Raw genomic sequence first — 72,089 nt, 5'->3', positions numbered from 1 at the left:
GATCTACGCTATTTCCCCAAGTTACACCACGTATCTTACTTATCTTCTTATAACTAAACATATACCTTATCTTATATTCACTTAATCAACACAATCATATAAGTCCGCGCATCATATAAATAGCAGAAATGTAATTTATACCCAATACATTCAATGCAAAAAATAGGAAATAAATACACAGGAATGGTATAAAACTTCTCTTTATTAATGCTTCAATTGGTTACAGACTGAACTTGCCCTACACACTCAGCTGCAGGGGTCTGTGCACTCAGCTGCAGACTACTAGGCCTCTGCGCACTCAGCTGTAGAGCCTTCTCCTACTCTACAACCTAAGACTTATCTCTACACTTAGATAAAACTCAATTCTCCATATACTACTTCTACTTCTCTAACTGATTTACAACTTAGAGCCTCACTCTATTTATATAATCCCATGGTCCGTGGACCATGAGTAGACCTCTAAAGCCAATGTTACATTGCAAAAATAAGGGCGGACAACCCTATTTCTCATTTACAAGTTTGCGCTCCGTGCCCACAAAACACAGAGTCTTTACATCAAATTTAGTCAAAGACTGGGCTTTAAGCCCCAAAACTTCCCTTGGGGGATCCCGTGCTCAATAGCAATAAGAGGGTCCCTGCAAGAAGTAAAATTTAGATAAAACACCAGTTGATCCCATGATCTTGACGGAAGGTGATCTCAATGAGATCAGCGATAAATTCTGGGATACTACAACTGAAATACTACAACAATTTGAGCAATGGTACATGCAGACACTGGGGAGAATCCAAAAGGATCTACATGAGCTACAGATCCAAACTAGCAGGATACAAGTGGCCGCAGGTCAAGCGAGCGTAGCATAAGTAAGCGTGGCACCAGGGACAAGTCAGGTTGCAGACTTGGTCAAGACGTTAGACCTTTGCACCGTTACTCTACCATAAGGGTCCCTATGTGTAAAGTGGGTCAATGACCGAATCATCTTAAGTAATCTTAAGAGCATCATGCTGAACATTACAGCACTCCCCAATGAGCTTCTTCATGCAGTGCAAGTAGGGTTATGGAGGAATTGAGAGCTCAGGAGAAGCACCCTCTCAATTTGATAAGCGAATATAGGGTGAAAAATGAAAAAATGTTCGCCAATAAAACACGGGTGTTAAAGGAAAGAGATACAATCCAGGCATAGAGTTCCAGACTAGAGGTCGCGGTAGCACAAGCGTGCATAATAGTGTCGGAGTTGCACATTTCAAAGGATGCACAGTTAGAAGCCAAGATCCAGAAATTAGCTTTAGGCGTGCACGACGTGAAGGTAGAAGTTGAGCGAGTTGAATTCGAACTCAATATGAAGATCACAGATCTGCATCTCAAATTACAACCTATGACTCCAATCGAGGTCAGGGAGCAACGTGAAGCCGCCATCAAGGAAGATATGCCCACTTTGGATGCCAAAGTCACTCACTACACGACCCTGTTTGAATAGGCGATGGAGTTGGTCATGGCTCTGCAGGAAGACCCAAACTTGGAGTTCTTGAATACAGAGATTCACAAGCTCCAGAAGCAGTACAATGAGGTCAGGGTGATGACGCGCTCAATTGCTACAGCGCAATGCCTCGCCAAGTTGTAAGAGGTGATGCAACTCCTCGCATAGGTAGAATCAACTCAAAAAAGGGAGGTTGTGCTTTAGGCTAGGTTGGTACCTTGGTTAGAAGAAGCTTACCAAGTCTCAACCAACATTTAGGAGAAGCTGATGGGCTTGCAACAAACACAGAAAAAGATCAAGCTGGCTATGGAAGGACTAGTTACAAAGCAGCTTGTCGAAGAAGTCAAGCCGGTAGCTACGCATAGTGCTAGCGAGGTTGCAGTTGTGTAAGTGCATATGGGGATCTTCGCAGCAAGATCACCACACTAGCCGAGTGAGTCAAGGTCGAGTCACAACCTTTGTGTTGGGGGCCTTTTGGGATGGGGTCCCTTGGGTCAATTTTGGGGTTAAAAACCCAAGTTTTGATGTAAATTTTGGTAAAAAGATATAAAGTCTCCGCAATTTGTCGATGCGGAGTGCGTAGATAGTTAGAATTCAAAAGGGGTTTTAGCTCCTTGGTTATGTAAAATCAAGTCAGTTTTGAGATTCACCCATGGTAATAGGTGTGTCTTAAGAGAGTCTAAGTCACGCTTATGTCTATGTCTGAGGAGAAAGAGCAAGTAAATAGCGGGTAGATATAAGGGAAAAGGCTCCTTAGCTGACTGTGCAAAGGCCTAGAGTTGAGTTTGCGTCTGAGTGCGCGGACCCCTACAGCTGAGTGCGCAGGGCAGTTTTGACTCTGTAACCTCATATTGAAAATCAATAAAGAAGAGTGTTGAAGAAATTCATGTGTTTATCTGTTTACTTATGTGATTTATGTTTGTGATATATGATGTGATGAAATAATGTCTTTAGGAAATAATGATGTCTTGATGTGCGACTCTATTAGATAAGTCGTATTAATTGTACGCAATACATTTTAAGTATTTATGTGAAGATTATAATATAGTTTGTTATGTTTATGAAGCACTTAAGTAGATATGTGCAAACTCAGATCTAGGGTTATTTTATGGTGCGCGTAAGTGGTTGATTTGTCTATTAAGGGTATGCAAAGACCTATCGTAGACCTTTGCAAACATCTAAAGGCTGTTTAAGGGAAGTTGTAGTACCGACCCTTATGGGCTTATAGATCTGCACGAAGGTAGATCTATGGCAATAAAAGACATCACACTGATCTCTGTATGCGGAAACTTGGTTCCATCATTCCGCCCATACTGCTTCAAGTAAGACTTCAGCCTGCGTTATGCGGGTTGATGACAAAAGGGCCAGTAGTGTAGGGTTTTGTTTAGCACAATTAACTTTGAACCAGGGTCAAGACCCACTAAGCCAACAAGAACCTATGGATATAGGCTCTACATTTTACAAAGTAATACCATACCCTGTGTATTGGCCAATGTTTTTTGTTTCCACTTTAGAAACCATTGTAGCTAGTCAAGCATTTGTTACTACAACATTCTCATCATGAAACAATCCATGGATATTAGCTGCTTCCCTTGAGTAAAGGTTGTGCCTACCTCAAAAAATTATGAGTGCCAAATCTATTCACCCAAAGTTAACTACACTCTCATGGTTCTTGGCCTTGAAATTGTCATAGTATTCCAGGATGGAACACAAATTGGCAATTCATATAGTAAGAATATGCAAATATATATCTAATAACATAATTTGGTAGCTTTTTTGGATTGTTTTGAGTTTCCAAGGATAATTTTAGATATTTGGTGGTGTAGGAGTTAAAGTGGTTAGGGTCATTTTCAGTAGGGTTTTGTTTGGCGTAATTAACTCTGAACCCAGGTTAGGACCCATTGAGCCAACAAGAACCTACAAATATAGGCTCTACATTTTACAAAGCAATACCACAGCCTGTGTATTGGCCAATGTTTTCTGTTTCCACTTTAGCAACCATTGTAGCTAGTCAAGCATTTGTTACAACAACATTATCAATCATGAAACAATCCATGGATCTTAGCTGCTTCCCTCAAGTAAAGGTTGTGCATACCTAAAAAAATTATGAGGGCCAAATCTATTCACCTGAAGTTAACTACACTCTCATGGTTCTTGGCCTTGAAATTGTCATAGTATTCTAGGATTGAACACAAATTGGCAATTCATATAGTAAGAATATGCAAATTTATATCTAATAACATAATTTGGTAGCTTTTTTGGATTATTTTGAGTTTCAAAGGATAATTTTAGGTATTTGGTGGTGCAGGAGTTGAAGTGGTTAGGGTCATTTTCATTAGGACCTGCAGTGGTTGGGTGTTCATGATTTTGGTTTGGAACATACATATTTTTCTTATACTACCTCTCACTGTGTCTTTTGCTTTCATTGAAGGTGTTTGTATTTGAAGGTCATAAAGATGTAACTATAGTATATGCCCTTGATATTATTTTGTGCATTTAATGTAGATCATAATCCTAGAAAATTTGCAATTTTTATCTTGTTGATTTTTTTAGATAGTTGAAAAGCCTTAGTTTTTTTAAAACCTTGCTTTAATTCAATGGATTGTTCAAAGACATACTTTGAGGATGTAAGGCATAGATGGGTAGAAACCTAGATAGGTCTTTTTTCGTTCTCTCTGAGGATGATATGATTGATGATATCATATCCTAGATGGATAGGTTTTTCAATTTGTATGATGGGACACTAGATGAAGTGGCACTTCATTGCTATTTGTAAACCCCTTTTGTTAAAATTAATGAAATGATAGATATTTTCTCCATAAATATGTGTATATGTCTGTATGAATTATCCTTTCAACTCTTCTTCTTGTGTGTGCTCTTGGAAAAGTTGACACAAGCTCAAACCCACTGGAATCAACCATGTAGCTGTTGTACAATCCCCATAGCTAAGGATACATTGTATTAGAGTCAAAGAAATGGGAGACTGTATTTATTTTTGTACTTCTACTGTGTTAGGATGCTATGATTCATAGGATCAGATGATGATTAGATGTTTTCTTTCAGTATTTCAAATTGAAAATAGTATTGTATATTGCAAATGATTTCAAAAAAAATATATAAATAAAAAATAAAAAATGAAAAGAGGGTACATATATAAAAAATTGAATAGAAAAAGAAAAATAAATGACAAAAGAACCCCACAAAAAAGAAAAAATGTGAAATTGATGCCAGTTGAAGTGCCACTGATTGTACAGTAAGTTTTGAAGAATAAATTCATGAAATATTTTGCAGCTTGTTGAAAATGCCACAATACTTCCTCTTGTTTGAAACATATTGTTTAATCATGTTCAAGAAAATTTTAATTTATGTCAATTAGATTAGAATGAATAACTTACCCAAATAGTGTAATCTTGTCTAAGATTAGGTTAGGTAGATTAAGTGAATGAATTGATCCAATAGCGTAGTCTGGATTAATGAAATTGTTGTTGGAATTATGATAGAGGTGTTGTCCTTGATGGAAACTCACTCACAAGTTTGTTCAGATTTGATAAAGGGAAACTCACATTGTAACAGGTCAATTCAGAGGTAACAGGGCATTGGTACAGAATAACAGGAAGTTGGAACAAAGGTATACTAATCAAAATCAAGAAGTTGAAGGAAGAGGATGTTTTAAGATAGTTTAAGCTTTGTATGTAGTTCACCTTGTCAATGCAGCATATACACACAAGTTGACAGAACAAAAAGAGCATATATGTGTGAATGCACTTTCACAAGAGGAAAAGCTCATATGGGTTGGAAAATCATGAAAATTCAAGATTAAAGAGTACCAAGGGTCAATACCATGGTATTTAGCCCACAATATTGAGCAGAGTAACAGTTAATTGATCCTGTCCAAGAATACCAAAGGTTTTAAGTGTTGTTTTGGTCTGAGGTATTGAGAAAGGTCAAAAACTATATAAGGAGGAGAAGATCAAAGGGCCAGGTGTGCAGGTGAAAAATTTTCTTAGGAATACTTCTATCTGAAGTACATTTTATATTGTAGGGGTTATGATTATGATATAACCTGAGACATTTTGTGCACCTTGAATTCAATGTTGGATCATAAGACTTGAAATGACTTATCATTGAATGATCTGATACTCGTTGCACTAGATCTGACTGCTTTCACATGTTTTATTCTTTAAATGTCATGATCTGGGTATGTCTAAAATTTAGAATGGTAGCGAAGTTGTAAGTTGGTATTTTCAGATATATACATTGGTTCTACTTTGTGAAGGCACGTATACACACTAGTTAAAAGCTTCCAAGTAGCATATACACAAGAAAAGTGTCTTATTTAGAAATGACTGATCTATCTAATCAATGCTACTAGTTTATTGTTCTCTGTCAATGATGTCTTCTTAGATCTGAAAGTAGAACTGAATGCATAAAGAGATTGAGTTTGATTGATTGATCGATTAAGCGAGGAGGGTGATATTTGTTGCTGATTGTCTAGATCTCTGTAATTTAATTGTAGATGTTCAAAATATTACTAGTTGGTACAAATTTGATTCAGAAGTTTTATATTTCAGTAGTTTTGGAGGTATATGCAATTTTGGTTAAAGGAAGTAGCGTATACATGGAGGTTGGGTTCATTAACGTAGCATATGCATTATGATGTATGATTCTTGAGGTTGCAGCTGTTTCTAAATGTTGATGCATGTTTCTGGGTTCAGCACAGTGTTCTGGTGACAGTGATCTGACTGTTCAGATTGAATGATTGTTGGTTGATGTAGTTATTATTATAGAGTTTGAGCTTCAAAGTTTCTGATGGGTCCAGTGTGAAAATTTGATGAAACGAGGCCTTCATATTGTGTTTTTTTGTACCAGGAGCATCCAGTCTAAAAATTTATGAAATGTGGTCCCTTGAGGAAGAGAGAAGGTCGTAGCCTTCTGTGGGCCAGTGCTTATGTAATAGTAAACATATCGGCTAATACAAGAGGTAGGGGGTTGTATCTCCCTTACAGTTGAAGCTGGAGAATGAGAGAAGGTTGTAGGCTTCTGTAGGTGGGTGCCTCTGTACCAGTATGATTCTGTACCAATACAAGATTGTAAACAAATTTTTCTTATATTAAAAAGAAGATAGAGATGACAATAATAGTTGGTTTTTCTCCCGCATTAGGTTTCCACCTTCAATCTTGGTGTTCATATGTGTTACTTATGTGTGATGGTTTATTACATTATTACTGCACATAGTTACTATATAATAAAGTACTGATGCACTGATTAAAATTCAACACATGATGAAATAACTAAATAATAAGTTTTCTAGGTATACGCTGGTTTCTCTAATCATAATTGCGTACACATGCAGTTTCACTTCATAGAAGTAGCATATATAAATATGATTGGGAAATGTAATATTATTGAATTGTAAATACTAATTCCCCCCCCCCCCTTCTTAGTATTATTTCCAACAATTGGTATCATAGTAGGTCCTTTAGAAGAAGCTTGATCACTTAAAGGGAGATCTTTCAAGATGAACAATCATGAAGGCATGATATCTATCAGACCACCAATATTCAATGGGAGAAACTTGGTATACTGGAAAATAGGAACTAGAACCTATATTTAGTCACTTGGAGCCGATGTTTGGGAAATTATGGAAGGAGGATACCAATTTCCAACAGCAATAGTTATGGATACAGTAGGTAAGAAGCTATATGAAACCAATGTCAATTTAGTCAATACTTTTTTGGGAAGTTTGTTAGAATCATAATTTGTCAAAGTCATGCATCTCAAGACAGCCAAAGAGATATGGGACAAAATAATTTAGAGCTATGAAAGAGGCTCCTAGTTAAAACGTGCTAAGCTCCAAACTCTCAGAATTCAGTATGAAACTCTTAAGATGCACAGTGATGAAAATATTGCTAATTACTTTTTATGTGTAGATGAGATTGTTAATTGTATGAAGAATCTAGGTGAAGAGATAAACAAGGCTACTTTAGTAGAGAAAATTTTGAGATATTTTTCTTCTAAAGTTGAGTCAAAAGTATCTTCCCTATAAGAAAAGCAAGATCTCCAATCTATTACTATTGTTCAACTTCATGGAATTCTAACTGCCTTCGAAATGAGAAAGGAGGTCCATCAGATATGAGAGATGCTGCTTTTGAAGCTTCAACAAACGGAAATCAAAAGGAAGAGCACAATGAATCAGGATATATTTCAGAAGAAGAAGATGAGGTAAAGTTTGTCAAGAAGTTTCAATGGGGTTCTAGAAGATTCAGAGGTAAGCTACCATTCAAATGCTTTGTTTGTGGTAGAGTTGGCCATTATGGTGCAAAATGTCCTCATAAAGATAATCAGGAAAAAGGAATGGAATCTGCAAAAGGCAATATAAAACAGGTTGTTAATAGAAGAAGTTACTATACTCATGAATATAGTTATTGATTATATAATATTGATGAAGATGAAACGAAACAGGATTATAAACTTCTCATGGCTTATGACAATGATGATTTTTTGGATGCTCTACAAGAGGAAGACTTTCTTGAAGAAATCACTAAACTCAAAATCTGTTTGGAAGAAAAGAATATGGTCATAGACATGTTGACACATCAAGTCACTGAAAGAGAAAAAAACAATGAAAAACTAGAATGTGAAGTTGTGGGTCTAAGAAAAGAAATTGAGAAGACAAAATCTCTTAATATTAGATTTGCTAAAGGATTAAAAACTTTAAATGAAATCATCAAGGTTCATCGTTATCCTCTTATAAAGACTGGTCTTGGAAATACAAAAGAATCATCCCAATCACAAAATTCATCAGCCTCCACCACAAGCTATCTTGATTCCGCAAAGACCAGTGAACAGTATGTCAATCGTCAGCAAAAGCCTAAAAGTACTCATCAGGTAAATCATGTTCAATTTACTCCAAGGATGAACATCAATAAAAGCATCAACCAAAAGGTAAACAATACCAAAAGAATCTATGATCACAGAAACTTCTTTAATGAACAATTATTTTCATGCCATAACTTTGGGCATAAGGCTACTCAATTTGTTGCTTACAAAACTATCATGACTAGAGAAGCACAAAATCAAAGGAGCATAACTAGAATCAAGAAAATTTCTTATAACAACTTTTCTCCTCTTGAAGATGAATTTGAATGTTCGTTTTGTAACAGCTTTGGTCATGAAGAATATGAATGCAGGAGAAATTTTGGCCAACACTTCAAAAGGAGAAAACAACATCAAATTCCAGGGTATGGAGAAAGAAGGAATTACAATCAGAAAGATGCAACATAGCTCTGCTTGCAGAAGGACAAGAAAATAAATTGTACATTGACAGCAGATGCTCCAAACACATGGTAGGTGATAAAGAGAAACTTCATTCATATAATTCTTTAGAAAAGGAAAATAATGTCTCCTTTGGAAATGACACACCAGTTGCCATTAAAGGTAAAGGTTCTGTTTATTTGAAAGAAAAGGTTAAAGTTGGAAATGTCATGTATGTTGATGGTTTAAAACATAACTTGTTGAGTGTTAGTCAAATGTGTGATCAAGGAAATGAAGTTGTGTTTCGATCAAACAGATGTGTGATTCGTGAGCTTGATACAGGAAATACCATAATAAAAGGTATAAGAAATCCAAGCAATCTATACATATTGAAAAGAGGAGAAAAACAATGCTCTCTAAGCAAAACATATGAAAACTAGTTATGGCACAGAAGATTTAGGCATCTAAGATTTTCTCAAAAAAGAAAAGCATGCAGGCTCAAGGAGATTCGTGATCTTCCAGATATTAGCATCCCGAAAAATACCATTTACAAACCATGTCAAGTCAATAAGAAGAATAGAGTTCGTTTCAATGAAAAATAAGGATCAGCAAGTAAGCCTCTTGAACTCATCCATACTGATTTGTGTGGACCAACAAGGAAAAATTCACCTCGTGGAGATGAATAATTTACTTTATTCATTGATGATTTTTCTAGAATGTGTTGGATAGGTATACTAAGGCATAAATATGAAGCATTTGAAAAGTTTAAAGCCTTCAAAGATTTAGTTGGAAATGAATCAGATCGAGAAATCAAATATCTCAGATCTGATCAAGGGGAATAATTCATATCAGATGAATTTTTTGATTTTTGTGAACAACATGGAATAAAAAGGCAGTTCTCTATTTCCAAAACTCATCAACAAAATGGCGTAGTGGAAATAATCAACAGAACAATTTAACAAATGATTTGAGCTATGCTTGTTGAATCTGGAACTCCTACCACATTCTCGGGTGAAGATGTATTTACTGTCGTGACTATTCTCAACAAATCTAATATTTGTGTAAATAGTGATCAAACTCCATATGAACTTTGGTATGGTAAGCCTCCTACTGTAAAACACTTTAGAGTTTTTGGAAGCAAATGTTTCATCAAAAAGACTAATCAAAAACTTGGTAAGTTTGAACATAGAGTAGACGAAGGAATTATTATTGGTTATTCACCAATAAGGATACAAATGTTATAACAAGAGACTTCAGAAAATTGTTGAATGCATTGATGTAGTAATTGATGAAGCATGCAAAAATTTAGAACAGATAAAGTCAACAAAGGATGATGACAATGAGGAAGACGCTGAATGCTTTCACATATCAAATTAAAATGATATAGAGGAAGAAACAAATGAAGCATCAGAAGAAGATACATCTAATAGGGAAAAGACTCCACCTAGGTATGTTCAAAAGAATCATCCAGAATCTCAAATTCTAGTAGAAAAAGGGTTTGAAGTACAGACAAGAAGAACACTTGTAGGAACTTCCAGTTATCTAGCATTAATATCCTCCATAGAACCATAGAATGTTAATGAAGCTAGAAAATACAAATGTTGGGTTAAGGAAATGAATGAAGAACTTGACCAAATTGAAAAGAATGATACTTTGGAACTAGTTCCTAGACCTCTTGATAAAAATGTTATAGGAACAAAATGGATATTCAAGAATAAATTGAATGAAAATGGAGAGGTTATTAGAAACAAAGAAAGATTTGTTTGTAAAGGGTATGCTCAACAAGAAGGTATAGACTTTGAAGAAACATTTTCACCTGTTTCTAGACTTGAAGCCATATGAATGTTTCTTGCTCTTTCAAGCTTTCGAAAATTCAAGTGTATCAAATGGATGTAAAATCTACAGTTATTAATGGAGAGTTAGAATAAGAAGTTTATATTGAACAACCAGAAGGATTCATTCTAGGAAATGATGCAAAGCTTGTATGCAAGCTCAAAAAGGTTCTTTATGGACTGAAACAAGCTCCAAGGGCTTCGTATTATCACTTTGACAAATATCTACAACAAAAGGGGTTCACAAAAGGGTCTGCAGACAACAACTTATACACCAATATTGAGAATGATAAACTACTAATTATTATTGTTTATGTTGACAATATCATCTTTGGAAACAATGAAGGTCTATGAGTGAGAACTTTGCTTCGGTTATGCAACAAGAATTTGAAATGTCCTTACTTGGTGAACTTACTTATTTTCTTGGTCTACAAATACAGAAAACAAAAGATGGTATTTTTCTTTCACAAACTAAATATCTCAAGCAGATACTGAAGAAGTACAGAACGAAAGATTGTAAACCAGTATGTACTCCAATGGTAACATGATGTAGTCTTAGTTCTAATGATGAATCACCTATAGTGAATCAACCAACATACCAATCTATGATTGGAAGTCTACTATCTCTAATAGGTACCAGACCTGATATTATGCATGCAGTAGGAATTGTAAGGTTCCAAGCAAATCTGAAGGAATCACATCTTCAGGCTGTAAAAATAATATTCAAATATCTTCAAGGAACTCAAGACTTTTTTCTATGGTATCCTAAAGATACAGATATTACTCTTCATGCATATACAGATGCAGATTGAGCAAGAAATGTTGATGATTGAAAAAACACTAGTGGAGGTGCATTCTATATGGGATCACGGTTAGTGTCTTGGTTCAACAAGAAACAAAGTTCGATTGCCTTATCTACAGTTGAAGCGGAATATGTGGTTGTTGCATCTTGTTGCACACAACTACTCTGGATGATGCAAACATTGCAAGATATTCAAATCACATGTTCTCCACCCATCTCCATTTTATGTGATAATACAAGTGCCATCAGTATTTCAAAAAATCGAGTCATGCACTCCAAGACCAAGCACATACCCATTAAATAGCATTTTCTATGAGAACAAGTGCTTGAACAAAAGGTTAAATTGGAGTATGTTCCATCGAAAGAATAGGTTGCTGATATATTTACCAAAATACTTCCTAGAGAAACATTTGAATATCTCAGACAAAATCTGGGAGTAGTTTCTGCATCATCCTGCTATTAAATCAAATTTCAGACGAAGGTTCCTATACATGGGTTTCATGAAGGATAGTCGTGTATATACGTAAGTTTCTATGGCTGCAGGAGCATATATGTTTTTATGATAGAAAATGGTGGGTTAGACTCTATCATGGGTACTCAGTTTGATATTGAAGCTTACAGTCTGTTGATATGCTTTATTCATTGTTTTTATCTAACTGATGAAGATGCCTTGATGAATGATTTGTTGACAAAGCACATGTACCACAACTTCAGGGGGGAGCATTAGCCTTCATAAAAATTCTGCATTGTTGGCATTATGGTTGCTAATTTCAAGTATAGTTTCAGATATTCTTTGCTACATAGGTCATTTAAAGGTCTAGTGTGTAATATGTCTCATTATGTATTAGTCTCTTTTTGAATGAGTCCAGTTGGACACATGATGTAATTTGTATCCCCACTATGCATGGGAATGATGATGTAATAATTTCTTTATTTCATTTATGTATAAACAATTTAAATATCCCCACTTGGTTGGGTGGATGAGTCAAATTTGGTGTATCCCCACTTGGTTGGGTGATCGATGTTTGCCTGAGTCATTGCTGATAGGAATGTCATACTCACATGGTTGAGTTATAGAGTCATGTTATTATCTTGAAAAATATCTCTGCAGACTCTGCATGTACTTAGGCGGAGCATGGACATCATAATGTATCTCAAAGGGGGAGAATATCGTGATCCGCCCTTTGCCCTTGATGTCAAAATGGGAGAGTATTTTGGTGTTGCTTGATATCTCAATCAAGTTCTATAGCTTGAGGTAATCAACACAAATATGGTTCCCATCAAGTCCAAAGGGGGAGATTGTTGGAATTATGATACATGTCTATTCAAATTCGATAAAGGGAAACTCACATTATAACAGGTCAATTCAGAGGTAGCAGGGCATTGGTATAGAAGAACAGGAAGTTAGAACAAAGGTCTACTGATCAGAATCAAGAAGTTGAAGGAAGAGGATGTTTTAAGATAGTTTAAGTTGTATACATAGGTTCACCTTGTCAAAGCATCGTATACACATAGCTTCACAAAACAAAAAGAGTGTATATGTATGCACACACTTTCACAAGAGGAAAAGCACATATGGGTTGGAAAATCAAGGAAATTCAAGATTAAAGAATACCAAGGGTCAATACCATGGTATTAGCCCACAATATTGAGTGGAGTAACGACTAATTGATCCCATCCAAGAATACCACAGGTTCTAAGTGTTGTTTTGGTTCGAGGTATTGAGAAAGGCCAAAAACTATATAAGGAGGAGAAGATAAAAGGTCCAGGTGTGCAAGTGAAAAAGTTTCTCAAGAATAATTCTATATGAAGTACATTTTATGTTGTAGGGGCTATGATTATGATATAATATGAAATATTGTGTGCACCTTAAATTCAATGTTGGATTATGATCATGAGACCTGAAATCACTTATCATTGAATGATATGATATTGGTTGAGCTAGATCTGATTGCTTACACATGTTTTATTCTTTAAATGTCATGATCTGGGTATGTATAAAATCTGGAATAACAATGAAGTTGCAAGTTGGTATTTGCAGATATATATGTTGATTCTCCTTGGTGAAGGCATGTATACACACTGGTTAAAAGCTTCCAAGTAGCGTATACAAAAGAAAAGTCTGTTATTCAAAAATGACTGATCTATTTGATCAGCGTTGCCAGTTTATTGTTTTTTGTCAATTATGTCTTCTTAGATCTAAACGTAGAACTGAATGCATAAAGAGATCGAGTCTGATTGATTGATTGATTAAGTGAGGAGGGTGATCTTCACTATTGACTCTCTAGATCTATGTAATTTGATAGTAGATGCTCATAATATTACTAGTTAGTATAAATTTGATTCAAAAGTTTTATGTTTCAGTAGTTCTAGAGGTATACGTAGTTTTGGTTAAAGGAAGTAGCGTATACACGCTGGTTGGGTACATTAAAGTAGCATATGCATTCTGATGTATGATTCTTGAGGTTGCAGTTATTTCTCAATGATGATGCAGGCTTCTAGGTTCATCACAGTTTTCTGGTGACAGTGATCTGACTGTTCAGATTGACTTATTGTTGCTTGATGCAGTTATTATTATAGAGTTTGAGCTTCACAGTTTTTGATGGGTCTAGTGTGAAAATTTGATGAAACAAGGCCTTGATATTGTGTTTTTTGTACTAGGAGCATTGAGTCTGAAAATTTATGAAACATGGTCCCTGGAGGAAGAGAGAAGGTTATAGCCTTCTATAGGCTGACACCTACGTACTAGTAAAAATATTGGCTGGTACAAGACCTCGGGGGTTGTAGCTTCATTCTAGTTGAAGCTGGAGAACGAGAGAAGGTTGTAGCTGTCTGTAGGTGGGTGCCTCCATACTGGTAAGACTCTCCACAGGCGACAGAAGTATGTGGTTTTTCTCCCGCATTGGATTTCCACCTTAAATATTGGTGTTCATGTGTGTTGCTTATGTGTGATGGTTTATTATGTTATTACTGCACATAGTTAATGTATAATAAAGTACTCATGCACTGATTAAAGCTCAACACATGATGAATCAACTAAATCATAAGTTCTTTGGGTATATGCTATTTTCTTTAATCATAGTTGCGTGCACATGCAAGTTCACTTCACTTAAGTAACGTATATAAATCTAATCGGGAAATGAAATATTATTGAATTGTAAATACTAATTCACCCCCCCCCCCCTCTTAGTATTATTTCCAATAGTTAGATGAGTTTTTATTTCTTAAATAGATGTTTTTATTCCTTTAAGTTTCAAAATAAATAAGGGTTTGCACTCCTTAATGCACCCTAGTTGGCTCTAGTTAGGTTAGCTTAGGGGAAAGCTAAATTTATCATAAAGAGTGCTATATGCAATATTATTTGGCCAAAGTTTGGACCTTATTGTAAACAATATATATGCTTGATGTGACATTTGGTCGTGGGCATTAAAACTCGCCAATATTCCCCATTCCTGATCGCGATCCCTTTTCATTAGATGGCTCCCAAGACTTTTCGGCCCCCCTTGCAATGTTTCCATTTACCGGCGAGGGGGGGGGTCTGAAAAGGTGGTTTCCCCATTGGGCCCTACCATTACTTGTCCATCTCCTATGATTTTGCATCTCCCCCTCTCTTGCCACAAACCACACATACCCCCCTCTGAAAACTGCTCCACCCTCACTCCTTTTCCCACCAACGGTCCCGCGCCTCCTTCTGCCTACTGCTTCATGCCACGTCAACCGACCGTTACACCTTTCCATTGCCACTTCCTCCCATTGTGATTTTCCCATTGCTGAGTAAATGCTTCTCCCAAACAATCATTTATCCAAATGGTCCTGCTCCATTGCAAACCTATAAATCTTTCCTCCTACGCTCGATCACACTCTTTCCTCACTCCATACACTCACAGGGCTGTCAATTCAATCCATTTTTTCCCTCGTTGATCAATCATTGCTGATAGAATAATTGACTACAAGTTATTTTTCCCGTGAAATCAACACTATCATCCTCTTTGATTCAACCTTGTTATCACGATGGCCCCCAAAACCAAAAATGATGCCATTATGACAAACTCGATGCTTTCTCCCTTTGTGGATTTAGTCCATATTCACTTAGCCAATGGAGACTATAAAATTGCTAAAACATAGTGTGAATTCGAATTCTTTGGATTACACTATTGGTTCTGAGAAACCTATCTAGACCAATCAGATGAGATTAGGCTTTGGCAATCTAGACTACCCTTGCTCATCTTTCCATAATCCTATTATTTCCCTGAATTATTTCTGAAGTGCCATTCCTCTTATCTCTCAAGAAAAAGAGCCATCATCTCCCCTAATGGTTAAATTATTTTCACCATTACCCCTGAGAATATAAACCAGATGTTGTAGGTTCCACACAATAAATCCTTGACTCCCTTTTCAATTGATGCTCTTAAATAAATTTACCAAAAGCTCACTTTTCCCAGAGAGCCAGGATTTTTGAAGTCTTCCTGCCAAAATATTCTCAATTGCCCAAGGAAAACCCCCCTTATACCTCTTCTATTTTGACCCAAAGAACCAAACAGATCATCTTTGTCTTGTCTTACTTACTTGGGTACTTCTCATATGAATGGGTAGATGAGCTCATTTTAGGATTTCTCTCCACCCTTTCCACAAAGGAAGGATTATTAGTCATCTTTGACTATGGTCACTTTCTTGCAAATGTAATACATGAACAATTCCTTCAGTTTTTAACTGAAGGAATGTTCATATATTCTTCCATTCTCACACATATGTTTATTTTCTTCCAAACAGACAAGTTTCCTTTTGCAGTTCAAAACTCAATCAAAAAGGAGAGCCTTAGTCCACAATATTTTGGACCTCAATTATCATAAAACAATCATAGGAATACAGGTTCAAAGATTTTATAGACCAGTTCGTATATCCAACAACTTGTTTTCCGAGTGGCTAGCAGATTCCTAGGATCAGTGAGGACATTCAAAAGGTATTGCATCTTAGTGAGAAGGTGAACACAGGAGATTGGTACTTCTACTAAAATTATATAGAGATTATGGTTTATGGCTCCGATCTTCCATCCTATAAACTACCAAAGTACCTTCCTATGAGGATATTTTCCTTGGAGTACATCAGGAAAGTAATCCAATCAGACAACATTCACTTTGTGGTAGCTAGGAAGAAGTCCCAATTCAGAATCAAAACATAGATGGGGCCATTTATCTATAACAACTGATCAGCAAGAAAGGATGCAGACCTCCTGCTAAAACAAAATAATTTTCCCGTTAGCTTCTCATGGTCTTATGACCCCTTTGGGTAATTTCTAAGTGGTAGTTGGAACAAAAGACAACCCCCTGTGTACATAACCAGAGACCATAAATTGAGAAATACATGAATCAAGAGGAATGGGTAGAGAAAATATTGCAGGATGCCAGAGAGCAGGTGCTATCAAGAATCGCTTCAGAGACTCCTACCCCTAGAGAGAAAATTGAGAAAATAGCAATAGAGTAGGACTCACCTTTAGTCACAGAAGTCTCAACCAAGGAACTCAATATCTATTCCAAGAAGACAAAGACAAGCTCCATGGTAGATTTCCCACCAGTGGAGGAAACACATGATACTATTATGCTCTATGGCTTTCATACTTTAAAGTTTGTTAGCAGCACAACTGATTCTCCATCATCCTCAATCACTAAAGAGAATCCAGTTACAACACCTCAGACACTAGAGTCATTTACAGAATAGAGGCAATTGGGCATATTCCAAAGGTATAAAGAAATTAAACAGTGGAATGAATCCCTCCATGATAAAATTTATGCTAAATTCAAGAAGCAGTATTCCTCAATCCAACATAGGCTCATTTCGGCCTATGACACAGAGAAAGGGAGAATTCATATGGCATTCTTACAGGCACATGTTCCTAAACCTAAATCTACAACTAATTTCAACTAGACTACATTTGAGTTTGAGGTAAAGGATGTCCATCCTTTGGATTAGATGGACATGCATAGGAGAGATGGTTTACTCAACCTTCACACAAACTTCCCTTACTGCTTCTAAGCTAAAGCTATCTTTGAACAAGTTTCAATCACAACTCAAACTGGAGAAAATTTCCTCTCTGGCAAAATACAGCAAAATTAAATATTTGGAGGAAATGGTGATCAAAGCAAGCTTTGATCCAGGTAATTCAAAGATCATGGAAGAGAGTATTAATAACAAGAATGATGACATAGCATCCCATAGGAAGAAATTGAGGCTGCCTTCCACTGAAGATCCCCAAGCAAAGGAATTAGAAGAAACATAGATACATAAAGAAGAAATGTTGAAGCTACTGGTGGAACAGAGTGCACAAATTAAGGAAATGGAGGCAAACATGGATAAGTTGATCAAAGAGAAAGAACAAAGTTCTCAACTTTCTATGGTTCCTCTTGATGTAGTTCCTATTGCATCATTACTTCAAACAGATATTCCTACAACAACTATAATAGTAGGAACATCCTCCTCCTCCACACCTCCTTCTTCAACTGCAGATGATTCAATCAAGTTGTCCCAATCAATGGAAAACATGTGGATACAAGGAGAGGAAATTAAAAGAATGAGAGAGGATGTAAAAGTTCTACAGGAACAAGACAACAGATATGAGAGTTCTATCCTAACAGAGTTGCAGAAATCCCATATGCTTTCCTAGAGATTGCAGCAGATAGAAAAGGAAACTACCATGGGTAATACCCTAGCCCAGGTTAAGGAGAACATTTGGAAAAGGATAAATGAAGCCATGATAGAAATCTAGCCATCTATACAAATTATATTTCAGTAGAAGGAATTGATTGAGATATCTAATGAAGCTATTGAAGAAATCAAAGTGCAGTTGGGTGATAAACCTAGTGAAGCTACAAAGCTCATCAAGTTCCTCAATTCCAAAAACAAGAAGGAACTAGAAGAACTAGAGATTGAGGATAGAACTGAAACCATACTAGAGGTAAAAAATGTACTAACCAAGAGAAATTTGATCAGGATGCTAGAATAAAAGTGTCATGTTCTAGACATTGGTGTACATAGGTTCTTCACCAACCTAGAAGCCCTCTAAAAAAAGGACTTCCTAGTTTATTAGTGATAAATGAAAAGCTCAACACATGGTCAGATTATAGTTAGAAATTATTGACCAAGGCTAAAGACAGTTCTGAATTTATAGGAGTGAGATTCAACATGAGATGAAAAGCATTTTTAGAAGCATTGGCATATGATTTGGACATCCAATATGAAATCAAGCATATATTTATTTCGAAACCAACTTTTTCCAAATACACTGAAGTGGAAGAGGTCTACAAGAAGTTACTGAAGACATCTATCCCTAGTGAACAACGTTGGGATCAATTATGTGAGTTAATGGAGTAATTATATAACTTGATTGTACATCTCGGCATCAACAGGATAGCAGGATTCGAAGGGATAGATATTCAGCAGTTCCACAAATCTAGTGCCAGCACTTCAGACAAATTCAATTTTCCTAAATTATTGTTACAATTAGATAGATTCAATTTAGGAATTCCTAAAATTCATCCCAGTTAGTTTTGATAGGATATTTTGTAAATAAATTATAAATACTTCTCTTTTTGAAGTATCAAGGGTTGATTTTTGCATTCCAAAAAGCTATTGTACTATTTTCATTTGATGGGTTGATCAGTAATAAAAGGGACATTATTCACATGATTCATGTGTTGGAATATTTGGTGAAGTGCTTCTGTCATTGTCTATGTGTTTATTTATTTGTTAACATACTTATGTGTTCTGAAATCTGAATTACTTTACAGAAAGTTGATGAACAAAATTTGTGGAAAAATGTACTCTAATTCCGGATGTAGATAATTTCAATGTTTTCTTCTGATACCATGTTAAAGAATTATTAATTTCTCTTTAACTTCAGTTGAACCTATATTTTTTCTTCCATAACATTTCATTTAATATTAGAGGATCCAATTAGTTCAACTACCTTGCCCTGTCAAACTCTTTTGAAAATCTGAGACAGATCCACGTTTAGTTTGTAGACTCCATAGCCCAATGGAAGTTTCAGGCATTTTATCAACCAAATCAATTTCAAAATCAAACTCTTAACTCTCATCTTAATACAACAAAGTTAAATCTGATAGAGAGATCCCTCTTTGAGTTTAGGAATGCTAGATCCTAAGCTCCAAAGTGGCTTTGTGTTTACCTCTATGTTTTCTTTTGCAACCTCGGAAAATTACAAAGTGTTAACATTCTAGTGACCATACTAGGGAAAAACAATCATTCATTTCAGTTTTATAAAAATTAACTTCCCTATTTTATAAAACTTTATTTTAGGAAGAGTAATGATACAAATTTTAGAAATAAAGGATTACAGGTTATTTTTCACATTAAATATTTGGCTCTAAAAAGAATTCACACCAAATCTCATCCTGATCTCGAACCTCCTGAAATTTTAGATGATCCTGAAAAATTAGAAAGGAAAAGAAGTTTAGATGAAAGTCAAGGAAGTAATAGTTCACTTTCTAGGGTAAATTCCCTTCCAGAAAAGTGTGTTACCATACGAGATATTCAATTTGACTTACCATTTGAACACAGTCCATTTAGGGCCAAATCTGAAAGTTTTGTTGATCAAACAGTAATTGATAAATCTGTTCTCCAACGTTATAAATCTGTAAGAGAATCTCTTGAACCTGATTTTGATCAGCAAGCCCTCCAGAACTTTGATAAATTATAGGATCTTGTATAAATACTTGATCAAGCTGTACATCAAGCCTATTTTCAACAATCTATTGAACCTTCTGCCCTCACTATTTTAGCATCATCTCATTCTTCCAAATCTGTTCATCCTACATCAATTATTCCCACCACTTCTATAATCTCTACTACTTCTCCAATAGTATCACAAATGGTAACCCAACCTATCCTGACAAATCCTATATCTATACCTCCCATAAGGTCACACATTACTTAACCGAACATGGCTTCTCGTTATACCCCCTTAGTTTTACCTACCCAGTTGCATCCTATGCTCGAAGATTATCAAACCAAAATTATTCAACTTGATGCCACTGGTGCTATCAATTCACATCAGCATATAGATAAAATGAACGATTTATTTGATCTTCAATAAGTGGATGAAAGAGATGTAAATATGCGACTGTTTACCCAGAGTTTGGGTGGAGAGGTTAGAAAATGGTTTAAAAATTTAGTATCATCTAGTATAGCTAACCTTGGGGCTTTCCATCAGGCTTTCTTAAATAGGTGGGAAACCAAAAAGAACCCTCTTCATATCCTGAATTAATATAAAAAATTAAAGAAGGGACCTAATAAGACCGTGGAAGAATATTGTGACAAGCCTCCCATGGGCTTGGTCCTTATACATTTCCCTGAAGGATTTGATGTTGATATGGCATATCAGCTAAGAGAAAGAGATCCTACTACCTTAGAGTAAATGCAAACTAATGTCGTTAAATTCGAAGATAATTTATCATCCAAAAAATCAAAATTAAAAACCGAAAGAAGGTTACTATCAAAGACGAACCTTCATCTTCTTCTCCATATGATTATAAAATAGATATTCTACTTAGAACCTGTTAGCGCTTGAAATTTCACCTCAGGCTGAGAAAGGTAAACCTCAAGGCAACATCAAACCACTAAGCCTCGTAGCTAGCCCTACGGGGCAGGAGAGGGCTCTCTCCGGTCTATCTCGATAAAGATCTTCAATGGCCGAGATGAACAATAGGGTGACACTAATTTTAGGCTAGTAAACTGATCAAAGGGTTGATTTGGGATTTTTAGGGTTTTTGGTGGCAAATTGAGGAGATGGAAATTTTGGGTGCGGGGATTGGACACAGTTTCTGCAGGGGGTTCTTTGGGGCGAGATAGGAGACAGTATTGATGCCTTAGATTGAGGTGAATGGATGAGAAAGATAGGTGAGGAGCTAAGGAGAGCAAACAATAACTTTTAATTCTCCTTAAACAGTAGAAAACATTGAAATTAAACAAACTTAAAAGCAGAGCATGACAGTCATGAATTCTACTTTAACACTTCATTTGTTTAATGTGCAGAAGGAAAAGAAAGGAAATGATTTCACATAACACACTTACAAGTACATAGAGAAACACACCATCAATACATGTAACCACAAGAATCCCAAAAAGGACTGCAAAACCTTGGTCTTCCTTAGCCAAAAATTGCAGAGATACAGTGAGTAATACAATCAGAGCTTCTCCCTCAAGAGTCCAACCTTCCAACCCCTGAAAATGACTAAGAAAATACATAATATAGGCAAGCTAACACCTTTCCTTGCCTGTAGGGGTCGAGCTCATCCTTCTAGGAGCTGTTTCAACCACTTCTAACCTAAGCACTAAAAACTAGGCAGTCAAAACAACCTGCCTCTATAAGCTAGGAAACCAATTCATTCATTTAATTTTCACCTATTTCATGAATGAATCTTCTAGAAGAGATACATAAGTGTAAAAGTGTCATAAAATTACATTATTTATATCAAGAAGGATGACAATCCACTCCAAAAAGTCAAACATGGTCAAAACTGCGTTTTGCTGAGCTGTACACTGAAATTTTGAGAAATTTGCCTGATAGGTCGCGCGCCATTCCCTGACGGGTCGCGCGCCTTTGAGGGAACTTTTGGGGCACTTCCAGGTGTCCAAATTGGGCAAGAGTAGGCTTGTTGGAAAGGTCTACGAGTCTACTTGCCAACCCAACTAGAATTTCTGAATTTGGTGGTCATTTGCCCCTCCAAACTTGAAATCTCCCAAGACTGCTTTCTGTGTCTCAAAAATGTGGCAGAAAGTCATTTTTTGCTTGTATTTTGACTTTCTGGAGGCCCAAAACTTCATAAAATCTCTTGGAAATGGATGAGCATATGTAACTTTTCATGAAAAATTTGGAAATGCTGAGTTTTTGCAAAATGAAGTTGCCAAGAGAAAGGGTCGCGCGGGGGTGAGACCCATTAATGGACAAAACCTGTAAATTGCCTGAAAAAACCAAAATTGACCCAAAATGTTCAAAATTTCTTGGTATTTGTGCTGTGGCTGAGCTATTTAGTGCCTTACTCCTTCAAGGAAGCCTCGGTCAAAATGTGGAGGGGATCAGGCCTCTTTCTCCTTTTTTGTGCCTTGGCCAACCGCCTTTGGAACATCTTCATCTTCGCCTTGCACACGTGCATTCGGGCCCAATAGTGGTTTTTCATGTTCCGGAGCAGGCTTAACTTCTGGTGTTAACTCACGGTCATCACTTTGCTCATAGTCGGTTTCGGTTTCTGACATGGTTTCAGGGGCAAAGTGACTGAAATGTACTGTTGCTTCTGCTTTGAAATCTGTTGTTTTAACTGTTTTGAAATGTTGTTTCAAGGGGACAAGTAGCACAAGGGAAATGTTAGGGAAGGGAGACTTGGAAGGGAAATTGGGAAAAATATATGAAACAGGGAGTTTAGGGGAAGAATTATGACATATACATCATCATACAATTTCATTTGCAAGGATGTTATGAGAGGTAGGGTTAGGGTTTGATTTTTACTTGTTAGGGAAGAGGGGTAGGGTTTAGGGCTTTTCACTAATTTTGCAAGGGAAATTTACATGGAATGTCAAGGAAAAAGAAATGGGAATGGGGAAAAAATGATTACAAGGGAATACCTTAAAACAGCATAAAACCCTAGCCACTTTTACAATTTCAAACTACAGCAACATGGAGCTTTTCTCTTGCACATGCAGATCTTTGAAAATGTACTCATGATTTCTTTTAACCATAACAAGCAACAAATTTTTAAGCTTGAGGGCCTACCTCACACAATTCGATGATTTTGTGGCTCCTTGGTGAAATTTGCAGGCGGTTTTATAAGGAGGGCGCTGACGGGCCGCGCGCCACTGACGGGTCGCGCCCGTTATAAATTTGCACTGTCGGAGGGTGCTCAAGGGGTCGCACGCCTGGTCTGACGGGTCGCGTACTTGTCCAGCTCAAAAACTTCGTCCAATCTCTCGCCCAATCTCTCTTGCAAGTGACTTAGATGCACAATGAGGCTCGATGGAGGGAGATTGGGCTTTTATAACCTTGATTTGAATTAATTTCATGCCCAAACCCACTTTATAATGTTTTTCTTTGACACTTTATAAACTTGATGTTTTTGGTCTCCTTTTGTCCTGAAATTGACTAATTTGATGCTTTTGCTCGATACTTTTTGCAGGGATAACATCTGAGGGATATTGGCAAGGGAGCCAGGGTTACATGCTGTCCTTTGAAGCCTTTTGAAATTTTACCATTTTTTACAAAAATTTGAAAAATGACCTTGGCTTTAAAAACAGGGTTTTTAAATCCAAGGTGAAAATTAACTATACAAGATAGAAATTTTCGAAGAAACACTTTGAAAATCATCCCTCTGGCTTGCTGGGCACTTATTGACCTTCAGAGACATGACCTTGAAGACAATCTTGACCAAAACCCTAGACCTAGAATTTGACTTCAAGACAAGACAAGTAAGCTTCAAAAGAGTTTAAGGACTGAAACAACTTTGATCTAGCAATGCCAAGAGGGGGACAAAAACAACAGCTCCTCCATCAGGGTTATGGCATGCCTAATGGAATGCAAAAATTGACACTGATGAGACACCTACTTATGCAAATGCAAAGAGTTTTGATCGCTGATGGAGGGCTGCTAGACCGACTCTAACATTGGCTCCAATGGGGATGGTAGCTCCTTGGAGGTACCAAGAACCTTAGACCTCTGGGAGAGCAGACCAGTGCTTTATCATCATTGGGCAATGGAGTCATTATTTACACATGTGACCCAAATTTGGACAACTTTATTGACTTTGACCATTGACTGAAAATCAAACTAACTTCGACACAATTATAAAACCTACATGACTGAAAACTGACTCACAAATGACTCATGACTGATTTAACTAAACAAGAACTTACAAAGCTTATTGAAGGGCAGTAGTCCATCAAGATTTGAAATCATGATGACAGCCACCTGTGTTTCTTACAAGAGAATATACATCAAACTATATCAAAATGCCAATGCAACCAATCAAGCAGATGCCTTCTTGATTGATTCTCCTGATTAGATCTTCTGGTCAACAATAAATACTGGTAACTGGGCATCCAAAAATATAGCTGACCATGATCTCCTTCATCACTGAACACCGAAATAAACACTATCACTGCTGGCTGTAACAAATCTGCCATTGGATCCTGGAAAACATGAAGACTTGACATTGTCACCTCCTGCTGAAAGAACAAGGTATCCTTTGTTTCAAATTCTGATCTGCCTTCATCATGTGCTTCAGTAAAAGTATGCTCATAAGCTTCAAAAAACTCTGAACAAATGGATGGGCAGATCTCTTCTTGGAAAAGCATTTCAGCACATGAAACATATGAAGAATCTGAAAGGTAATCCTGTATGCTATGATCTTCGGTAGTCTGACAATATGGTAGGTCATCCTCATAGGATATGACAGCCAGATTCTCATTACATTCATCAATCATGAGAAAAGAATTTTCAGATGTTTCGTAAAACCCAACACTAACATTTCTATCAGCTACCATAGATTCATCCAGAGAAACCTTTTCACTTACTTGAACGAAGATCTTGTCTTGTTTTTCACAGAGGCAATGAACTACCTCCTCATGAAGATCTAGTACTGGTGAGATGAGAGCATTTAGGTCTGCTACTCCATTTTCTTCATTTGAGGTAGCCGCGACTATACAACTCTCTTTTATGAGATCCGGAACAATATGTTTTGCCTCATCACAATTTATCTCCCGATCTGATTTATCATCATCACTTTCTGAGATGGGAACCTTACTTTCCTGCGTTACCTGCATGCTGTCTTCTTCTATGGACAGATCCGAAACATCATTTGCTCTTTCCTCATTTTCAACCATATGGAAATCTTCAACCTGCTGATCTTGACAAGTATCCTCTAAGATTTCTGTGTGCTGCTGAAATGGATTCTCATACAGAGCCTCCATGATCTCAACATCCATAAAATTATCATCTTCATAATATTTCTCAAGGCTTTCAATAAAAGTAGAAGCATGTTTGCAACAGTCATGAACCAAATTTAATGATGGATAAGATGCTTGATATCTTTCAATGAACAAGGCATGAAAATCCTTTAAATAGTAAATACAAGCCTGCGGCAAATTTTCATACCAGGATTGAGCTGCACCTTCCAGAGTGGCCAAGAATATCTTCATCAAGCAATCTTCAGGAAAATCCACCTTCAACTTGTGAATATGCATGTGAAACCTAACTAGATGTAAAGCAGCATCCTTCTTACAATCATCATTAAATATAGGCAGATTCCTTGACCAATCTACCTTTGGAATTTTATTTGGAAAACCAGGGATGTGATCTCGGCTCAAGGGAGCATATCTTCTTGCAATTCGGTCCATCTTGAAAATCTCACAGCTACTGATCTCTCTGCAGTGAAGTCACCATGAAGCATTGATCTCTGGAGTTTTCAGTGAAGGAGTCGCCAGTGAATGATTTCAGCCTTGTCAGTGTCTGATCGTTGTCCACTATCAACAATCAGATCTGAACTTGATACATGTACTGGGGTAAAATACAATTGAAGTGTTGTATTCACAAGCTCACAGAGATTGACTTAAGCAGCGTTTATCTACTTGCGCTTATGCAAAGCAAAAGTGTTTCGAAGGCTACCTGGCGTAACTTCAAGCTCCATCTAAGACTTATGAAACAAACACCTCAATCAACAAACAATTTTTTCTCCCCAGTATGGTCGCCAATATGTTAGCGCTTGAAATTTCACCTCAGGCTGAGAAAGGTAAACCTCAAGGTAACATCAAACCACTTAGCCTCGTAGCTAGCCCTACGGGGCAGGAGAGGGCTCTCTTTGGTCTATCTCGATAAAGATCTTCAATGGGTGAGATGACCAATAGGGTGACACTAATTTTAGGCTAGTAAACTGATCAAAGGGTTGATTTGGGATTTTTAGGGTTTTTGGTGGCAAATTGAGGAGATGGCAATTTTGGGTGCGGGGATTGGACACAGTTTCTGCAGGGGGTTCTTTGGGGCGAGATAGGAGACAATATTGATGCCTTAGATTGAGGTGAATGGATGAGAAAGACAGGTGAGGAGCTAAAAAGAGAAAACAATAACTTTGAATTCTCCTTAAACAGTAGAAAACATTGAAATTAAACAAACTTAAAAGCAGAGCATGACAGTCATGAATTCTACTTTAACACTTCATTTGTTTAATGTGCAGAAGGAAAAGAAAGGAAATGATTTCACATAACACACTTACAAGTGCATAGAGAAACACACCATCAATACATGTAACCACAAGAATCCCAAAAAGGACTGCAAAACCCTGGTCTTCCTTAGCCAAAAATTGCAGAGATACAGTGAGTAATACAATCAGAGCTTCTCCCTCAAGAGTCCAACCTTCCAACCCCTGAAAATGACTAAGAAAATACATAATATAGGCAAGCTAACACCTTTTCTTGCCTCTAGGGGTCGAGCTCAACCTTCTAGGAGCTGTTTCAACCACTTCTAAACTAAGCACTAAAAACTAGGCAGTGAAAACAACCTGCCTCTATAAGCTAGGAAACCAATTCATTCATTTAATTTTCACCTATTTCATGAATGAATCTTCTAGAAGAGATACATAAGTGTAAAAGTGTCATAAAATTACATTATTTACATCAAGAAGGATGAAAATCCACTCCAAAAAGTCAAACATGGTCAAAACTGCGTTTTGCTGAGCTGTACACTGAAATTTTGAGAAATTTCCCTGATAGGTCACGCGCCATTCCCTGACGGGTCACGCGCCTTTGAGGGCACTTTTGGGGCACTTCTAGGTGTCCAAATTGGGCAAGAGTAGGCTTGTTGGAAAGTCTCTGAGCCTACTTTCCAACCCAACTGGAATTTCTGAATTTGGTGGTCATTTGCCCCTCCAAACTTGCAATCTCCCAAGACTGCTTTCTGTGTCTCAAAAATGTGGCAAAAAGTCATTTTTTGCTTGTTTTTTGACTTTCTGGAGGCCCAAATCTTCATAAAATCTCTTGGAAATGGATGATCATATGTAAATTTTCATGACAAATCTGCAAATGCTGAGTTTTTGCAAAATGAAGTTTCCAAGAGAAAGGGTCGCGTGGGGGGTGAGACCCGTTAATGGACAAAACCTGTAAATTGCCTGAAAAAACCAAAATTGACCCAAAATGTTCAAAATTTCTTGGTATTTGTGCTGTGGCTGAGCTATTTAGTGCCTTACTCCTTGAAGGAAGCCTCGGCCAAAATGTGGAGGGGATCGGGCCTCTTTCTCCTTTTTTGTCCCTTGGCCAACCGCCTTTGGAACATCTTCATCTTCGCCTTGCACACGTGCATTCGGGCCCAATAGTGGTTTTTCATGTTCCGGAGCAGGCTCAACTTCTGGTGTTAACTCACGGTCATCACTTTTCTCATAGTCGGTTTCGGTTTCTGACATGGTTTCAGGGGCAAAGTGACTGAAATGTACTGCTGCTTCTGCTTTGAAATCTGTTGTTTTAACTGTTTTGAAATGTTGTTTCAAGGGGACAAGTAGCACAAGGGAAATGTTAGGGAAGGGAGACTTGGAAGGGAAATTGGGAAAAATATATGAAACAGGGAGTTTAGGGGAAGAATTATGACATATACATCATCATACAATTTCATTTGCAAGGATGTTATGAGAGGTAGGGTTAGGGTTTGATTTTTACTTGTTAGGGAAGAGGGGTAGGGTTTAGGGCTTTTCACTAATTTTGCAAGGGAAATTTACATGGAATGTCAAGGAAAAAGAAATGGGAATGGGGAAAAAATGATTACAAGGGAATACCTTAAAACAGCATAAAACCCTAGCCACTTTTACAATTTCAAACTACAGCAACATGGAGCTTTTCTCTTGCACATGCAGATCTTTGAAAATGTACTCATGATTTCTTTTAACCATAACAAGCAACAAATTTTTAAGCTTGAGGGCCTACCTCACACAATCCGCTGATTTTGTGGCTCCTTGGTGAAATTTGCAGGCGGTTTTATAAGGAGGGCGCTGACGGGTCGCGCGCCTCACCCAACGGGTCGCGCCCGTTATAAATTTTCACTGTCGGAGGGCGCTCAACGTGTCACGCGCCTCTGACGGGTCGTGCGCCTGGTTTGACGGGTCGCACGCCTGTCCAGCTCAAAAACTTCGTCCAATCTCTTGCCCAATCTCTCTTGCAAGTGACTTAGATGCACAATGAGGCTCGATGGAGGGAGATTGGGCTTTTATAACCTTGATTTGAATTAATTTCATGCCTAAACCCACTTTATAATGTTTTTCTTTGACACTTTATAAACTTGATGTTTTTGGTCTCCTTTTGTCCTGAAATTGACTAATTTGATGCTTTTGCTCGATACTTTTTGCAGGGATAACATCTGAGGGATCTTGGCAAGGGAGCCAGGGTTACATGCTATCCTTTGAAGCCTTTTGAAATTTTACCATTTTTTACAAAAATTTGAAAAATGACCTTGGCTTTAAAAACAGGGTTTTTAAATCCAAGGTGAAAATTAACTGTACAAGATAGAAATTTTCGAAGAAACACTTTGAAAATCATCCCTCTGGCTTGTTGGGCACTTATTGACCTTCAGAGACATGACCTTGAAGACAATCTTGACCAAAACCCTAGACCTAGAATTTGACTTCAAGACAAGACAAGTAAGCTTCAAAAGAGTTTAAGGACTGAAACAAATTTGATCTAGCAATGCCAAGAGGGGGACAAAAACACCAGCCCCTCCATCAGGGTTATGGCATGCCTAATGGAATGCAAAAATTGACACTGATGAGACACCTACTTATGCAAATGCAAAGAGTTTTGATCGCTGATGGAGGGATACTAGACCAACTCTAACAGAACCATGGATGAAATTATGGATAGAAGAAGCATAACTGATAAGGATTCTCCTAGAGAAAGCCAAACTGTTCCCCAAATCAGAAACCCAAATTTCAGAAGAAACCAACCCCAGATCTAACAAAGGGGCCCAAAAAGTACAGATCAATAGGTAAGACCTCCTTTTCAAGAGAAATATATAGATGTAGAGAGAGAAATAAATGAAGTCATCAGTGATACTCAAATCAATTTAATGGGAGTAAATTGCAATGATTCTACATTTCTTACTCAAGAAGAACAAGCCATTTTTCTACTATCCGAGGATGAAGTAGATCGCGACGAATGAGAATATTATAAGAAATGTTTATAAAATGCAATTATGGAATTCCATAAGCAATACAATTCGAGGAGTAGGGAAACCCCCGATACTCCAAATAAAAGGCTAGCTGATACACCTACTAAGAAAATACTTGATATTCTTGATAGAAGTAATAGTGAGGTTACAACCCAAAAAAGACCTGATACTATAGTCAAACCAACTCAAACCAATGATCCCTCCACTAGCCAACAAAGAGACATCTCCCAAAAGGACTTGGCTGAAAAACAAGAGGCCATGAATTTGAAAAAAACTAAAATATCATTCAATATAGAACATGAATTGGAAAAGCATAAAATATCCATTCCTCTAACATAATTGATGAACAAAACTACATACATATCATAAGTAATGAAAGCTTTAAGAATAGGAGAAAATACAGATATAATTAATGTATCTGATGATCAACCAAAAATATTATTTTTCCCTCATGTCGATGATAAACTCCAAGATGGAGATGTGCCTCCCTTTTACATTAGCTTAAACATTCATGATACAAATTTACATAACGCAATACTTGACACAGCGGCCTCCGACAATCTCATGCCTAAGGTAATCAATGAAAAACTGAGACTAGATATCACTAGAAGATACAAAGATCTGTATTCATTTGATGCAAGCCAAGTAAAATTCCTTGGACTCACTAAGGATTTATATGTCAACTTGGTGAAAATACCAGTAAAGAGTTTCGTAATGAACATAGTTGTTGCTGATATACCCCCTAAATATGGCATGCTACTATCTCATTAATGGTGAGCTAAACTCAAGAAAATCCTCCAAATGGAGATGACCTATGCTACAATTCAAGTCTTTGGTCAGAATAGAAGACTATACAGGGAAAAGCTCATGAAATTTATGGTTACTACTCAGGATAAATCTGATTATTATCCCTTATATTAAATCCATTCAAACCTTGATTCTTTTATTTTGTATAATGATGTAAATATACAAGAACAAGTTCCTAATCAAAAAGTTGATTTATGTCAGACTAGGGAATGTTAATCAGATATCAAGGAATATGATAAACAAGATGAACCTTTATGGAATTTAGGTTTTGATGGAGCTGTTAGTAAAAAAGGATCAGGGGTAGGCATATGGGTTACAAATTCAAAAACTTGTCACTCAGAAGGTCATTCATATAAATTAAATTTCCAATGTTCTAACAATGTAGCCGAGTATGAAGCCTTAATTTTAGGGTTACGTATTTTAAAGAACTACGTGTTAAATGAATTACAATTCATGGATATTCTGAACTAATAAAAAAGAAAATTAAAGGGGAATATTCTCCTAAACATCTAAGGATGAGGGCTTATAGGAATGTTGTTTTGGATTTTTTAGAATATTTTATTGAGTATAGCCTATCTATGGTCCCTAGAGATCAAAACATCCTACCTCATGGTCTTGTTACTTTAGCTAGTACTTGTAAAATGACATATTGTCCTAGTCACCAATATACTGTTGAAGTAAAGAACAGACCTATTGTAGCAGATAATATTAGATACTAACAAATTTTTGGAAATGATGCCTAGATTGAAAGTTTTTTGCAGTCAAAAGATGAGTTTGAGTATGCTAATATAGATACAGAAGTTGACCTAGAAGATAGTGTACATAATGGTGTGACTAAATTAGATTTGAAAGAAATATATCAAGAAAAATAAGAATAAAAATTTTTATAGTTGAAAGACAATGTTTTTCCTAGAGGATTAGCCCCATTAGAAGATTTGTTTGAATTTAATGACGTAGCCAAGAAGCCTAAAATCAAACCCATTGGACCTGGAATTTAAGAATGTAACATTGCAACTGAAAAAGAACATAATATAATTAAATTGTCTAAATTTATACCCCCAACAGAAAGGTTAAAGTACATAGACTTGTTCAAAGAATTCATAGATATATTTGCATGGAGTTATGAGGATTTGAAATCCTATGACACTAGCATTATACAACATAAGGTTGCCTTAAACAAGACCATAAACCTTTTAAGTAGAAATTAAGGAGAATCAACCTAATGCTCCTGCCTCTAATTGAAAAAGAGGTCAAAAGAATGTATGATGCCATGATCATAGTGCCATTAAGGTATTCTAAATGGGTGTCTAATTTAGTTCTGACTAGGAAAAATACCAGAGAAATCAGAGTTTGTATTGATTTCCAAAATCTTAATAGATATTCTTTAAAAGATAATTACCCTTTGCCTAAGATGGATCACATTTTGCAGAAGGTGGTTGGCTCTAGTATAATTTCTCTTTTAGATGGTTTTTTTGGTTACAATCAAGTCCTAGTACATCCTGAAGACCAAGAAAAGACGACATTTACTACACCTTGGGGCACTTTCATGTATGTGAAGATGCCTTTTGGTCTGATGAATGCTGGGGCCACTTTCCAAAGACCAATAGAATTCACCTTTGCGGATGAAATGGGTCGATTTATAGTCATATATGTTGATGATATCACTGTTTTCTCGAAAATAGATGAAGAACACTTACTTCACCTATGGAGAATCTTTTTAAAATGTAGGATATTTGGTATTTCCCTCAACTGAAAGAAAACGTTGTTTGGCTTACAAGAAGGAAAACTGTTGGGACACATCATTTCAAAGGAGGGAATCAAAATATATCCTAGCATAATTGAAGCTATGTTAAAAGTAAATCCCCCTAGGAATGTAAAGGAAGTTCAATCTTTCATTGGCCAGATCAATACTTTGAGGATATTTTTCCCTAATCTAGTAGCGATTCTAAGGAATATAACAAACATGTTGAGAAAAGATACAGAGGTAAAATGGAATGTTGAGGCTAAAAAATCATTTGATAAAGTGAAACAAGCCTTAACCCAGGCTCCTCTATTGATTAGCCCTGATTTTACAAAATATTTTCTCATTTTCTCATTTGCCTCTGAGCATATTGTTGTAGTTCTCTTACAGAAAAATGATAAAGGGCATGAAAAACCTATTGCTTTCTTTAGTAAATCCTTGAGAGATGCTGCATTGAAATATGATATCATGGAAAAACAGGATTTTACCTTGGTAAAAGCAATAAAAGATTGTAGAGTTTATATCCTTCATTCACATATAATTGCCTTTGTTCCAAATTCTTTGGTAAAGGACATACTAACCCAAATGATCTTGATGGGAAAAGGGGTATATGATTTCCATTACCTTAGAATATGACATTGAAATCAAACCTACCAAACTCATTAAAGGTCAGAGGTTAGCTAAATTGATGGTTGAATCTAATTTACATGATTTGGATATAAATTTTCTAGCTATACTCAGTGAACCAAAGGAGTAGGTGACTCCATAAGTAGCTAAGGATTTTGGTACCTCTCCTTGGTATGCAGACCTTATTTTTGTTCTACATCATCTACAATATCCTCCTGGTTTGACCAAAATGAAAGCTAGATTTCTTAAACTCAAAATATCAAATTTTTTATTTTAGATAATAATCTATATTGGAAAGATACTTGTGGAGTTTTACTAAATTTCTTGTTGAAAGAAGAGGCAGATAAAGTGATCCAGGAATTTCATGAAGGAGACTGTGGTGGACACCTATATTGGAAGGCTACCACTAACAAGATCTTAAGAGTAGGTTTTTATTGGCCAACCTAATTTTTTGATGTCCAAAAGAAAGTTACCTCATGGCACAAATACCAATTTTTTGAAGGCAAAATGAAAGTACTACCTTTCCCCTTAAAGCCCATATCAACTGAAACTCCTTTTCAACAATGGGATATGGGTTTTATAGGATAAATTCACCCTTCCTCTTCTACCCAACATAATTAGATTCTTACAAACATTTATTATTTTACCAAATGGATTGAAGCCATAACTACTAGACAAGTCTCTGATGCAGTAATCATTAAATTCTTTAGAGAATAATATTATTTGAAGGTTTGGATGCCCCTAGGAAAATCATTACAGACAATGTTGCAACATTCAGGTCAAAGAGGATGGTGGGATTTTGTAACAAATATCAAATAACTTTGGGGCATTCTACAACCTATTACCCTGAGGGAAATGGACTAGCAGAATCTTCCAACAAAAGTATGGTTAATATTATCAAAATATTGTTGCAGGATAACAAGAAATCATGACACAATAGGCTTGTAAATACATTATGGGAAGACAAACTTACAATTAAGAAGTAAATTGGCATGTCTCCATAACAATTAGTTTATGGAATGGATATTGTTTTTCCATCTTTGTCGGGAGTTCCTGTTTTGAAAATACTGCAAGAATTGGAGGTTGAACCAAATGATCTACAAAGAAGAATAAATCAAACAATTCACCAGTAGTAGTCAAGAGAGGAAGTTCACCAACTGAACTCAGTTGATCTAGGAAAGTATTAAGAAGATATATGACAAAAGAAAAAACGATGATGATTTTCAAATAGGCAACCATGTTTTGAAATGGGATTCCAGAAGAGAAGAGAAAGGAAAGCATGGTAAGTTTGATAATTTGTGGATGGGACCTTACATAATCCATGCTTACAAGGGAAATAATGCATTTTTTCTGAAGGACATAGATGGAACAGATCTACCTAGAGGACTTGTCAATGGCAGGATGTTGAAACATTATGTTTCTCAGGAATACAAGCAGTTTTCATCACATTCATTGTAGATACCATTTTATTTGTACTGTTATGATTTGGGTAGCTTATGTCTGAAAGTTGAAGCCTGTGGAGAAGGCCCTAAGCTTTTAGTCATTTTTCCACCATAACTACAACAACTACAAAAAATAAGATGCAGTAAAACACTGAAGACAAGGATTCAAGGCTACTAGTCTACTGTTCTTGACACCTCACAAGGAGAGTGCCATCCCTAACTGGAGCCACTGTTAGGGTCCTATGATTCATAGGATCAAATGATGATTGGATGTTTTCTTTTAGTATTTCAAATTGTAAATAATATTGTATATTGCAAATGATTTCCAAAAAATATATATAAACAATAATAAAAAATGAAAAGAGGGTATATAAATAAAAAATCGAATAGAAAAAGAAAAAGAAATGACAAAAGAACCCCATAGAAAATAAAAAATGTTAAAGTGATACCAGTTGATGTGCCACTAATAGTACAATAATTTTTGAAGAATAAATTCATGAAATTTTGTCCATCTTGTTCAAAATGCCATAATACTTCCTCTTGTTTGAAACATAATGTTTAATCATGTTCAAACAAATTATAATTTATGTCAGTTAGATTAGAATGAATAACTTAGCCAATGTTAAAATTGGCAACCAGGGCAAAACTTCATGTGGGTCATCTTATTCATGGTTGATAATCTTTTTATTAGATTCCTCTCTTCGAGAGGTGTAGGATTGATATAAAGATCATCCGATTCCGATAAGTATTCATGGAGATATGAATTTATTTTGATTATGGAATTATTATCAAGCTGACCTACAACTCATGTAGGCTCAGAAGCTCAACAGTCGCATCTATTCACCCACCAACGTTGTGTATAAATAGAAGAGGACTTTTCCTCATTTTCACTCACTCATCTCATCACATCTCTCTCTCTCTCTACTGCGCAGAAATGAGTCTCTTCTCTACTGCGCTGAAATGGGTCTCTCTCTCACACATGTGAAGCCGGAAGCTGTTGAAATTGAAGCTGCAATTGCAGAAGTAAAGATTGACTTGCGTGGCCTAGAAGATCTCCTCTTTGGAACTGTACTGTAGGTTCATCTGAACCTCCTTTGAAAGCCGCAACTTTTGGTGGTGGAATGAACTCAATCCAACGAACGGTTTGCAAGATATTGACTGCCCTAGTTTGAAGCCGGAAACTGCTAAAACTGAAGCTGCAACTGCAGAAGTAAAGATTGACTTGCATGGCCTAGAAGATCTCCTCTTTGGAACTATGCTGTAGGTGCATCTGAACCTCCTTTGAAAGCTGCAACTTTTGGTGGTGGAATGAAGTCAATCCGACGAACGGTTTGCAAGATATCGACTGCCCTAGTTTGAAGTCGGAAACTGCTGAAACTGAAGCTGCAACTGCAGAAGTAAAGATTGACTTGTGTGGCCTAGAAGATCTCCTCATCTGAACTGCGCTGTGGGTTCATCTGAACCTCCTCTGGAAGCTGAAACTTTTGGTGGTGGAATGAAGTCAATCCAACTGTCGGTTTGTGAGATATGGTCTGCCCTAGTTTGATAATGAAGCCGCTAATGCTGATGCTACTGATCTAGGGTTTGCTACTACTGATATGAATCAGATTTATTGTACTATTTCTCTCTGCTGAATTATTGAAGATAAAAGAAGATTTGATCAAAGGGTTGCCCCACACATTGTGGGGTTTGTCCCTGGCTAGCCGCCACATCTTGTGTCTCTTGTCTTGGCTTGTTTTTTATCGATCGTCTAATGTTCTATCTGCACTTTACTTTATGTACATGTGATTGCTAATTGGTGGAATATAATAAGAAAAAGAAGTAAACTGTTATAAGCATAGAACATACCATAACTTAACATGGTATCAGAGCTGAGGTGAAGACAAAGCCCGAGCAAGAGCAAGAGCAATCATTGAAGAGAAGATTGGTAAGGCTATCCTAAAAGAACTATGGGGTCCTCAACACTCTTTCCTGCCGAAGACAAGCTCCTTGAGAAAGCTGACTATCACGGATGGAAGATGTCTATCGATCTAACCCTTGAATATCAAGGAGTGCTGGACCATGTAAGAGGCAATATTGTTGAGCCTTCATCAAATGCATCTGCTGCTGCCTGGAACAAATGGAAAAATGGAGAAGTCAAAACAAAGAAGATCATCTGAGACTCTATCGACAAGCTCTTGGTGGCCTACATCTCTGATCTAGACACCTCCAAGAAAATCTACGATAGAATGGTGAGTTTGTTTAAAGATAATGATGCAAATCAAGTTTTGTTTCTTAGAAATAAAATGAGGGAAATCAGGAAGGGTAAAGATGAAAGTATGCAAGCATACTTCTTAAGAATCACTGAGATCAAGAACGATCTCCTATCTATTGGGGAAACCATTACTGACAGAGAAATGGCACTCACAACTCTCAGAGGATTACCATCTGAATGGTATGTGTTCAGGACTACTCTTCTGAACAATAATGTAATTCCTAGTTTCGAGGAATTAATGGCTAGATGCATTCAAGTAGAAACAAGGGGAGAAGTGCAAGAAATGCCCATGCCTAAAGGTCCTCCCGCTGCCTTTTCTTCTCATGCAAAGACAAGAAAGGACTCACACCAGGACGATGATCAAAATCCCTCTGATGGCAAATCAAAGGAATGACAAATTCAATAGTAAAGGCTGGAGATCGAGGAAGAGGACAACCATTCAAGAAGGCTAGAAAGTCCAGGATGTATTAAATGCACCTCACCTCAAAAGGAACCTAGTGTGCATCTTGGCAATGGAAGACAGAGGCTACAAGGTAACCTTCAGCAATGGCAAGGTATGTATATGGAAAAATAATGTTAAAGATGCCTTTACTCTTGGGTTTAGTGTTGATTCATTATATCAGGTCGATGGAAGTCCGCTAGGTGTCATGTCTTGTGACACAACTCTTTAGTCCGAACTTCGGCATCGGAGGTTTTCCCACCTTCATTACAAAGCTCTACCCGATGTAAGATAGATGGTAACAGGGATGCCCGAATTCCAAGTAGAGAAAGAAGGTGTATGTCCAGGATGTGCCACAGGAAATCTCAAAAGGGGACCATTCCCCTCAAGCCAAAGCAAGACCTCCGATATATTACAGTTGGTTCACTCAGGCATAGTTGAGGTTGGCATTAAGAGGGAGACTACTACACCACATACTCCTGAGCAGAATGGTGTGGTGGAAAGGAAGAACCGTACAATTATGGAAGCTGTCCGGGCCATGCTACATGATCAAAGTCTTCCTAAGTTTCTATGGGCTGAAGCTGCAAACACTGCCGTATATGTACAAAATCGATGCCCTCATCAAGCATTGGGTTCCAAGACTCCTGAAGAAAAATTCTCCGGTAAGAAACCTGATGTTTCTCATTTTAAAATTTTTGGAAGCCCTGTATACTTTCATGTGCCGAAAGAGAAAAGAAATAAATTGGGAGCATCTGGAAAGAAGGGAATTTTCGTGGGCTATGGTGAAAATACTAAAGGCTATAGAATCTATGTAGCCGGTCAAAGGGAAGTCATAATTAGTCATGATGTCACCTTTGACGAAGATATGGCTCTCAGCAAGGTGGACAATCTACTGACTTTGAGTAGCTCTCAAGAAGCCGACACCAGGGAACCGAAAGAAAAGGATGATGAATCAATGCCTGATGTAGAAGAACCCATGGATCCGATTGATCCTCATCCATATGAGCCTTCCTCTTCTAGGAAGAGGCCTTCATGGATTAAGGGGTTACTTGATGATGCTGAAGGACATGCTGCACCCCAAGGAACCTTTCGTGAAAGTAAGAAACCTAATAGGTATCAAGGATACCTGACCATCATGAGCACGATCATACAAAATGAGCCTTCGTCATTCTCAGATGTCGTCAAGCATCAAGTATGGAAGGATGCTATGACCGAAGAATATGAGTCTATCATAAAGAATGATGTTTGGGAAGTAGTTCCCAGACCCCAGGACAAGACTGTTGTTGCTTCCAAATGGCTTTACAAGATAAAGCATGCAACAGATGGAAGCACGGAAAAGTATAAGGCTCGAGGTTTCTCCCAAAAGGAAGGTATAGACTATGATGAGATATTTGCACCTGTTGCCAGATATACGACCATCCGCTCGATCATAGCCCTTGCCGCTTCACAAGGATGGAACCTACACCAAATGAATGTCAAGACTGCGTTCTTGCATGGCTCGATCAAAGAAGAGGTCTACGTGGATCAACCCAAAGGATTTGAGATTTATGATCGAAAATCTCATGTATGCAGGTTGAAGAAAGCTCTCTATGGGCTGAAGCAAGCACCCCGAGCATGGAATGAGAGGATCGATAGCTACTTGATGAAGCTGGGATTCACTAGGAGTGAAGTCGGTCCTAACCTTTACTTTAAGACTGAAGATGACAAGCCTCTCATATTGGTGTTGTATGTGGATGACCTCTTTCTAACAGGTGCAGACCCTCTCATTCACAAATGTAAGAGGGAGCTGGCCTCTGAATTTGAAATGAAAGACCTAGCACTGATGCACTACTTCCTAGGACTTGAAGTGTGGCAAAAGCCAGGAGAAATTTTCCTATCTCAAGGAAAATATGTGGTGAATATATTGGAAAGATTCGGAATGGTGGACTGCAAGCCTGTAACTACTTCGATGGAGCTTGACTTCAAGAAGTTAAGCGGTAGTGTTGTTGGACCTATTTTACGAAATGCTACCGAGTATCGGCAACTCGTCGGAGCATTAATGTTCTTAGTGAACTCCCATCCAGATATATGCTTTGCAGTCAACACGTTGAGCCAGCATATGGTTGAACCCCACCACATACACTGGATTGGTGCCAAGAATCTGTTGAGATATCTTCGTGGCACTATCACTTATGGGTTAAGATACATTGCCAGAGATGTGAGACTATTTGAATACACAGATGTTGACTGGGCAGGCAATGTGGAGGATCATAAGAGCACTTCTGAGTGTTGTTTCTCCTTGGGATCTGCTTTGATATCCTGGATGAGCAGGAAGCAGAAGTCGGTGGCTTTGAGCACCGCTGAAGCAAGATATATTGTTGCTAGCATAACCTCATGTGAGGCAGTCTGGTTGTGAAAGCTCTTCAGTGAGTTGTTTGGATTTACATTGGATACCACTGTTATTTTCTGTAACAACCAGAGGTGGGATTCGATTATTGAGGAATCTCGTATTCGTCAATTGCTCCAGCAGATAGACATCATCTGGGATATGGTAAGTCGATGAGCAAGGAAGCTCCATCACATTAAGATGATGTACAGGTTGATACACCTTGTCAAAGCCTCAATCTGTGATTTTCCCAAACAACTTGGAGTCGGCAAGAAACCCTTGTACAAGGGTCCTGCATGTTGCATACATTGAGCTCTGGGAGCTCTGAGGGCTTGCGGTTCCTATTGGAGCAACATATGACCACAGGGTGACTCACCCTCCCCAGGTGGTGCACACTGGAACAAGATGATTCGCTCTCTTGTGGGACAAGATGATTCACTCTCTTGTGGAACAAGATGATTCGCTCTCCTGTGTAGCAGGATGATTAGTTCTCCTGTGAGGCCTGGATTGATGTGTTCTCCATGGCAGCCTGGATTGATGTGTTCTCCATGGCAATTGTAGCAAGATTGATGTGTTCTCCTGTGAGGCCTGGATTGATGTGTTCTCCATGGCAATTGTAGCAGGATTGATGTGTTCTCCTGTGAGGCCTGGATTGATGTGTTCTCCATGGCAATTGTAGCAGGATTGATGTGTTCTCCTGTGAGGACAGGATTGATTAGTTCTCCTGTCGAGGCATCCTACCCATGCAGTCTAGGACTCATGGGAAGTACCTCTCATCTGATCAATGAGCAGGGAAATGAAGTTAGGGACCATAGTAGTACCGATGGATGCATCCTTGTAACTACCATACTCCCTACGCTAGGATGACCTCCATTGATCTGGGATCAATGATACTAGTCTGGGACCAGTGGTAGGAGTTGTACCATACTATGACGCTGACTTCGGGTCTGTTGAGACTGGTCTGGGATCAGTGGTACATACTCTGAGACTGACTTTGAGTCAGTGGAGGATGATATTGGTCTAGACCATTGGAGTTGTACTCACTATGACGCTGACTTTGGGTTGGTTGAGACTAGTCTGGGACCAGTGGTACATACTCTGAGACTGACTTTGAGTCAGTATGATACACCCTCGCTCATTTCTTCTTCTTCATAATTCGGACAAAAGTAGAGTAGAACAGAACAATGCAAGAGCAGAGAAGAAGAAAAAAAAATAGTACAGATCAATGCAAGGCAGAACAAGCCAAAGCAAAACAGGCAAAATAGAGTAGAGCAGGGCAAGGGTCAGGCTGTACAAGGCAGTGCATTTGATGGATGAATAGTAACGACCGATAGACAGATTGCAGATGAAGTTCTCCATGGTTGAGAGGGAGTGTTAAAATTGGAAACCAGAGCAAAACTTCATGTGGATCATCTTATTCATGGCTAATAATCTTTTTATTAGATTCCTCTCGTCGAGAGGTGTAGGATTGATATAAAGATCATCCGATTCCGATAAGTATTCATGGAGATATGAATTTATTTTGATTATGGAATTATTATCAAGCCGACCTACAACTCATGTAGGCTCATAAGCTCAACAGTCGCATCTATTCACACACCAACGTTGTGTATAAATAGAAGAGGACTTTTCCTCATTTTCACTCACTCATCTCATCACATCTCTCTCTCTCTACTGTGCAGAAATGAGTCTCTTCTCTACTGGGCTGAAATGGGTCTCTCTCTCACACATGTGACGCCGGAAGCTGTTGAAACTGAAGCTGCAACTACAGAAGTAAAGATTGACTTGCGTGGTTTAGAAGATATCCTCTTTGGAACTATGTTGTAGGTTCATCTGAACCTCCTTTGAAAGCCACAACGTTTGGTGGTGGAATGAAGTCAATCCGACGAACGGTTTGCAAGATATCGACTGCCCTAGTTTGAAGCCGGAAACTGCTGAAACAGAAGCTGCAACTACAGAAGTAAAGATTGACTTGCGTGGCCTAGAAGATCTCCTCTTTGGAACTATGCTATAGGTTCATCTGAACCTCCTTTGAAAGCCACAACTTTTGGTGGTGGAATGAAGTCAATCCGACGAACGGTTTGCAAGATATCGACTGCCCTAGTTTGAAGCCAGAAACTGCTGAAACTGAAGCTGCAACTACAGAAGTAAAGATTGACTTGCGTGGCCTAGAAGATCTCCTCATCTGAACTGCATTGTAGGTTCATCTGAACCTCCTCTGGAAGCCGAAACTTTTGGTGGTGGAATGAAGTCAATCCGACTGTCGGTTTGTGAGATATGGTCTGCCCTAGTTTGATAATGAAGCCGCTAATGCTGATGCTACTGATATAGGGTTTGCTACTACTGATATGAATCAGATTTATTGTACTATTTCTCTCTGCTGAATTATTGAAGATAAAAGAAGATTTGATCAAAGGGTTTCCCCACACATTGTGGGGTTTGTCCCTGGCTAGCCGCCACATCTTGTGTCTCTTGTCTTGGCTTGTTTTCTGTCGATCGTCTAATGTTCTATCTGCACTTTACTTTATGTACATGTGATTGCTAATTGGTGGAATATAATAAGAAAAAGAAGTAAACTGTTATAAGCATAGAACATACCATAACTTAACAGCCAAACAATGTAATCTTCACTAAGATTAGGTTAGGTAGATTAGGTGAATAAATTGATCCAACAGTGTAATATAGATTAATGCAATTTTTAGATGAGTGTTTGTTGCTTAAATGGATGTTTGCAGTCCTTTAATTTTCAAAATAAATAAGGGTTTGCACTCCTTAATGCTTCCTAGTTGGCTTTAGTTAGGTTAGCTTAGGGGAAAATTGAATTTATCTTAAAGAGTGCTATATGCAATATTATTTGGCCAAAGTTTGGACCTTATTGTAAAAAATATATATGTACGATGTGACATTCGGTCATGGGCATTAAACTTCGCCAATCTTTCCCGCTCCCGATCATGATCCATTTCCATCAAATAGATCCCCGGCCTACTCGACCCACCTGCCAAGTTTCCCTTTACTGACGAGGGTGGGGGGTGTCCGAAAAGGCGTTTCCCTGCTGGGCCCCGTCGTTATGTGTCCATCTCCCATCGTTTCACACCCCCCTCTCTTACCACAAACCACTCATACCCCCTCTTAAAACCGCTAAGCCCTAACTCTTTTTCCAGCCAACGGTCCCACGCATCCTTCTGCCTTTCACTTTGCGCCACGTCAACTGACCATTACACCTTTCCATTGCCACTTCCTTCCATTGTGATTTTGTCGTTGCTGAGTAAATTCTCCTCCCAAACAACCATTTAGCCAAACGGTCCCGCTCCATTGTAAACCTATAAATCTTTGATCTTACCCTTGATCACACTCTTTCCTCACTCCATACTCTCACAGTGCTATCAATTTGATCCCTATTTTCCCTCATTGAACATACATTGCTGAAAAAATAATTGTCTATGAGTTCTTTTTCCTGCGAAATCAGCACTATCATCCTCTCTAATTCCACCCTGTTATCACGATGGCCCCCAAAACCAAAACTGATGCCACTGTGATAAACCTGATGCTTTCTCCCTCTATGGATTTAGACCACATTCCCTTAGCCAATAGACACTATGAAATCACCGAAACACAGTGTGAATTCAACCTCTTTGAATTACGCTGCTGGTTTTGAGACATCTATCTAGACTAATAAGATGAAATTGGGTTTTGGAAATCTATGCTACCCCTGTTCCTCTTTCCCCAATCCTATTATTTCCTTGAATTCTTCCTGAAGTGCCATGCATCTTATCTCTTAAGAAAAATAGCCATCATCTCCACTAATGGTTAAATCCTTTTCACCATTACCCCTAAGAATATAAAACATATGTTGTAGGTCCCACAGAGTGAATCCCTCACTCCCTTTTCAATTGATAATCTTAAAGAAATTTACCAAAAGCTCACTTTTCCCCATAGAGCTAGGATTTTTGAAGTCTTCCTACTAGAATATTCTCAATTTCCCAAGAAAAACCCCCCTTATCCCTCTTCTATTTTCCCCCAAAGAACCATACAAATCATCTTTGTCTTCTCTTGCTTACTTGGGTAATTCTCAGATGAATGGGTAGAAGAGCCTATTTTATGTGTCCACCCTTTCCACAGAAGAAGGATTGTTAGTCATATTTGACTATGGTCACTTTCTTGTAGATGTAATACATGAACAATTCCTTAAGTTTATAATTGAAGGAATGTTTAGATATTCTTCCATTCTCACACATATGTTTATTTTCTTCCAAAGAGACAGGTTTTCTTTTGTAGTTCAAAAACTCAATCAGCAAGGAGAGCCTCATTCCATAATCTTTTGGACCTCAATTATCAGAAAACAATCATAGGAGTACAGGTTCAAAGATTTTATAGACCATTTCATATATCCAACCATTTTTTTGGTAAGTGGCCAACAAATTCCCAGAATCAGTGAGGACATTGAAAAGGTGTTGCATCAAAGTGAATAGGTGAATCCAGGAGATTTGTATTTATACCAAAATTATATAGAGATCAGGGTTTATGGCTCTAAGATGCCACCCTATAAACTAGGAAAGTACCTTCCCATGAGGATATTTTCCTTGGAGTACATCAGGAAAATATTCCAATCAGACAACATTCACTTTGTGGTGGCTAAGAAGAAGTCCCAATTCAGAATCAAAACACACATAGGACCATTTATCTGTAACAAATAAGCAGTAAGAGAGGATGTAGACCTCCTACTAAAACAAATGAATTTTCCCCTTAGCTTTACATGGTTTTATGACCCCTTTGGGGTAATTTCTAAGTAGAGGTTGGAACAAAAGACAACCCCCTATGTACATACCCAAAGACCATAAATTGAGAAATACATGAATCAAGAGGAATGGGTAGAGAAAACATTGCAGGAGGTCGGAGAGTAGTTGTTGTCCAGAATCACTTCAGAGACTCCTACTCCTAGAGGAAAAACTGAGAAAATACCACGAGAGTAGGACTCACCTTTAGTTATAGAAGTCTCAACCAAGGAAATCAATGTCTATTCCAAGAAGACAAAGATAGGCTCTAAGATAGATTTCCCACTAGTGGAGGAAACACATGGTACTATTATGCTCTATGACTTTCATACTTTAAAGTTTGGTAGCAGCACCATTGATTCTCCATCATCCTCAATCACTAAAGAGAATCCAGCTACAACACCTCATACACTAGAGTTATTTACACAATAGAGGCATTTGGACATATTCCAAATGTATAAAGAAATTAAACAAAGGAATGAAGCCCTCCATGATAACATTTAAGCTCAATTCAGGAAGCAATCTGCCTTAATTGAACACAGGCTCATTTTGGCATATGAAACAAAGAAAGGGAGAATGCATATGGCATTCTTATAGACAGAGGTTCCTCAACCTAAATCAACAACTGATTTCAAGCATACTACATTTGAGTTTGAGGCAAAGGATTTCCATCCTTTGGATTAGATGGACATGCATAGGAAAACATGAGAGATGGTTTATTCAACCTTCACACAAACTTCCCTTACACCTTCTAAGCTACAGCTTTCTTTGAACAATGTTCAATTACATCTCAAATTGGAGAAAATTTTCTCTCTGGGCAAAGACGATGGAATTAAATATTTGGAGGAAATGGTGATCAAAGTAGGCTTTGATCCAGGTAATTGAAAGGCCATGGAAGTGATTATTAAGAAGATGAATCCTGACATAACAACTCTGAGGAAGACATTGAAGCTGTCTACCACTGAAGATCCCCAAATAAAGGAATTGGGAGAAACTGAGATACAAAATAAAGAAATGCTGAAGCTAATGGTGGAACAGATTGCACAGATTAAGGAAATGCGGGAAAAGATCGATAAGTTGATTAAAGAGAAAGAAAAAATTTCTCAAAATGTTATGGTTTCTCTTGATGCAGTGCCTATTGCATCACTACTTCAATCAGGCATTCCTACAACAGCTACAATAGTAGGAATCTCCTCCTCTATAACACCTCCTTCTTCAACTGCGAATGATTCAATAAAGTTGGCTCAATCAATGGAAAGGGTGTCGATGAAAGGAGAAGAAATTAAAAAACTAAGAGAAGATGTAAAATTCCTACAGGAACAAAACACCAAATATAATAATTCTCTCCTAACAGATATGCATAAATCCTAGACGCTTTCCCAGAGATTGCACCAGATAGAAAAGGAAACGGCCATGGGTAATACCATAACCCAGGTTAAGGAGAACATTTGGAAAAGGATAAATGAAGCCATGATAGAAATATTTCCAACTATACAAATTATATTTTAGAAGAAGGAATTGATTAAGAGATCTAATGAAGCTATTGAAGAAATCAAAGTGAAGTTGGGTGATAAACCCAATGAATCTATAAAGATCATCAAGTTCCTCAATTCCAAAAGCAAGGAAGAACTAGAAGAACTAGAGATTAAGGACAAAACTGAAACCATAATAGAGGTAAAAAATGTGTTGACCAAGAGAAAGTTGATCAGGCAGCTAGAAGAAAATTATCAAGTTCTAGACATTGGTGTATAGAGGTTCTTCACCAAGCTGGACATCCTATACAAAATATGACTTCCTAGTTTATTAGTGATAGATGACAAGCTCAGAGCATGGTTAGATTACAGTCAGAAATTGTTGACCAAGGCTAAAGATGGTTCTAAATTTGTAAGAGTGAGAGTCAGCATGACAGGAAAAGAATTTTTAGAAGCATTGGCATATGATTTGGATATCCAGTATGAAATTAAGCATATATTGATTTCCAAACCAACTTTTTCCAAATACACTAAAGTCGACAAGGTCTACAAGAAGTTACTCAAGACATCTATCCCTAGTGAACAACATTTGGATCAATTATGTGAGTTACTAAAGTAAGCATATAACTTGATTGTACATCTCAACATCAACAACACATCAGGATTCGAAGGGCCAAATATTCAATAGTTACACAAATCTAGTGCCAACACTTCAGACATTTTCAATTTTCCTAAATTATTGTAACAATTAGATAGATTTGGTTTAGGAATTCCTAAAATACATCCTAGTCAGTTTTGACAAGATATTTTGTAAATTAATTATAAATACTTATCTTTTTCAAGTATCAAGGGTTGATTTTTGCATTCCAGAAAGATATTGTGTTATTTTCATTTGATGGGGTGATAAGTAATAAAAAGAACACTCTTCATAGGACTCATGTGTTGTGTTGATTTGGGGTAGAATCGGATGTGATATTGCAGTGAAAATTGGTGGAAAGGCTAAAACACATGAGATATCCAATACCTGGAAATGGTTTGGGCATATTCTAAACAGTTTGAGAGATATTAAAATAATTAATATTTTTAATGGAGTCCCTAAGTCTAAACTTAGGGAAAATAAAATATTAATGTGAATTAATATAAAACTGTGTTAGAAGGGTCAAAAATTCATGGATCAAGCCAAAGTTAATCTTAGTCGTTGATTAGCGACTTAAGATTGGCCATCGAATTGTCAAAAAGAAGAGTATAAAAAGAAGCTTGAGGGTCACTTGGAGAACACACTGAGTTGATCAAGAATTCGATTTTCTAGGGTTGGGCTTGCTGAGGAAATCGAAGGAGTGATCAGAGTTGCATCTGAGGGGCAGTAAATACAGAAGCAGAGAGGCAAAGATAGTACCAAGAGGATCAATGCAGATGCCGGGAGAGAGGGATGCAGATCCAGCCAGACGTTCATGCAAAGCCAGCCAGGACCCACACAGAGGCAACCAGGAGCTGCGTAGTGCCTTAGAGAGATAGTGTGGGTGACACAGAGGCTCTAAGGGCTGATGCAGTGCCTCCAGAGGATGACACAGGGTGAGCTAGGGTGACATTGGGTAGACGCTCGGCTAGAAAGGGCTGACGCAATACCTAGAGGCTGACGCTAGGGTTTTCATGGGGCAGCTTGGAGCTGGGAATTGTCGGAGTGTTTATCTGGGGTTTCAGCGAGAATATCTTCTTTCGAGTAGAGAGGTACTACTGCTGAGATTATACTCTATTGGGTGAGCCCGTTTGGCACCCAGATTGTATTTAGAAACTGCATAATAATAAAACCCTCAGATAGTTTCACTGATTTTCCTACATTGGTTTTTTCTGGGGACATTGGTCCAAAAACAATGGTGTCACTTTTGTGCTTGTTTTGTTTCCTTTAGTTGATGATTTGTAATGTGTTGAGCATGTACTTGTATTTATTTTCAGTATTCACATGGTAAATAACTTGTTAATTAATCAGAACAAGTAGGCAGAAATAAATCAGAGAAGTATATGAATGGTTTCTAATGGGTTAGACTTAGAAATTCCAACATGGTATCAAAGCGTGGTTGCAGATCACAAGAGAAATGAGGACATCAGCCGAGCAAAGCAATAATAGTAGAAAATAGTTGTCCCAAGTGACAAAAGTTGTTCCTAGTAAAGAAGCAGTAAGGAAGGGGTGATGCAGTGCCTATGTCATCAAGTTTGAGCCGAGAAGAGAATCAGCACAATGGCAGAGGGGAGCAGACTTGACCTACGCAGTGCCTGATAATATTTCTCAGTCAGGAAGGATTGACATCTGTGGCCAGAAGGTGCGAATTTTTCTAGTGTCGAGATTGAGCAGAGCCTAGAAGCTCTAACCTTCAGTTTGCTAGGGCATAGGAGGTTGTGGGTAAGTTGCAGAGTGAAGCTGGTGGGGTACTGTAGTCAGAATAGTACCTAAAAGGGAAGGACCAATGAGGAGGGAGTTTCTATCAAGGATTTCTAGCCAAGAAATCCAAATCAGTGTGCAACTGCACTAAGGATTGGAGTGGGGGCATCTCAACATCGGTAGAAGTATTTCTAGGAGGGAAATCGAGGCTTAGAGGGAGTCACACCGAGAAATTATAGGAGGGAAGTAGAGGAACAACGAGATGGCAGTCAACGGGGTAAGAGACCAGGACAGACTAGATGTAGCCTCAAACTTTGTAGTTTGGAATGCCAGAATCTTATCCGTTCTAGACACAAACCATCTCAAGCAATTCGTCTTTAAGACAATAGCGGTCCTAATTGACTCGACTGATAATGATAAGTATGAGGATGTAATGGCGAGGGCCAAGAGCACCATCCTTGATGGGGTCAAGGACCATGTAGTACCACACATTATCGATAAGAATACAACAAATGAGATGTGGGAGTCCCTAAAGAAGTTGTATCAACATACTTCCATGTAGGGCAAGATGCTACTAGAAAATTAGATGCAGTCATACTAGATGTAGAAGGGAGAATAGATCGACACCTTCCTCGGTAGTTTGAAGGTGATCCAGGATTAGATGACTTCCATAAGGGCCACTTCGGACTAAGAATTGATGGTGATAACAACCTTGAATGCAGTCTCAGAAGAATGGTAGGTGTTTGTCCAGAGCATAACAGGTAGGGCAACCCTTCCAAATTGAGAGGAAATTTGGGCGGCTCTTTGCCAAGAGGAGATCAGAAGGCTAAGCAAGGTGGGAAGTAGTGGTAAGGGGATCAGAGTCAAGAAGGAGGAAAAGGATGATGATGCCCTAGCATCTGAGGGAAAGCAGGAGAAACAGAAGAAGAAAGACCTCTCCAAGGTCAAATGCTTCAACTGTGGGGAACTGGGTCACTATGCAAGCCAGTGTCTAAGAAAGAAGAGCAAAGGATAGGCTTCTGAGACCAAGGCTGCACCAGCAAGGGCAAAGTAGGAATTAGAGATAGATGATGACTATGCCATCAGTGCTCACATGCCACTTGAGCAGAAGTGGGAAGACATTGCATTGTAGTTAGACAGACTACAGGTGATGAAGGGAAGGATATTTGATGTACCTAACCTCTTGGATTATAGCTTCCTACAGGAGTCCCGAAGAGGAGTAACTAGACTGGCAGATGTCGGTAGATACAAATGCAGATGGAGTGACAGAAGGAGCTATAATGCAGGAGTCCTAGGACAATGTGAGGCACCAGTGTGAGATGCATAGAGTTGTTACAGTAGCGCAGATGTCAGAGAGGGAGCACTTGTTAGTGATAGAGGGAGCTTCAGCATTAGGAGTGTTTCTAGCCTAGTGGAGATGTCAGAGTTGGGAGATCAGTTACTTACTTCTCAGTAACTAAGTTGCAATGGAGTAGTTGGTAGTGGGAGTACTATGGGCAGCACAATGCAACATGATGAGAGGGGTTGTAGTGCAGATGCAACAGTGGCAGTGGCAAGGTCATGAGCAGTAACACAGATGAAGAGGGAGCTACCGTACAGATGAAACAACGGCAGTGGCAAGGCCATGAGTAGCAGTACAAGATGTAGCAGTGTAGAGGATGTTGTCCAGGGAGGCTTAGCCTCAGCACAGGGACCAATGTCGAATGATCATCATGATACTCAGTGAGGAGTATTACTAGAGCACAATCCTCGCTAAGAGGGAGTGTTGATTTGGGGTAGAATAGAATGTTCTATAGCCATGCAAATTGGTGGAGAGGCTAAACCACATGGGATGTCCAATACCCAGAATTGGTTTGGGCAGATTCTAAACAATTTGGGATATATTAAAATACTTAATATTTTTGATGGAGTCCCTAACTCTAAACTTAGGGAAAATAAAATATTAATGTGAATTAATATAAAACTGTGTTATAAGGATCCAAAATTCATGGATCAAGTGGGATTTAATCTTAGCCATTCATTAGGGACTTAAGCTCGGCCGTTGAATTGTTAAAGAGAAAAGTATAAAAGGAGGCTTGAGGGTCACTTGGAGAACACACCAAGTTGATCAAGAATTCGATTTTCTGGGGCTGGGCTTGCTGAGGAAATCGAAGGAGTGATCAAAGCTGTAGCTAAGGGGTAGTGAATATAGAAGTAGAGAGGCAGAGATAGTACTAGGAGGACCAACGAAGAACTTGGGAAAGAGGGACACAAACTCAGCTAGAAGTTCATGCAGAGCCAGCCAGGGCTCACGCAGAGGCAACGAGGAGCTGCACAGTGCCTCAAAGAGCCAGCATGGGTGATGCAGAGGCTCTAAGGGCTAACGTAGTGCCTCCAGAGGTTGATGCAGGGAGAGTTAGGGTGATGTTGGGCAGAAACTGAGCCAAAAAGGGCTGACACAATACCTAGAGGCTGACATTTGGGTTTTCATGGGGCAGATTGGAGCTGGGAGCTATCAGAGTGTTTATCTGGGGTTAAAACTGGAATATCTGCTTCCAAGTAGAGAGGTACTATTGCTGAGATTATTCTTTGTTGGGTGAGCCGGTTTGGCACCCAGATTGTATTCAAAAACTGCATAATAATAAAACCCTCACATAGCTACATCGGTTTTCCTACATTGGTTTTTCCAGGGAAATTGGTCCAAAAACAATGGTGTCACTTATGTTCTTCTTTTTTTTCCTTCATTTGATGATCTGTAATGTGTTGAGCATGTACTTGTATTTATTTTCAGTATTTACATGGTAAATAACTTGTTAATTAATTAGAACAATTAGGCAGAAATAAATCAGAGAAGTACATAAAGGGTTTCTATCGGGTTAGACTTAGAAATTTTAATATGTTGGACTATTTGGTGAAGTGATTCTCTCATTGTCTATGTGTTTATTTCTTTGTTTCCATACTTATGTGTTCTTAAATATGAATTATTTTACAGAAACTTGATGAACATAATTTGTTGAAAACTACACTCTCATTCTTAATTTCTCTTTAACTTAAATTGAACCTATATCTTTTCTTCCATTACATTTCATTTAATATTAAAGGATTCAGCTAGTTTAGGTACCTTTCCTTGTGAGACTCCTTTTAAAATTTGAGACAGATCCACGTTTAGTTTGTAGACTCCATAGCCCAATGGAAGTTTCATGCATTTTACCAACCAAATCAATTTCAAAATCAAACTCCGAACGCTCATAACTAGCCTAATATCTAAATACAACAAAGTTAAATCTGATAGAGAGATCCCTCTTTGAGTTTAGGAAGGCTAGATCCTAAGCTCCAAAGTGGTTTTGTGCTTACCTATGTGTTTTCTTTTGTAACCTTGGAAAATTTCAAAGTGCTAACATACTGCATATCATTTTCTTTAAATGATTTCAAGGATTATAGAAATGGTTATATTGGATTTAGAATATATCTATCTTCTTTGTGTCTATGTTCTACCTACATATATGGCCATTGATTCATTTTGTTGTTGGTTATCACATTTAATAATATAATATAAATTCAAATGTTGAAAGAGATTGGGTATTGTAACTACATCATTTATCACCTAAGTATCTCAACTTGTTGTGGCCATTTTTTATTTTCCTAGAGTATATGCAGTGCCTACAAGGATAAAGGCAACAATACGTGGTATCATTTCATTTCAAGGTGGGAATTGAATAGTTGATCACTTAGACTATTTAATTCATTAAGACACTATGTTTTTTTTAGTCTCCTACAAAATGCATGATCGTTTTGTGTATTATGGAAACATGATGTTTCCAACTGTATGGATTTAGCTACCTTTTTTTATTTCTATTTGTAGTGCGTACATAAATTTGGTTATGTTCCTAATTTAATGGAGATTTCCTTTTTCTGGTGTTGTTGCAGAGTATGTTCCCTTAGGCCTACCTTTCAAGCTTACTTCTAATGATGTATACCTGATAGTTTGTTGCTCGAAAACTATAAAAGTGCACATGCAAGTATTGACCACTAAAGGCCCAAATATACTCCTACCATGACTAGGGTATCTAGTTTATGAAATTTATTATGGATATAGTGGCATTAAAATCCAATTTTATGATTTGATTCTAGAGAATAACTAGGAAGTTGACTTGGATCATGTAGGGGCATTGGTTGATGACAATATTGTGGCAATGGTTATCATTAATCAAATAAATCCTTGTGTTTTTGTCTTCTCCTATGAACATCTATTACAATATGCTATAATCTGTTCAAACAAACTAAGCAATATTTATTTCTTCTTTGTTCATAGGTTTATATGGCTTTAGATTGAAATTGCATGAAACAATATAATAAACTATAATGAATTTGAAATTTTGTGAAAGTAGAAATGAAATTGCATTGAGAAGAAATTGAAATTACAATTTTTGAAACATAACATGATTTATATTAGATGCAAACTGATTAGGTTTTTGTGTTTGTTCATTAACATTTCACATGGATCTTCCCTCGGCTATCATGTTTTTATATGGAGCATCCAAGGGAACTGCCACCATGCTGTAGTGTTCATGAGTTACCAATTTTATTAATCTCAACATTTTCCCTATGAACTGGGTGTTCACATATCCAAACATAGGTATTGGGGACATGAATTTGTGCATAAAATAAGGGAAAATATGAAGTAATATTTATGGGCAATGGACAATGATGAAGAAAACCTAGCTCTATTTCAGGACTTGAAGAAGGTCAGGGAATGGAATATTTTCTTAGAGGCCTTGTCTAATGAAAGAGAAGAATATATATGTAAGTAAATTCTAAAATGTTTGCTTGTGGTTTTACTTTAAAGGATCCAATTGTTCTCTTAGTGGTAAAATATGGTGTAAAGAAAGATTTCCCTTTTTCTGAAGAAATGGGTTGGGATTTTTTTGGTTTTTTTGTTTGGAATTATAATTTGTTGTAATGGGTTTATTGTAGCGACAAATTGGGGAGAATCTCTAGTTTCAAGTTCTATGTTTCCTCGCAAGCTCATGAAAACAGTAGTGATCTAATCAATGTAGACATTGGTAAGGTTGATTAAAAGTCATGAGCTAATGTTTATTATTGGTATATGCATTTCAAATCCTATATTTATCCACATTGTTACCTTTTTTTTCTTCCTACAAGAACTTTGTGGAAAACCTTAAAGTACTTCTCCATGATTTGTGGATGGTAAATGAGTCAACTGTAATTATGGAGCCTAACCTTGAGGGGATCAAGAGAGTTGAATCCATGACCTCCATAAATTTTGGGGAGAGAGGTCACATTTGCTTGATGACTGCTCAAGCTAGCCCTTGGGGATATGCCCTTTGTTACTTCAAACCTATGTTTCAATTTCGAAGTTTTATTTTTTCAGCAAGCCTATTTGGTAAAAATTCCATCTTTACTTTTTTCAAATCTATTTTCACAATATTTATAAAACCCATGTCTAATCAGTTATAAAGAAACCCTAGACCCATTTTGAGTTGAATTTTAAGAAATCACATGGTTTTGTTCACATTGATTGTATTTTTTTCAATTTATTTACCTTTCTGAATTGATCAATGGTGCCCTTCACTACTTCTTGAAACCCATTTTCAATTATAATACATAATTTTTTGAGACTATCTATGTAGAATATGAAATCATTCAATATGAACCATATCCCATGAACAATGTTATAACCAATTTCGCAAAGGTGAAGTGAGATTGAGACTAGTGAAATGCATTAATTGTCTCCTTTGATATTTACACCTGGTAAGGAGGACCTCACTTACAATGCTTACAAGTGTGAATTTGTGATATTGTAAATGTTGAGTCCATCAATTGTTATGGTGAACTAAGGCTCGTCCACCAAAAAAAATTGTGTGCTTGGTGTTCCTACATTTTGGGGACATGTTGACCCTTAGGTAAGGACCCCAAACTACAAGGGACTCCATTGAGGATTTGAGGACTTTCTGGTCATCTCCAAGATGTTTTAGGCAAATTCTAAGGACATTTTGAACTGATTTTTGGGATGTTTTCAATATAGTAGATTTTAGGGATAATAGAGACATATTTTCAATTTGGAAAATCTCAGACATTGATTATTTAAGGATATGGTTATTTTTCCCATCCATTAGCTGATAGGAATGCTTATTTTTTGATGGGAGCCTTAGTTTTCTACAGATGGGCACATTCTTTTCAAATTATAGGTCTTCCTAATGCAGGAAAAGATGAGCACAATTTTAATATTAAAAAACCAAATTTGGGTTGAACATTAATGGCCGAATTTGGAGCAAATATTTTAAAAAAGGAAACTAAAATTATTGACTGTAAAAAGGACATAGTTAAGCTTCAACATGGGGAATATGTCTATTTGGGCAAGGTATTAATGATTCTTACCAAAATATTGCAACTCTATAAGTCATTCAATATTTTTTCAGCTGTCGCATCCCAAGTCATTTCCTTTGTGCATGTGGATGCAGCTCTAGTAGTGTGCCATTATTTGGAAAATATCATGTTACATATAACTGGGATTATAATTTTTAGATATAATGTCTCAAATAACAAACTAAGGTGCTCTAGTTCTCTTTCATTATTCATATCATACGATTTCTTGTTGATGCTTGTATGACAATTACTCAATGAAGAACCAACTTAACAATAATTCATTAACTAGACAAATTCCCAGGGAACCTATTAAAATTTCAAACCTTTAAGTCATGTAAGTCGATTTCTTGTACACAATATTTGTTTGTTTTTCTATTTACATGTAACAATTGAATATAAATTACTCCAAATTTTACTGGTTTATTGTAATGATTTTATTTTCACTTGGAGGGATGTGTCCAATAATATTTTATGTGGGACTATTCCAACAACTATACCATTTGAATTCTTTCCAATGACAAAGTGAGGATCTTTCTCTTAGCATATTTTCTACCATGATATTGGAAGAGTTTTATACAAGAGTTTTTGCACTTTAATGTTTATGGTATCCATTTGCTCATGTCTCCAAGATTTCTTCTCTCTATGGATTATCTCGCTTTATTCTTTGCTATCACCTTAGACATTTCCTTTGTTGTTATTTAAGAATCCTGGATGTAAAATACAGTGATAGTGAAACATAGATTCTCATATTAAAACTGTATATTATACAATATTATAGAATTTGTACCCGAAGGAGATGATTTTTCTAAACTCTAACTAATAATCTTCATTTCAAAGAAATTAATTTGTATGCCCATCAACCTATTCATGCTATTTGTGAATGCTAGTTGTGCATGTTAAAGCACTCTCACTTCAACTTAATCCTACAATCTCTTCCTTATTAGCAAAACATTTAGCTAACTGAAATAATCACAACATTTGCACAAATCATCTAGTGGAAATTATCTATGACATATTTTGTTTTCTTCTAAGTAGCATGAGGACCCATCTCCATCACTATGGTTTATAGTTGGAAACATCCTCTTTTTGTGGGAATTTTCCTGCAGAACATGGGATGTTTTTCCCTATCCCAAGGATGGTTGAGGAATGTCCTTGGTGTCCATCAACTATCCTGGGGATGTTGAGAAGTCCTCAAGGTAGTTGGGGGACTTCTCTTCTTGATCAACTCTAATGAAGGATTGGTCCATCAACTCATGCACTTATGGGTGCCCTGTAACCATAACCAACAACCCTCCCTTTATAAAATATAACATGTCTTAAATTTTTTTAAAGAAAACATTAAAAAAACCTAAACTAAATAGTGAGCACTAACCCAAAGCCTAATGCAAGAGCTACCTCGAGTTTCAATTAACTTGTGGCCTTTATATTTTTCCTTTCTTTATATAGATCATTCCATGTTATTCCAATTTCCAAATTTTTGAATCTGAAAGAGTAATAAGTGTTCAGACTTCATATTGACTTTCTACATTGCTTGAATCTAAAATTGGTCACTAATTGAAGAGGAAGCCTCATTCTGGCAATCAGAACCAATGAGCATACAGGTGAAAATACAAAGCCAGTGATAGAGAACATAGATGTTTCCAATCCAAAGTGCTCCCACTATAAGGATAATTGTTGCTTGGGTTTCCCTGCCTTACATTGTATTTCAAGTAAATCATAGGTCAGCAGTAGAAATAACATAAGGACTAGATCTTTGGGGACCGTATACATTCCATTCTAGATTAAGAAATGTGGTCCCTACAATGTTGTGAGGGGTTTTGATTAAACATGGAGAACATGTGTCAAGTATGCACTATGGCAAGTTCTTAAAGGAAAAGATGTTATACTTTTTATCGTGAATTATTTCCATGTCCAACCTTAGTTATTTGACCAAATTTCCATAATTCTCTTGAAATGAACTATTGACTCTTATGTGTCACCTTAACTTAGGAATTCATAGTTTTGAAAGTTAAATATGTTCTGCATTCTTCATTTGACATTCCTTTAAGACCTTTTGATTATTGTTCAAATTTTCATGCTGCTTGTCATTCCCTTAATGAAGATTGTTTGATAAGGACCATGCATTGTAACTACACTATGCCAATGAATAATACTTGTTTTGAATGTGCTCTCTAGCTTCATGCATTTATGATCCAAAGCTATTAGCATCACAAGGAAACTAATTACTGTCAATAATGGCTTGACTAGATTGAAAAAGATGCACTGCATGGAGTAGTTTTCCTATGTTTAGATGCTAGGTCTGAGTTTTATTTTTTGTGAGGTTTCCTTTTACAATATTTCAATTCTTCATTTTGGTTTAGTCCTTCCTAACCACCATGGGTTCTACATACCTTGTTTGTTCATTATTATGAGGGGTAGTACTAGAGCTATGTGATATGCCATTGAACATGTCCCTTCCTATATGATGCATACATGACTCCAATTTTTAGGTCCATAATAGGGAAAAGGTCCTCATTTTCGTTTATATTTTTTTCATTGAACTTGCATAATTCCAAATTCCAACTAACTCAAACTTAGTGCTTGTGATCTTGTTGGCCATCTGATTTTCTTATCTGTAGATATGATTGAATTCTGTGCAGTGGAAGCCTTTTTAGCACTTTTTGGATACCTGCTGGCATCCTAGCTTCCTGAATTCTATTTGGATGAGATGCTCTCCTATATTTTATTGGTGTATTGGGAACATCCAAAACATTTATAGTATTCATCGCTATTGTTGTCATTCTATTCCTTTTTTTCCTTTGTTTTGTTCCTTAGATGAAAGGCCTAAACTTTAAGGAGGTTGATAAATTATGAAAAGGGAGATCATGTAGTAGCAGTATAGGTGAGGAAGGTTCTTTTAACAAACCCCTTCTTGATGATCATCATAGAACTTGAAGTAGTAAATCATATGTTGAAATATCTAATGGGAGAGGGAAGTCAAATAAATTGTTTCAAATCTATGGATGGAAGTTTTAAGGCATCATTGGAGAATGTACAACTTAAATGGCATATCACCAATCATATTGATAAGTTTTGCATGGTGGCATATTGGCAAGTTTTGCATGGTGGTGTGTCTTAATTTGCACTATTTCTTGATAAGATACTGTTAAAAAAAATTAAAATTCCATTGGATATGTTGGATAACAAATGCTTCTACTTACATCATTCATCAACATCCCCTTTGAAAATCTTTTGCATTGCTACCATTCCCCAAATATAGGAATTTTAATTTAGCACTACATTAGTGTATGCAAAGGATATATATTTTATGATTTCCTTGATTTGGGATATACATCATTCCGCTCTATTGAAGTTACATCATTTATAGATTAGGTTAGGGACAAACCAATGGGTTTTTTTGGGTTACTCTCCTAACACTTGTTGTGGTCCAAACACTTTAGGTATCAACCTTTGCATACTATTGTTTTTGGGGATGATGGTCTTCCACTGGAAATACAAATACAGACTAAAGAAATGCATCAGCAAGTTGACTTTGGAGTTGCTGCACATTGGAGGTACAAGGAGGGTGAAGCAATACACTCTTCCTTCATTATTCAGATGGTCGAGTGGGAAAGATGGGTGCTAACATGGAACAATGAGATTATGGGCACTAAACTGTGGTTATCTCCCCAAGATGCAAACATGAGACCACCTTGCCCTTCCCCTTCCCATAAACATGGTTGCCCACATATGGATAAATTTTGCAACCCACCATGCGGAACAAATGATAGTCTCCTTGTAATTATGTTGGAAGATGATAAAGTGAGTATGGTATTCTTAAAAATAGTATATAATTATGATGTAGTTGCTTTGCAATATGCTTGTTTTGAAATTCATTCGCTAATCCCTTACACATTTTTATATATGTTGTTTGAAATTTCTACCATCATATCAATTTTATGAATAAAGGATTTCCTATTGTTGTTAAAAAAATGATTGTGCAAGAAATACCTCCAAATTCAACTATGAAGGATTTTCTAGACAAGATATCTTATGGTAGTTCACTTTTTACATCATATGGTGTGCCAATACAAGAGGAGCTAAGACACTTGAGTGGTCGACTTTGGAAATGCTTCTAGTAGGGTTTCCTATGGTTTTTAATGTTGTGATTATTTCACCTCATGGTTATTTTAGGTAAGAAAATGTTTTAGGAATGCTAGACAAGACACCGATGGACATGTAAACAATTTGTTTATAACTGCAATGTCCATTCTATGATATCCTCTCTTTATTATTTGATTGTATTTTGAATGTTTCATTCGATTTTGTTTTATCTTTTAAATATGAAATTGAAAATAATCAATATCATGTCCATTTAAACAACATCAGAGAATGAAGATGAGATTAGTATTACCCGATAATAATTGAAATCCATTTAGTTGTTTTGTGTTAAAAGATTTTTATGACTATTAAAAAAGTTTACTCTCATAATTTTATTTGAGCACAGGTTCTCTATATTGTTAACCAAGTTTATGCATTAGAGAATGAAATGTTGCTACGAATAAAATGAAAATGATTAGACATCACACCTTTGATTATTTGTTTTCACAAGTTATATACAACCTTAGCTTTTTAGCATGTAACTTAGTTGACATGATTGTGTTGAAGCTTCCTTTGAAGGTCGACTACTAAGTTTCTAAGGTGTTCTTCTCTATGGTGATGTTTTATTTTCTTTTTTTTATACAAGTCATCTGAAAAAATAGTGGCCAGTATCATCGAATTGAAGAAAACTTGTTCAATTTTCTTACTTCTATGGAGGGAAATGACATTGACATTGTTGATGTTGAGGTATACATCATATAGATATTTTATAGTCTACTTTAGTTTATATTCCAGTATTAAACTACTTTCATGTTTTATACTCTACATTGTATCTTTTTTCATTTTCGGGAGAGGAATTCAGTATTAATGGTAAGAAGTAGTAATTGAAGAAAGAAGAGAACAATAACACTGAAGTGACAAATGAAGAAAGGGAGAGAAGAAAAAACCAGTCTAGTGATCCCCTTAGAGTTAAAGTCCCGCATAAGACATACACAAAGAGACTAATGGTCAAGTATTTAGAGTTGGTCAATTCACTTGTAATGCTTTGGCAACACATTGATAATGTTTTGAAGTGATGAAACAATATTTCATGTGTAAATTGTAGTCCAGCGAACATTAAGTTGGAAACTCATATTGTAATACTTGAAATTTTATATAATATAATTTGAGGTTGAAATTATTTATAGTTTCACATGATATTATTTAGTATTGTAATTAACACGTGTAATTTTGTGTTTTTATATGAGATGAACATGCATATTTGATCCAAAATCTTTTGTTTATAGATGTGTTAAAGAATTACATGCATAAATTGTAGCTTAACATAGAAAACTTAATGTGCACATGAGAGAAGAGGAGAAACACATAAAGCATGAAAGAAGACAACAAGACTTGATAATGGAGTTCATCTGACTTGGGCTACACCTCTGGGCCCTGCTCGATCAATGGGGAGGCCTTCATTCATTAAGTGGCATGAGAAAGAAGACTTCAAGCATCAGTTACAAAAAGGAGTTTTATACCTCCATACTGAAAAATTGCCAAAAACTGCAGAACCCTGATGGAGAAACAGACAACGCCATTGCATTCTTGGCATCGAGAAGTTCTGAAACCATATAAAATTTGTCAAATTCTGACAAAATGAAAATCCAGCCCTCCTACAAAATTCTGCCTCGAACTACGTGCACGGTCTTCTCCGCCTGAGCGCACTAACAAACTGCATTTAAATAGAATATCACGGGTGGATTTTTCAATAAGGTTGTTTGGTGTAATGGTTGATATTTGGTTTAATAGGGAGGAGGTCAAGTGGTTAAAACCTGCCTCCTCCTTTTCTTACATATTATAAACCAACCCTTTTTTTTAAATAATTTGTTTTTGGTTGGGTCGGGCCCGCCCACCATACCTTCCTCATGCATTATGGCTGGTGGCTGAGGCTGGGTCCACACCCCAAGGGCCGACCCACCTTTTATGCTAACAGCCCCCTTTGTTTTTAATGTTGGTGGTTGGGTCCATGCCCCAAGGGCTGGCCCACCACCTTCACTTGAGCTTACGGTTAATGGTATGGGTTTCGTGGGAGGGGCTGGGGGTCGTGGCCCACCCCTCCACCATTTTTATATTAATCCTGTTGTGTGCGGAGGAGTTGGGGTGGTGGGGTTGGTGGCCCGCCACCCCTTTTTTATATATTTTTTTGTTATATAAAACAAATGGTGCAATTTTGGAAATTCGGTTTTGGACCGAAGGAGTCTTTTTAACTAGGCCACAATTTCACCTAGAATCTGGCTGGAGTTGGCTAGATTCCGTCTGCTAGAAAATTGCAAATTGTTTCCTTGTTAAACTTGCCCAGTCATCAAAAGTCAACCCAACTTTGACTGCTTCTATCACCTTCATCCGGAATCGGATTGGAGTGTCATTCACACCATTGGAATCAGGGTGACGAGCACTTCGATCTGATGTCAAGTTCATCACCTTTCTTCCACTTTGAATTTTGAGTTTTTTCAATGCCACTCTGTCTGAACATCCACTTGGATCAATCCTCCCCTTTGAGGAGCTTTTGGATCACCAAAAGCTTTATCAGTCAATTGGCAAGTGAGGGAATTGTTCCCTCAGTCTTTCCTTTTCCGACCATTTTTCCTTGCTAGGGTGCAACCCCTTGAAACTAGCTCGAAGGTATTCCATGTCTCCTCATCGTGAAGTCATGGTACTTTTGTCAAGGATGATGTCTTCATGTAACTCATCGAGATACTCTAGTGAAAAATCATTAACTGTAGGAACTGTGCCCACCTCCTCAGTGTCCATAATCAATGGTGGCTCATACAGCTTTAAGTTCTCCACATTCACTATGGAGTACATTTGCATATATATCAGCAAATCAAGACGAAAGACATTGTTTCAAATCTTCTCCAAAATGGTGAATGGACCATATCGGATTGGTCGCAACTTCTTCCCTTCTCACTTCATCCTGTCCTTGCTGATATGGAACCACACTTTGTCGCCCACTTTAAATTGATGGTCGACTCGATGTTTGTCATGTTGAGCCTTGTAACGGACTTGAATTTTCTCCAACTTCTCTTATAATGCTTGGTGAATCAACTAGATCCACTGAATGAACTGTTGTGTTTTTCCCCTGTCATCACGTCCATTGGAGCCATCTTCCCTTCCAAAGACCGTATCAAGAGGGTCTTTTTGCAGGTAGCCAAAACATGTCTCAAATGGTGAACGATGCGTAGATGAGTGTATGCTCGATTGTAGGAATGTTGCACATATGGAAGATGCTCATCCCACAACTTAGGATGTTTCTCACAATAGCCTCGCAACAAGTGTACCACGGTGCAGTTTACAACCTTTGTCTGTCTGTCAGTGTGTGGATGGAATGTCGTGCTTCTTTTCAACTTGGTGTCCATCATCTTCCACGAGCTGGTCCAAAACTCTCTGAGAAAGTGAGAGTCCCAATATGACACAATCGATGTGGGCAACCCAAAATGGACCCAAACATGCAGAAAGAAAAGATAAGAAATCTTCTTTGCAGTGATATGCTTTTTACAAGGCATTAAAATGCACCTTACTAAAACAGTCAATGATGACATACAAATAGTCTTGACTTTTTCTAAACAAAGGCAAACCTCCTACAAAATCCATCGACACACTTTCCCATGGATGACTCAGAATAGAGAGTGGTGTATAGGGCTTGAGTTTTCTATTAAAGGGCTTTGAAACAGAACACATCACACAACCCTTTACATAGCGAGTCACAATGTTCTTCATATGAGGCCAAAAAAAAATCTTTGTACATGACACAAAGTTTTTTCAATGTCAAAATGACCAAACACAAGGGAGGTGTGGGCCTCCTGGATTACATGTACCCTTTTGTCCTATCAGTATGCATAATTTGCCAAGGTGATATAACAGTTTCCCTTGCAAGTGATAGTTGTTCACCTATGAACCATGGGTTAGTTTTTCATAAATCTCCTTAAAGTCATCATCGTTAGCATATTGTTCAGCATAAATTTCAAAAGATAATGAAGCATTATGCAAAATAATAAAATTAGAAATAGGAGGGCAGGATAGCATATCAGCCACTTTGTTGCTAGTGCCCTTCTTATACTTTATTACTAGATGAAACTGTTGAAGAAAACCCATCCACCTGAAATGACGAGATTGCTGCAACTTGGTTTATGACTGAAGATACTGCAAGGGCTGATAATCTATATGGATGATGGTCTCCTTTCCGATTAGGTATTGTTTCCATTTTTCCACACTCTGGACCAAGCCATATAACTCCTTGTCATTAGTGAGATATTTTATCACAGCCTGAGAGAACTTCTCTGAATGGTAACATATCGACTTATTTTGTTGCATTAGTATAGCTCCCATGGCATATCCATTGGCGTCTATTTCGATCTCGAATGGCTATTGGAGATTTGGTAAGGCCAAGACTGGTGTGGTGCTGATCTTTTCTTGCAATGTTTCGAAGGACTTCTGCTGCTTTCCTCCCCATTGAAAGACTTGCTTTACACTTGTCAATGCGTGTAAAGGTGGTGTTGGGTCCCTATAATACTAGTGATTACCCCATTACTATTGTATTTATACCCCTTATTAATATTGTTGTGCCCCTATTGCCCCCATATTGTTATTACTATGCCCCATAGAATCCCTCTATTGTTATTTTTGTGGCTTTATATTATTATTGTTAGGTCGGCTGGGTTATATTGTGACTCCTTAGACTCCTATATACAGAAAGGAGGTTTTGTCATTTGAATCATCCAAGAATTGTTCATTTATGTAATGTAAAGGAGGTTTCCCCCTCGAAGAGGCTGAATCCTAAGGCGTTGATCTATCTTTTCTATCTTTTCTTGAGCTGGTTTCATAACATTTGGTAACAGAGCTTTGGATTCTAGGGTTTCGCTGCTCCAAATAGGTCATCGTGGCATTTTCACTATAACTCTTTTTCTGCAACGTTTCGTAAGCTATAAAAAAAAACCATTTGAGAAGACATTGCGCTGAATCTTGGGTCCAAATTTCAGAGCTTTTTGCACTATATTTGTAGAGATATGATTTGAGGAAGTTGGTCTTTTTGCAGACTCCTGAATTACATTCCAAATAGGTGACCTGGGGAAAATCATCATAACTTTTTCCTTGAGCATTGGATTGAAATTTCGTAAGAAGGTGTAGAAAGAGGACAGACTATAGTTTCTTGTATATATTTTTCAGAGCCAAAGGATGAAACAGTGACTCATGGCACGTCGTACAAGTTCGCTCTACTGAACTAGTCTATAATCAGGTCACTGTGGGAGATTTCGCATAACTCTTCCTTGGAGAATCCAAATTGGATCAGACTGGTGGCATTGGAAAGAGGACATAGAGGGCTACCACAGGTTGCAATTTCAGAATTGGATGATCTGAAAATACAGAGATACATCAGAGGCAATATCGAGCTCCTACAAAGTGAAAAAAAGGTGTGTAGATTCTTTTAAATTTTTTGCTTAAGAGTGGTTTGAAAATTTATTTTGAAGGAATTCAAAGGGCTAATAGAGAATTATTATCGATAACTGATGCCCCGAGGAAAGAAAATGCAAACACCTAGTAAGGAACCTGAAAGCTCTAGCATGACTCATGAAGAAGAAGAAGAAATGCTATATGATATATCAAAATTACAAGAACAAGTGCAACAAGTGTCACTTTCACAAAAAGCAACAAAATCTAAGATGGATGGTTTAAGGAAAAATGTAGAAGCTAAGATGGATGGTTTAAAGAAAGGTGTAGAAGCTAAGATGGATTGTTTAAAGAAAGGCGTAGAAGCTAAGATGGATGGCATGGAAGCTAAGGTGAATGGCATGGACACTAAAATTGATGGCATGGATGATAAGATGGAAGAATTGAAGATAAATAAGAATAAGTTGCTACAAGAAATGGTCACTAGTGGTGAAAGGGTACTAAAGAAACTCATGATGAGAACAAAAGAAATGTTAATCATGATTCCATAGACTCTAATGTTGGATAGAAGACTCACCATATTCCAAAATTCGATATGAGGAAGTTTGATGGCAAGGATCCCGCCACATGGATATTACAGATGGAGCAATTCTTCGATCTCAATAATGTGCAAAACACACAAAAGGTACGTATGGAAACTTTATATTTGGAACCAAATCAGTTTGTATGGTATCAATGGCTTTGCTCTCGTAAACAATTTATCACTTGGGCAATTTTTACGGAAGAATTGATAGCACATTATGAGGATACAAAAAGCAACACTTTTTTTAGCCAATTGATAAGTCTCAAACAAAAGGGTTCAATAATGGAGCACATTGAGGAGTTCCAAAAATTGAACATAAGGGTAAAAGATATTCCAGAGGAGCATAGGATTGATGTGTTCATAGGGTCTTTAAAGGATAATATCCAACATGATGTTCGCCTTTGGGAACCTGATTCATTAGAGAAGGCATTCAGGTTAGCAAGAAAAATGGAAAGCAAAATTATGGCAACCAGGAAGCATACCACTCACAACTATAAAGACGGAAGTGTTTTTGCCCCTAGTCTTCCACAACCTATAAGGTTGACACCACAACAATTGGAAGAAAAAAGAGCAAAAGGGCTTTGTTACAGTTGTGATAGCAAATACACTAAAGGTCATAAGTGTGCTGAGAAGAAATTATTCTACATAGATTGTGAAGAGGAAGAAGAAAAGGAGCAAGAAAGGTCAAAAGAAGAGGATATACTCCAGGAACAAAGCCTAGATGAAGAAAAAAAAATCCGACCATATCTTGTAATGCATTGGCGGGAATTACCACTCCTCAAACCATCAAGATAGAAGGACAAATCAAGAAGAAAAAGGTAATAGTGTTGATTGATTCAGGAAGCACCCACAATTTTATTCATTGTAAGGTAGCAAAAGAATTGAATTGCTTCCTATATCCAGCACCAGAGTGTCAAGTGATGATTGCAAATGGAGGAACAATAAATTGCTCTGGAAAGTGCCATAATATCAAGCTATCCATGGGAGAATATGTATTGACTAGCCCAATGCTTTCCATTCCAATGGGAGGTGCTGATGTTGTACTAGGAGTCCAATGGCTACAATCCTTGGGTACAATAGCTTTTAATTTTCAAGAACTTTTCATCAAATTTTCTACTGAAGGAAAGGAAGTTGAATTAAGGGGTATTGCAGGGAAACCAGGAAAGATAATCAGCTCTAATGGTATGACAAAGCTTCTAAAAAAGGAGCAAAGAGGTGTAATTGCACAATTATGTTCGCTAGATGTTTCCACATCGGAATCATCTATTTCTCCAGATCTCCAAAAAGTCCTGGACAATCATTCCAAGGTATTTGAGACTCCCAAGGTCTCCCACCTATGCGTGATCATGATCATGCTATTCATCTGATTCCAGGAAGTGTTCCTCCAAACATCAGGCCGTACAGATATCCCTATGTCCAAAAGAGTGAAATTGAACGTATGGTTGCAGAAATGCTAGAGGCTGGTATAATTCAACCGAGTCAAAGTTCTTTCTCTGCTCCAGTAGTATTGGTGCACAAGAAGGATGGATCATGGCGCATGTGTCCGAATTATAGGGAGCTCAACAAGCTCACTATTAAAGATAAGTTCCCCATTCCTGTCATTGATGAATTACTGGATGAATTGCATGGATCAATTTACTTCACCAAGTTGGATCTTCGTTCAGGATATCATCAAATCAGAATGAAGACTGAAGACATTCCAAAAACAGCATTTAGAACTCATGAGGGTCATTATGAATTTTTGGTCATGCCTTTTGGCCTTACCAATGCACCTTCAACATTTCAAGGTTTGATGAATTCAATTTTCAAACCATTCCTTAGAAAATTTGTGTTAGTATTTTTTGATGATATACTAATCTACAGCAAGTCTTGGAAGGATCATGTTGAACATGTTGACAGGGTGCTACAACTATTGGAGGAGAAACAATTATATGCAAAAAGATCCAAATGTTTCTTTGGAGTCCAAGAGGTGGAATATCTGGGTCATATTGTATCTCATGAAGGAGTTAAGGTAGACCCTAGCAAAATTAAAGCCATTAAGGAATGGAAAATCCCCACATCCATAAAGCATCTGCGAGGATTTCTCGGGTTGACAGGGTATTATCGCAAGTTTGTTAAGAATTATGGGAGAATAGCAGCACCTCTAACAACATTATTGAAGAAAGATGCATTTTCATGGACTCCGGAAGCAACAAAGGCCTTTGAACATCTTAAAGAGGCAATGTGCCAAGCACCGGTCTTAGCTACACCGGACTTCACAAAAACCTTTATTGTGGAATGTGATGCTTCAGGAAATGGAATTGGTGCTGTTCTAATGCAAGATGAAAAACCCATTGCTTTTGAAAGTCGTCCAATCAAGGGAAAGTTTTTAAGCAAAGCTATTTATGAGAAGGAAATGTTGGCAATACTCCATGCACTTAAGAAATGGCGACCCTACCTAATGGGAAGACACTTCAAGGTAAAAACGGATCATGATAGCCTTAAATACTTTTTAGAACAAAGATTATCCTCTGAAGAGCAACAAAAGTGGGTCACAAAGATGTTGGGTTATGACTTTGAAATCATCTACAAAAAAGGGAAGCAAAATGTGGTGGCAGATGCACTCTCAAGAAAGGATGAGGATGTGGAAGCATTGTTGTGTGCCATTTCTATTATCCAACCAGATTGGATAAACGAAGCAAGGGAGGAATGGAAGAATGACGAAGAAGTGTGGGCACTTATTCAAAAGTTACAACAAGATTCCAGTACGTCTGATACATTTAGCTGGCAAAATGATTCGTTATGGTACAAAGATCGCTTATACCTCTGTAAGAATTCCCAGCTAAAACAAAAGATTCTTATGGAATTGCACACTTCTCCCTTAGGAGGGCACTCAGGATTTTTAAAAACTTACCACAGGGTTAAGAAGGAATTTTTTTGGGATGGCCTTAAATCAGATATTCAAAAGTTTTTGGCGGAATGTTTGGTTTGCCAACAAAATAAAGTTGAAACAATTAAGACACCGGGTCTATTACAACCTTTATCCATTCCAAGCCAATGTTGGGAGGAGGTTTCAATGGATTTTATCACAGGTTTACCCAAGTCTGAGGGAAAGAGTGTCATCATGGTGGTAGTTGACAGACTTACCAAGTATGCACACTTTTGTGCATTATCACATCCATTTAAAGCCAGTACAGTTTCTACTGCATTTATGGAAACAATTCAAAAGCTACATGGAAACCCAAAGATTATTGTAAGTGACAGAGATCCCATTTTCACTGGAAATTTTTGGACAGAATTATTTTCTTGTCTTGGTACTCAGTTAGCTCATAGCTCATCTTATCATCCTCAATCTGATGGGAAAACTGAGATAGTAAACAAATGTTTGGAAGGATATCTTCGTTGCTTTGTATCTGATAAACAGACACAATGGGTCAAATGGTTGCCTCTGGCTGAATGGTGGTATAACACTTCCTTCCATACAAAAACAAAAATGACCCCATTTATGGCACTTTATGGGTATCAACCACCATCCATCACATCATATTTAAGAGAAAATTCTAAGGTTCAGGTAGTGGAACATCACATCGAACATCAAAAACAAGTCCTCCAACTCTTAAAGGATAACCTCGTGTTGGCACAGAATAGAATGAAACAACAGGTAGATCAACATCGCAGTGAAAGAAGTTTTGATGTAGGTGATTGGGTATTCCTATGGCTACAACCATATAAGAAAATGTCCCTCAAGCAAGCTAAGAAGGATAATAATTTAACACCAAAGTATTATGGTCCGTACAAGGTGTTGCAAAAGATTGGTACTATGGCATACAAATTGGAGCTTCCTGCAGCTTCTCGATTGCACCTAGTTTTCCATGTTTCATGTTTAAAGAAGGTTATAGGCGACAAGCTCCCAGTTCAAACAATATTGCCAGAACTTGACGAGGAAGGAAAAATTATATTGGAACCGGAAGCAGTCACAGAAACAAGAACTCGACAGCTACGAAATCGATCAATTTTGGAGTATCTTATCAAGTGGAAGAACTTATCCGCTGAAGATTCCACATGGGAGGATGAGAATTTTATGCAGAAGTATCTAGAACTACTCAAGCGTTGAGGACAACACTTTTTTGAAGGAGAGGGGCATGTTGGGTCCCTATAATACTAGTGATTACCCCATTACTATTGTAGTTATAGCCCTTATTAATATTGTTGTGCCCCTATTGCCCCCATATTGTTATTACTGTGCCCCATAGAATCCCTCTATTGTTATTTTTGTGGCTTTATATTATTATTGTTAGGTCAGCTGGGTTATATTGTGACTCCTTAGACTCCTATATATAGAAAGGAGGTTTTGTCATTTGAATCATCCAAGAATTGTTCATTTATGTAATGTAAAGGAGGTTTCCCCCTCGAAGAGGTTGAATTCTAAGGCGTTGATCTATCTTTTCCATCTTTTCTTGAGCTGGTTTCATAACAGGTGCTGCAATAATAGAGAAATTGGCAATAAATCTCCTCCAATATTGTACTACACCCAAAAAGTTGTGAACCTTGGTTACACTAGTAGGCTTAGGCCAATTTACAATTGCTTCAACTTTAGAAGGATCAATTTTTAGCTGACCATGACCAACAATATGACCTAGGTAAACCAAAGAGGTTTTCCGAAACTCACACTTTGACAATTTTACATAGAGTTTTTCATTTTTCAATACATCAAACACTTTCTTCACATGACATACAAGTTCATTCCAACTTTTACTAAAGACAAGGATATCAACTAGATATAAAAGAACAAATTCATCAATTAAAGGCCCAAATAGATCATTCATGACCCTCATGAAAGTGGCTGGAGTGATGCAAGGTCTGAATGGCATCGTCATCCATTCGAACAACCCCTATTTGGTATTGAAGGCAGTTTTCCACACATCCTGCTCTACAATTCGGACCTGGTGATAACCACTACACAAATCCAATTTGGTGAAATAGTTAGCATTCTTTAACTAATCTAATAAGTCATCAATGCAGGGAAGAGGGTAGCAATTTTTCACCATGATTTTGTTTAGTGATCGATAATCCATGCACATCCTCCATGTGCCATCTTTCTTTGGCACTAAGACAATTGGTGAGCCACATGGAGAAGTGCTCAGTTTGATGACCCCTTGGTTCAATAGTTCCTGCACCTACTTTTTGATCTCCTCCATCTCAATGGTAGACATCCTTTAAATGAAAATATTCAGTAAAGGAGTGTCATGCTACAAATGGATCTCATGTTGGATTTCCCTCTTTGGAGGTAATCGCTTTGGTTCCTGAAACATCTCATCATAGTTAGAAATTAATTCACATAATTCCTTTTTATGCACATGATCACAACCCTGGAAAGCATCAAATAATTCTGCATCTTTCCCCTTACAATCATAAGCATGCAACCCTTACTGGAATTCACCAACCTCTCCATTTGTCCTGCACTTACAAGGCTGGCATTGATTTTAGTTTGATGAGCCCTTACAATATATTCTACCCCATCTTTTCTGATTTGGTATTTTTTTCATGACAGAAGAAGATTGATTTTCTATCATATAGATATGGACTCCCTAACATAATGCCACATATATCCAATGGTATTACATCAAGTTTTACCTCATCCACTAACTTAGAAGAAATCACAAATTTAACCTTACACTGCTTAGTTACACTCAATTTTGCTTTATCATGTATCCATCCAAGTGGGTAAGGTTTTGGATGTGGTTTGGTTTCCAAGCCTAGCTTCTTTACCAAGGACTCTGAAATTAAGTTTGCTTGGGATCCAGTATCAAATAGAGTTTCCACTTTTGTATGATTTATGATAACTCTAATAGGAAATAGCTCAATTCTCTTTTGTTCATTAGCAAGAGACTCATCTATTGAACTAGTGTCTTCATGTGATTTAGAATTAACATGAGGTGTAAGAGTACCTTTTGTTCTTGCTGCTGTGATCAATGCTTCATCTCTCGAATCAAATCTAAGGTTTTGCTACACAGTTGCCACTGTCTTCTGCTTTCATTTTCCTCCTATTGACGCAGCGAATTTTTGCTATTGCCAACAAGGGGAACTAACCCGATCGCAGGCCCCGATTAGATTTGCTTTCGTTTGGAGTGGCTAGTTCCAACGGGTTTTAAAGGATCCCGTAAACTGTTATAGGTGTTGAAAGATTGCTCCCCGGAGGAAGACTTCAATTAAATCAACAAAAGAAATAGCTAACCTATATGTATTAAGTCCTATCTATACTAATTATACCTACTTATACTAATCTTAACTATTCTAATCTATCCTATAGGAGCATAATAAAAGAGATTAAACATCATATATAGATTCCAAGTCCAAATGAATCAATTATTGAGTTCACAGATGAACAAGGTTGTATTAAATCTTAATTGCAATCTAATTATTCATACAAGGATCCACATTCATGTTCCTACAAATAAACTTGCAACTGATGTTTAATATAGTTTCGAATCGGGGACCACTCATGAGTTAACCATGATAAAGAATTACATTCAAATAACCAAGACTAGTCATAAGCTGTATCGTTATCAATCTGCACAAAACAAAACACATTTATATTTATGCTAGGAACAACACCCTGATTGTAAACACATGAAAGAAGAGGAAAATAAATCTGAAAAAGGCTCCTTCTTAACCAAAACATTCTTCTTTATTAGCACAATAAATCAAAAGTTGTTCTGCCCAAAAAAAAGTCCTCTACCCATCTTCAGAGGTAATACTTATGCAGAAAAGACTGACCCTCCATCTTCCCCCCCCCGACTTTCCACCTTCCTGCTCTTTTCCATATACACATTAAAATATACAAACGTAGAATCGATCGGTGAAATGGCTGACACATAGAGGGAATATCTGTTGGAGTGCTTCATTTCCTGGGGAAATGAATAGATCTTGATTAAAAGAGAATGCTTGCGCGTTATCTCTTCACACTTGTATTGAGTGGATGTTATTCCCTATTATTTCCTGAAAGAAACTGAAGACGCTATGCTCATCATCCCACATTTGGCATGATCGAAGGTGTGTTTGGAGGTAATAACATCTTGATCAATCAACGTTGTCATGAGTGCTTCCTCTTGACATAGAGCTTACCTCCATTATGCACTATGGCAGTTTGTATGCCTTTCTTGCAGAGTATGTCTTTGCAATATCAACATCGGTGGTGCAGAAGTGTCGTCTTGATATAAATCGCATTTATCTGTTACCGGGTCCACTCAAACTCGCCTTTCTTCTCTTGGTACTCACCTGTAGAAATAGTTCATATTAGCTATGATTATGAGAAATATGACAAACATGCCCACAAACAAACCTTGCATTCAGTCACAATTTCAGTTTAATCTCACAACACAGAGCAACTATAATTATTAAACCACTAAACCTTTTGTAACATGTATTCTCGTTGCCCATAATATTCATTTTTATTCAAGAATTGCTTGACAATGCTTCAAAAGTGTACCATTCACTCTATCAGATTTCCTTTTAAAAACCCAAACCACAACACTTTATCAGAACACATGGGAATACACGGGAAAACTTGCAGCTGAACCATAAGGCCAGACTTCAAATACTATACACCCAGATCTATAATTATCGTCAGGTCTGCTCATTGCCCCTTCACATATCACATGTCACTTCACTTTCTCCAACTGCCAATTGCGATTTGCGACTGGCCAGACTCGAAAATATATGCGCTACGGTTAATAATTCCGGTAGGGCTACCATATCACATCACACTTTATGTATAAACACTGAACTCTACCGAT

The sequence above is a fragment of the Pinus tabuliformis genome, chromosome 4_1 (genome assembly GCF_031772625.1).
Source record: "Pinus tabuliformis cultivar Carrire ecotype Pingquan chromosome 4_1, CPIR1, whole genome shotgun sequence".
In the NCBI taxonomy this organism is placed as follows: domain Eukaryota; kingdom Viridiplantae; phylum Streptophyta; class Pinopsida; order Pinales; family Pinaceae; genus Pinus; species Pinus tabuliformis.
The sequence above is the reverse complement of the archived record's forward strand: the minus strand, read 5'-3'. Positions refer to the sequence as shown.